This window comes from Zea mays, chromosome 5, assembly GCF_902167145.1.
Source record: "Zea mays cultivar B73 chromosome 5, Zm-B73-REFERENCE-NAM-5.0, whole genome shotgun sequence".
In the NCBI taxonomy this organism is placed as follows: Eukaryota; Viridiplantae; Streptophyta; class Magnoliopsida; order Poales; family Poaceae; genus Zea; species Zea mays.
The window spans coordinates 139757540-139829628 of record NC_050100.1 but is presented as its reverse complement, the minus strand read 5'-3'; positions in this window follow the sequence as shown (position 1 = coordinate 139829628).

Here is a 72089-nt window from a genome sequence, read left to right as displayed (position 1 = left end):
ACCATGTTTGTGAAAGAATGTGACAAAGTGTGTCACAAGTGCCATAAGAAGGGACATGATAAGAAGAATTGTCCTAAATTCAAGAATGTATCCTTATCTTGTTTTGAGCATTCCTATGTTCTTTCACATAATGCAAACGGTGTACATGCTAAGTTTGTTGGCACTTCAATTGTTGGTACAAAAAAAAGCCATTTGGGTGCCAAAATCCTTGGTCACTAACATCCGAGGACCCAAACAAATTTGGGTACCTAAAAGAGATTGATTTCCTTTTGTAGGTAAATTATAAGGCAGGAGGAAATCATTGGGTGTTGGATAGTGGTTATACACAACATATGACTGGTGATATGAGGATGTTCACCGAAATGAGTGAGGAAGGTTGCTCAACCTATGAAAGCATCACTTTTGGAGACAACCGCAAAGGAAAGGTTAAAGGTTTCAGTAAAATTGCTATTTCAAATGACCATTCCATTTCAAATGTACTTTTAGTTGAATCTCTTAACTTTAATTTGTTATCCGTAGCTCAACTATGTGATTTGGGTTTTAGTTGCAATTTTACTTTTGATGATGTTCTCATCTCTAGTGTTGATGGTAGCAATCTAATATTTAAAGGTTTTAGATTTGAAAATCTTTATCTTGTTGATTTTTCATCTAATGAGGCAAAGCTTACAACTTGTCTATTCTTTAAGACTTCACTAGGTTGGCTATGGCATAGAAGACTTGGTCATGTTGGTATGAGACAATTGAATCAATTATCTAAGCATGACTTAGTTCAAGGGTTGAAGGATGTGAAATTTGAAAAGAACAAATTGTGTAGTTCATGTCAAGTCAGGAAGCAAGTGGAAAAATACTCATCCCTACAAGAGTCAAATGTCTACTCATAGACCATTGGAATTACTTCACATGAATCTCTTTGGACCAACATCTTTTGTTAGTATTGGTGGTAATTCCTATTGCCTTGTAATTGTAGATGGTTATTCTAGATTTACTTGGGTATATTTTCTTCGAGATAAATCAAATGTGTTTGAAACATTTAAGTCATTTGGTATATTGGCCCAAAATCAATTTGATTTTGACATCAAGAAAGTTAGAAGTGATAATGGGTCAGAATTAAAAAATGCTAGAATTGATGAATATTGTGATGACAAGGGTATAAAACATGAATTTTCTTCCAAATGTACACCGAAACAAAATGGAATTGTTGAAAGGAAAAATAGGACTCTCATTGACATGGCTAGGTCTATGTTAACTGAATATAAAGTGTCAGATTCTTATTGGGCCGAAGCCATTAATACTGCTTGTCATGCATAAAATAGATTATATTGTAACAAGCTCTTGGAATAGACTCCCTATGAATTGCTTATTGGTAAAAAGCCAAACATTTCTTATTTTAGGGTGTTCGGTTGCAAATGCTATATTTTGAGAAATGGCAGTCGACTCTCTAAATTTGAGAAGAAAGGTGATGAAGGTTTTCTCCTTGGATATTCATCAAATAACAAGGCATATAGAGTTTTCAACAAAACTCATGGCATCATTGAAGAAGCATATGATGTAGAGTTTGATGAAACAAATGGATCTCAAGATGAAAATTAGAACCTTGATGACGTTGGTGGAGTTCAATTGAGAAACACTATGAAAACCATGGCTAATGGTGAAATAAAGCCAATGGAAGATGATGATTATGGTATTGTTGTCATTCCATCCTCTTCAACCAGAAATGAGGAAACCCAACAAAGACAACAAAATGATGAAATTGAGAATGATCGTGTTCAAGATATCTCGAGTCATTCGATCCCTCCTCAAGCTTCGACTAGTGACTTTCAAATTCCTTAAAGAATTCATCATTCAATTTGTAACACCCTAATGCTCCCACACAATGAGTGTTACCAAAGACCCTCCCCACAAACTCAAACAACATAAGAAAAGAAATGAAGACAGAAATCAAAGAAAAAAAATCCGGCAACACCTCCCTTGAAAGTAGCATAACGAGAGGCACATAGAGTTTATACATGATGTAAAAGACAGGTAATCCACAGTGTATAATTAGGATGCAAAGATAGTAATGAACATACATGACCAAAATAAAATGAATTCAGCCAACCAAAAGAAAGTCGACCACCAAGAAGACTAGAACTTATTAATTCCCTGGCACGCACTAGTTCATAACAATCAACCCCCTTGACTTAAAACCCCTGTTTAACATCATTACTAAAAAGTGGTACAATTATTTAAGGGTGTAGTGACCATGCTGCTACTTCCCTCCTTTCCCAAAAGCAAAGATCAAGTGCCTGCATCAAACAATGCAAGAGTGAGATGACATATCTCAGCAAGTAAAATGATCAAACAACAATTTGACAATGTAAACAAACCATGTTTTAACAACCACATAGTTCACAACTTTCTTCTTGAATATCAAATTGCAGCAAGTAAACAAGATAACAATTACTCAGTTCCAAATGAAACACAAAGTGAAGAACCACAATATCCACACCACCATAATAGGTTCTACATTTCACCCGTTAATGCACATGGCTACAGATGCAGTAATGATTTCTACCTCCATATCTCTAAGGATATGAAGCTGCATCATACCCCTTCTCGGACAGTGTATGATGCTTATTGTACCGGTACGGTCGGACCATAAGATCGCGACGAAACTTCCATGCAAAGAAGGATGGATGCACTATGCATGACACCAACATGAGGTCACTCCAAATAACATGTGTTAAACATATACTTCCATTCCTTCCAAATAATAATCAATGCATATAACATGCTCGAACAACATCATCCACATATGTAAATAATAGAACATGATTAGCTTCAAGCAACAATTCTCAAAATGGATTACGAGAAAGAATACATTTAACATGGATGAAATCAAGTATAGGACACATAAATCAACCAACGGTATAAACCATCACTATTTTACTTGCCTTCACCGGAAATTTGGACAAGACCCTAAGAATGATCCGGAAGTATACCACCTGTTTTGACACACAACTTAGTGCACAAATCCACATAACCAACGCTCATAAACAACGCCGCACCTACGCACGATTCCAAACCCGTCGCGAGCGACCTCTCTCCCCATCTCCCACCAAAACTGCAGCGGGCTGCTTGACAATTTCATATCTTTAAAATTATGACAGAAGTGGTAACAAAAAAACTCCCAAACCATCTACATAAAATTCCCTATAAGTTTTGTATTCAAACGATAATTAAATTCCTACATCTAAATGGCCCCAAACAGCCCACAAGATACACCCTGCAATATGTTTTTGGACAGCAACCTAGCCGGGTTCAAACAGCGATAACTCCTAAAATATACCTCCGAATTTAGCGCATAAGTACTCTTTGGAAAGGTATGAAAAAGCTCTACCTGGTTATCACAATGATTACCACTAATTACCCACAAAAAATCCCTAGAAACGGATAATACTACTGCTGTTCGCCCACCCACAAAATTTCTGGACAGCACCTCTACCGATTCGCATAGGTAAACAAATAACCAATTGGATTGCAGCACTAATACAAAAAGATAATCACAAAATCACCTTGAATTCTCTCCCTTTCCTCCCGCCTTCTTCCTTCCACCAAAATCCAATTGGAGACTTGCACCAACGCGACGTAGATCCAAGCGGGGAAGGGGCTGCCCTTGGAGAGGAGGAGATGGGGGGACGACTAGGGTTGTGGTGGTTGCAAGAGCTTGAGGAAGGAGGAGATGGGAGAGGGGGGCAGTGGCCAAGGGGCTAGTGGGAGGGGCGGCTACACAAGGGAAACAAAGGGGGGGCGCGGCGGCCACACAAGGGGGGGAGGGGAGATCGACTAGGGTTGTGGGGAAAGAAATAGTGGGCTCCCCACCGCCGGATCGAGATCAACGGCCCAAACCCACACCCATGCCTGTGCTCTCGTCCTCCGCGTACAAAACAAACATAAATTCTACTATTTTACTAATGTTTACCTCCTAAAATTCCAAACCCCAATAGCACGACACCCAAAAGAGAAAAACAAAGAAAGAATAAACTCCAACTTCTTTTTTTTTTGCAAATTGGGGTATCACACTGTACCCCCCCCTTAAAAAGAATCCGACCTCGAATTCCGACACTTCTATCGGAATGACAAAAGAATGATTAATGAATCATCAAAACTCACCCATAACGAAAATTTCGGGATATTTCTGCCGCATCAGCTCCTCAAGTTCCCAGGTAGCCTCGCGCTCAGACTGATTAGTCCACAAGACCTTAACATACTTAATTGATCTCCTTCTCATAACACACTCTGAGGACTCCAAGATACGCACCGGACGACACTCCAGAGTCAGATTCTGCTACACAACAATCGGTTCCATCTCGATTTGATGGTCCAGATCCCACAAAAACTTCCTCAACATAGAGACATGAAATACCGGGTGTACTCCTGCCATGGAATCCGACAATTGCAAACGATAAGCCAAGCTACCGACCCAGGCCAAGACAGTGAACGGTCCAATGTATCTCGGGCTAAGCTTTCCGGAGACACCGAACCGAACAACTCCTTTAGTAGGTGATACCCTAAGAAGGACTTGGTCACCCACTGCAAATTCCAAGTCCCGCCTCCTCACATCAGCATAACTCTTCTGACGACTCTGAGCGGCCAAAATATTCTGACAAATTTCCCGAACCTTCTCAGATGTTTGCTGAACCCAATCAGGACCAACCAAAGATCTCTCTCCCAAAGTTTCCTAGCACAGAGGGGAGATACACCGCCTGCCATATAAGGCCTCAAATGGTGCCATCTTGATGCTAGCCTGGTAGCTGTTGTTATAAGCGAACTCGGCCAACACGAGATGATCCTCCCAGCTACCCTTCTAAGACAGAACACAAGCACACAACATATCTTCCAAGGTTTGGATAGTTCGCTCCGACTGACTTTAGAAGGCAAACCGAATGCGAACCATGTACGTGCCAGGATCAGCAATTCACGTACACAGCAGTTACATAACTGGACATCATCACACAGTGCTCAAATAATGACATAAAAGAAGGTATAATAGTCGATTACATCATGATGTTTGAGACATCCACATAGTCTTTGACAATAATCAAAGTGCGAAAAAGAAATGTAGATACACACGGCCTACACAGGCAGCCGACTGGGGGTTTGCTGCTAACCCACACCTAGAACTCATCATACTCTTGAAACTCCTGGAAGTCCTCCTCCACGACTTCATCTTCACCTGTATTGTTTTGGCTGACAACCTAGGGGGGTTTGGTGTGTAAAGCAAGGGTGAGTACACATCAACATACTCAGCAAATGTCGTGTTTTGGCTGTAGTGGACTAGCTTTATGTGGAGTTAAGTCCAGCGATTGCTTTTAGTTGGTCAGGTTATTATTTACTAGTAGAAAGCCAGGTTTTAGCATTAACCCAAGTTATAACCCGATGTACCCTTTCCAAACGGAAAGAATACCACTTACCAGTACCATAGTCATAACCAAAACCATCATCCTCGTCACCACATGTAAACCATACATCTCTGATCAAGTATCTCTAATCAATGGAGCTCCCTTGGCCGCTCATAACCGCGAGCACGACTGATATATTAGTTTCATAACACTCTGCAGAGGTTGCACACTTTACCCACAAGTTGTGATTCCCTCTCTAGCCCAGGTTTGCAAGACCCTTATTCACTCCCAAGGTGAATGGCCAGGGATTCACTATGAAGCCTTTACAAAGATTCCCTGAGGCTGTAGCCGCCCGTTAGGTTTCCTAAATGCACCGCACTCCTCCCCAAGGGGCGAACCAACCTTAGTAGAGCGAGCCGCATACACCGAGCCCCATTAACGGCACGAGGCGAAGCGAACTACACCCTAGTTCCTCTAATTATTTAGCTAAGGGCATCCCATTCCACCCCTCATGGTTGCACTGTTTTCCCGGGCGGTCATCCAACGAACAGGTCCTTACGGAGAGGCACTCGAGAAATAGCCCGAGTCCCCTTAAGGGCCACAAGTACCATCATCATAATCAAAAGGGAAAACAGCGTATCATATATAATCTCATCATGTTCATTGATTAATGTGAAGCGCTAGCATAAAGCTAAACTGAAATAACCCAACCAAAATAGGTAAACAAGGACAAGATAGACAAAAGCTAGTCAATCTTTAGGTATAGAGTGCGTAAATGCGGGAGATGAATTATAAGAATGAGTAGGACATAGATGGGTCAAGGGACACTTGCCTTCACCAACCGACTGCTGCTCAGGGTCTTCACCTGCAACTCCTTCGGACTCCGCCAACTGACTGTTATCTATACGAGTTTCAAACATACATTCCACACATTTAATACAAGGGAACAGTACACCATACAATAGAATGTAATAAATAAACAGACGTTCGATGTAGGGCTCACACCTACGACTAAGCGAGAAAGAGAAAGTAACGGTCAAGGCCATGGTCGAGACGCGATCACGTTACACGATTATAAATCAAAGTACTCATTTAAACAGAATGATATTAATTTAGCCATCGCGTTAATCATAAGGTAAAGTCATGTTCCATATTTAATTATTATGAACAGATTAAGATAGATTAAAAGGATTATCGCACGGCGAGACACGCGACACAACACTTACATTGAATTAAGAAATAAACGACTCATCGTGCGACGGGGCGCGCAACGAGACTCTTGCATTAATTATAAAGAGACATTAAGTGTCGTGTGATGAAATGCACAACAGCATACATCAACTGAACTGAATTTAAAACGAAATGTCGCGCGATGAAGCGCGCGACACAGATCATTAACAAAAATGAACTTAAACTGAATCGTCGCGCGACGAAGCGTGCGGCACAACACATCGACTAAACTAAAATTGAAAAAGGGATAAAGCTGAAAGTCGAACGCCGCACAACTACAGTTGCGCGCGCGCCGGGGGCACGCGAGGCCACGCCAGGGCACGCAACAGGGCCGCTAGGGCGCACGGCCGCCGGGACGCGAGGCGTGTGCGGGGCCGAGTGCGCGGGACGCCGGGGCATGGGGCCGGGCGCGCGGGCGCGGCGCGGGACCGAGCCACCGGGGGGCACGCGGGGCCACGGGCGAGCCACCAAGGGGCGCGCGAGCTGCAGGAGGGGGGGGGGGGGCGGGGGCGGGGCAGGGGCCGTTGGAGAGGGCGCGCGACGGGGCAGGGCCGCCAGGGGGGTGCAACGGGGCAGGGGCCGCCGGGGAGGGCGCGCGACGGGGCAGGGGGCTGCCGGGGAGGGGCGCGCGATGGGAGCAGGGGGCCGCCGGGAAGAAGACAGGGGAGGGGAGGGGAAGAGAAAGAGGGAGAGGGGAGGGGAGCTCACCTCGGGGATCCAAATTCCGGCGATCACCGTCTCCAAGACCTAGGGCACCACGGGGAGAGAGAGAGAGAGGTGGAGAGGAGGTTGCTGCGCTGGAGAATTGAAATGAGGGAAAGGGACCAGGGGGGCACGGGCGCCAGGGGTGCGCGGGCCAAGCTGGGCCGAGCCGGGTTGGGCTGGGCTGGGTCGGGCTGGGCTGGGCCGCACCGCGGGTCTAAATCCCATGGCACGCACAACCACAGATCGGAATTCAATTCGCGAAGCAAAATCCGAAACGAGACTAAGCAACACACACGACTAAACACGACATCAGACAAAAGAAATATGATTCGGCATGATGCAACACCCATGTCAACTTAGGTTTTTTTACACCCGATATGGACACCAGTCGCTATACTACTTTGAAATTGGGAAGAGGGAGCGAAACGGGAAAAGAAAAGGGAGTAACGCCTGAATTTGGTGAGTAAAAGAAGAAAAAATTCTACCCCCAAATTCAGGGCGTTACACTGACCATCAGTCTGAGGGTGAAAAGCGACGCTAAGCGAGAGCTTGGTACCCAATGCAATGTGAAGACTCTCCCAGAATTTGGATACAAATTTGGAGTCTCGATCAAAAACAATGGACTTAGGCACCCCGTGAAGCCTGACTACTTCCTTCATATACTAGGGAACCAATTCTGAAGCTGAATTTGTGGTCTTCATGGGAAAAAAGTGCACACACTTAGTCAAGCGATCCACTACCACCCATATAGCATCCCTGCCCCTAAGAGAACGAGGTAAGCCCACCACAAAATCCATGGTGATATACTCCCACTTCCACTCCAGAATTTCCAATGGCTTCAATAAACCTGCAGGCCTCTTATGCTCGGCCTTCACGCGCTGACATACTTTACAGGCGACCACATACTTAGAAACGTCAACCTTCATCCTCTTCCACCAGAAGTTTTGATTCAAATCTCTGTACATTTTGGTTTCGCCAGGGTGAACGGTGTAAGGCGTTTTATGAGCTCCTCTCAAGATAACCATCTTCACCTCTAATTTCTGAGGCACACAAAGATGACCCCTGAAACGAACCAAATCATTCTCATCAATGGTGAACTCCCAGGGTTTACCATCGCCAACCCTCTTTCGAGCTTCCTGCAATAAACGATCCTGCTGCTGAGCCACATGCACTCTCTCTAGGAGGAAGGATTGACTGAGCATCCGATTCTCCTCACTAGCGGTGCCGACATAGCACAAAGCGATCCCCATACGGTCCAGATCTGCGATCAAAAGCAAGGCCACTTTTGGAACCCCAGACCTGCTACGGGCATCAGCCACCACATTTGCTTTCCCCGGGTTATAATGAATGGACAGATCATAATCTTTAACCAATTCGAGCCACCGATGCTGCCTCAAATTCAGCTCCTTCTGAGTGAAAATATACTTGAGACTTTTATGATCGGTGTAGATGTCACAAGATTCGCCATAAAGATAATGCCTCCACGATTTTAGAGCAAAGACCACCGTGGCCAATTCGAGATCATGAGTTGGATAATTCCCCTCATGCTTTCTCAACTGCCTTGAGCCATAAGCAATCACTCTGCCTTCCTGCATCAACACACAGCCAAGACCAATTTGAGAAGCATCCGTAAAAACTGTGAAACGCTTACCACAGTCAAGCAAAGCTAGGATAGAGGCGTTCACCAACTTGTTCTTCAATGTCTGATAACTGACCTTGCAATCGCTAGACCAGACAAAAAGAGCATCCTTCTCCAAGAGTCTAGTCAAAGGCTTAGCAATGTTGGAAAAATTTGGTACGAAGCACCGATAATATCCGGCAAGCCACAGGAAACTTCGGATTTTAGAGACACTAGAGGGTCTCTTCAACTCCACCACAACCGTGACATTCTTGGGATCAACCGCAATGCCCTGCTGATTAATCACATGACCCAAGAATGCCACTTCCGACAGCCAAAAGGCACACTTCTTCAATTTGCCATAAAGCTGATTCTTCCTAAGAGCACCCAGAACGAGACAGAGATGCCATTCATGCTCTTCCTCTGTCTTTGAATAAATCAGAATATCATCCAGAAATACGACCACAAAGTTGTCCAAGAACTCATGCAACATCCTATTCATTGCTTCCATAAAAGCAGCAGGGGCATTAGTTAAGCCAAAAGACATGACTATGAACTCGAAATGCCCATACCTGGTGCAAAAGGTTGTCTTTTCAATATCCTCCTCAAGAATTCTCAATTGATGATAACCAGAGTTCAAATCAATTTTAGAGAACACTTGGGCACCCCTCAACTGTTCAAAGAGAACCTCAATTCGAGGTAGCAGATATTTATTCTTAATTGTCACTTGATTCAAAGCACAATAATCCACACATAACCTCTTGCTTTTATCCTTCTTCTCAACAAACAATACTGGGGAAGCCCATGGCGACCTGCTAGGCCTAATGAAACCCTTAGCCAGCAGATCATCCAATTGCCGCTTCAATTCAACCTGCTCCTTTGGAGCCATCCAAACGGGGCCTTATGAATAGGCTGCGTACCCGGAATTAGTTTGATTTCAAAAGCTGCATCGCGCTCCAGTGGAATGCCTGGAAGCTCTGCTGGAAACACGTCGGCAAAGTCACACACCACACGGATGTCTTGCACCCGCAAAGCAGCCTCACTCTCCACCACCATGGAGAAAAAAATTCCCGACTTCCTTGACCGACGATCCGGAAGCATTGCGACAACATGGATAATGTGAACTTTTGAGAACTTCCCAAGAATACCACCTCCCTACCTGATGGCGCCTGTAATAACACTATCTTCCAAAAACAGGATATAACTGCACGATATTGAGATAACCAATGCATACCCAAGATAACATCAAATGCCCCCAAGGAAATCACAACAATTAGCTGAAAAGACCTCATCAGCAAGAATGATGGAACAACCCTAACAAACTGAATAGCTACTAATGGAGCCATTAGCAGAACTAACCATAATTGGGTGACCCAACCTCTGCACTGAAAGACCAGCCTGTGACACAAAATTCTCCGAAACAAACAAATAGAAAGTGCTAGAGTCAAAAAGAGCATGGGCCACAAACGAATCAACTGAGATCGTACCTGTCACCATGTCTCCCTGCTCTTTGCCATCCGCAGAAGGTAGCACATATGCTCCAAAAATACCCACAGAAGAGGAAGCTCTCGGAGTGAAGTTAACAGAAGAACCCCACTGAGTCGCCGGATGAGGCAGACGCGGAGCTCCAAACTGAGATGGTATAGGAGTAGCCGGTGCAGTAGACGCGGCCAGATACTGAGGAAAACCCTATATATCACGAACTGAGGAGTCCCGAGCACATAGAACTGCTGCGGAGGGAGTGGTATTGAAAATTGCTGCGCAACGCTTGACATCATGTTGAAAGTGCCCTGAGAAGAGGAAGAAGTCACTGGCTCCCATCTGAGCTTCCCATTGGGATTCCTCCTACACACCACATCCTTGTGGTCTTGGCTGCAGATAGCGCACCTGCCACTCCACTGACACTCAGCACGGTGATGCACATCACCACAACAGAAACACACCAGCCCCAGCCTGGGCTTAGGAATAGCCTGATACCTCTGAGTACTTTCTCCTGAAGTACCCTATTCAGAGGGTTTGCCACGGTAGGGGTGGTGGCGCTAGTGCTGAGACTTTCCCCTCTTGTGGGCTGGACCCCTAGTGTTGCCCCTCCTCGCGTCCTGGCCATGAGGCTGATCAACACCCGAAGACTTCTATGACTCCATGGTGTACTGGTGTTGCATCTCCACGCCCAATGCCTGCTCCACTGTAGTACGGAAATCCACCAACATAAAGGCGCCCAGAGCATGCCTGATTGAAGGTTTCAGGCCCTGACGGAACTGGCTCGCCTTCTCCATCTCATTGTAAGCCACATGAGGAACAAAGCAGACCATCTTGTTAAAGCCCACTTCATACTCTATGACAGACTTCTTCTCTTGCTTGAAAGACAGGAAATCAATCTTCATTTTCTCCAGGAAGGTGACCGGGTAGAACCTCCTCTCAAACTGCCTGATGAAAACATCCTAGGACAGGACTCCTGGTGAGGAGGAGTGAGCTGCCTGCACGCCTCTCCACCAAATTTGAGTCTCTCTTTTCAGCAGCTGTGTGCCAAAGCGAACACGATCACGATACACAATCTCGAAGACATCCTTCTTATCCTCCACATAAGTCCGCCAATACGCCGCCTCAATCGGAGTACCACTGCCATCAAAGGTGTCTAGCTTCATGCCCATCCACTGCATCAGAGAAAGACCACTGACGGGAAGGGGGACCTCAACCCTGCCACCTGGAGCAGCACCCGCGGGGACAGCGCCCCCAGGCACTCCTCCACCTCCAGCACCCTGAGCGGCACCCGTAGGGGCAACAGGAATAGCTTGCCTTAGAATGGCCAACTCCTGCTGCATGGCCTGCATCGCGGCTAACATTGCCGCCGGACTCATAGAATCCCCACTAGGAATTTGCGGGCTGCCACGAGCCCTACGAGGCGACATAACTGCAGCCACATGAGTAAGTAAATAAGGTTGGCATAGCACCTCATCAAATAATGTCAAACCAACACTGACAATATCATAATATATCAATAGTAAAGCACGAAACCCATCCTATATGTGTAGTGTGTTAATTTATCATTATTTTCACTTGCTAGGACCTACAGCCTATTCCTCTAATACCAACTGTAACACCCCAATGCTCCCACACAATGAGTGTTACCAAAGACCCTCCCCACAAACTCAAACAACATAAGAAAAGAAATGAAGACATAAATCAAAGAAAAAAAATCCCGCAGCACTTCCCTTGAAAGTAGCATAACGAGAGGCACATAGAGTTTATACATGATGTAAAAGACATGTAATCCACAGTGTATAATCAGGATGCAAAGATAGTAATGAACATTCATGACCAAAATAAAATGAATTCAGCCAACCAAAAGAATGTCGACCACCAAGAAGACTAGAACTTATTAATTCCCTAGCACGCACTATTTCATAACAATCAACCCCCTTGACTTGAAACCCCTGTTTAACATCATTACTAAGTAGTGGTACAATTATTTAAGGGTGTAGTAACCGTGCTGCTACTTCCCTCCTTTCCCAAAAGCAAAGATCAAGTGCCTGCATCAAACAATGCAAGAGTGAGATGACACATCTCAGCAAGTAAAATGATCAAATAACAATTTGACAATGTAAACAAACAGTGTTTTAACAACCACATAGTTCACAAATTCCTTCTTGAATATCAAATTGCAGCAAGTAAACAAGATAACAATTACTCAGTTCCAAATGAAACACAAAGTGAAGATCCACAATATCCACACCACCATAACATGTTCCACATTTCACCCGTGAATGCACATGGCTACAGATGCAGTAATGACTTCTGCATCCATACCTCTAAGGATATGAAGCTGCATCATACCCCTTATCGGGCAACGTATGATGCTTATTGTTCCGGTACGGTCGGACCATAAGATCGCGATGAAACTTCCATGCAAAGAAGGATGGATGCACTATGCATGACACCAAAATGAGGCCACCCCAAATAACATGTGTTAAACATATACTTCCATTCCTTCCAAATAATAATCAATGCGTATAACATGCTCGAACAACATCATCCACATATGCAAATAATAGAACATGATTAGCTTCAAGCAACAATTCTCAAAATGGATTACGAGAAAGAACACATTTAACATGGATGAAATCAAGTATAGGACACATAAATCAACCAACGGTATAAACCATCACTATTTTACTTGCCTTCACCGGAAATTTGGACAAGGCTCTAAGAATGATCCGGAAGTCCATCACCTGTTTTTGACACACAACTTAGTGCACAAATCCACATAACCAACGCTCATAAACAACGCCGCACCTACGCACGATTCCAAACCCGTCGCGAGCGACCTCTCTCCCCATCGCCCACCAAAACTGCAGCAGCGCTGCTTGACAATTTCATATCTTTAAAATTATGACAGCAATGATAACAAACAAAAACTTCCGAACCATCTACATAAAATTCCCCACAAGTTTTGTATTCAAACGATAATTAAACTCCTACATCTAATGGCCCCAAACAGCTCACAAGACACACCCTACAATATGTTTTTGGACAACAACCTAGCCGGGTTCAAACAGCGATAACTCCTAAAATATACCTCCGAATTTAGCGCATAAGTAGTCTTTGGAAAGGCATGACAAATCTCTACCTGGTTATCACAATGATTACCACTAATTACCCATGAAAAATCCTCAGAAACTTATAATACTACTGCTGTTCGCCCACCCACAAAATTTCTGGACAACACCTCTACCGATTCACATAGGTAAACAAATAACCAATTGGACTGCAGCAGTAATACAAAAAGATAATCACAAAATCACCTTGAATTTTCCCCCTTTCCTCTCTCATTCTTCCTTCCACCAAAATCCAATTGGAGTCTTGCACCGACGCGATGTAGATCCAAGCGGGGAAGGGGCTGCCCTTGGAGAGGAGGAGATGGGGGTGGCTAGGGTTGTGGTGGTTGCAAGAGTTTGAGGAATGAGGCGATGGGAGAGGGAGGCAGCAGCCAAGGGGCTAGAGGGAGGGGGCGGCTACACAAGGGAAACAAAGGGGGGGGGGGTGCCGGCCACACAAGGGGGGGGGGAGGGGCGGTCGGCTAGGGTTGTGGGGAAAGAAATAGTGGGCTCCCCACTGCCGGATTGAGAACAACGGCCCAAACCCACACCCATGCTTGTGCTCCTGTCCCCCGCGTACAAAACAAACATAAATTCTATTGTTTTACTGATGTTTACCTCCTAAAATTCCAAACCCCAATAGCACGGCACCCGAAAGAGAAAAACAAAGAAAGAATAAACTCCAACTTCTTTTTTTTGAAAATTGGGTATCACACAACTATAAAAGATCACCCGACAAATCAAATTGTGGGTTATATAAGTAAGGGTGTTCAAACTCGATCGTGTATTGCTTCATTTTGTGAACATTTCTCTTTTGTATCTTGCATTGAACCTAACCGTGTAGATGAAGCTCTACTTGATGTTAATTGGGTGAATGCAATGCATGAGGAATTAAATAACTTTACCCATAATAAAGTTTGGGAGCTTGTTGAAAGACCAAAGAATCACAATGTTATTGGAACCAAATGGGTACTTTGGAACAAGCATAATGAAGATGGTTTGCTGGTAAGAAACAAGGCAAGACTAGTGGCACAATGTTATACTCAGGTAGAAGGATTGGATTTTGGTGAGACATTTGCACCCGTTGCAAGATTGGAAGCCATTTGAGTCCTTCTCGCCTATGCTTGTGCTCATAATATCAAGCTCTACCAAATGGATGTTAAGAGTGCCTTCTTAAATGGTAAGATTAGTGAACTAGTGTACGTGGAACAACCTCCCGGTTTTGAGGACCCCAAAAGACCTAACCATGTGTACAAGCTCTCTAAAGCTCTCTATGGGCTTAAGCAAGCTCCACGCGCTTGGTATGAAAGGCTTAGGGATTTCTTGCTTTCCAAAGACTTCAAAATTGGAAAAGTTGACACTACTCTATTCATTAAAGGAATTGGTAAAGATTTATTTGTTTGTCAAATTTAAGTTGATGATATTATTTTTGGATCAACTAATGAGTTATTTTTTGAGGAGTTTCGCAAAATGATGTCAAATGAGTTTGAAATGTCTATGATTGGATAATTGAGCTTCTTTCTCGGTCTTCAAATCAAACAATTGAAAGATGGAATTTTTTTAAGTCAATCTAAATATTTGAAGGATATGTCAAAAGTTTGGCTTAGAAAATGCAAATCAATCAAGAATCCTATGGCAACAAATGGTCATCTTGATTTAGATGAGGGAGGTACAATTGTTGATCAAAAACTTTTTCGTTCAATAATTGGTAGTTTGCTTTAAATTACCGCATCTAGGCCCGACGTTATGTTTAGTGTCTGCATGTGTGCTCGTTTCAAGTATCACCTAGAGAGGTTCACATGAAGGCCGCCAAAAGAATTCTAAGATATTTGAAGCATACTCCTAATATTGGTCTATGGTATCACAAAGGTGCTCAATTTGAATTAAGTGGTTATTCGGATTCGGACTATGCTGGTTGCAAGGTCGATAGGAAGACCACATTCGGATGTTGTCAATTTCTTGGAAGGTCTCTTGTTTCATGGTCATCCAAGAAACAAAACTCGGTCGCTCTTTGTACCGCAGAGGCAGAATATATATCGACTGGTAATTGTTGTGCTTAATTATTATGGATGAAACAAACCTTATTGGATTATGGGATTTCATTCAAGAATGTTCCTCTTATGTGTGACAATGAGAGTGCCGTAAAATTGGCTACAAATCCCGTTCAACACTCAAGAACAAAGCACATTGATATTAGGCACCATTTCTTAAGAGATCATGTTGGAAAAGCAGATATCTTCATTTATTCTGTTGGTACAGATGATCAATTGGCAGATATATTTACAAAGCCATAGGATGAAGCAAGGTTTTGCAAATTGATAAGTGAAATGAATATAATTGATCTCTCCAATGTTGCTTTAAGTTGAGTACACATGTGTTCTATTAGATTTGATCTCTAGAATGTTTTTTTGATATTTATCTCCTATTTTTGATGATTTATTTTCATTTCATGATGAAAATAATGTATATGCAAATTATTAGTCACTCAAGTTTATTATATATGAATGCATATAAATTAACCCTTGGATTGGTAAAAATGTCTATATTTGAGCTAAGAACCCCAGTTGAAATTTATTTTCAAAAACTAGACAGAGTATGGAGAACTGTCTATCAAGCCGTGGACCGTACGCCCTCTGACTGCGGACCGTCTGCCGTATCAGGGTTTGGACTGTCCGGTGGGCAGAGCAGACTGTCTGTGCTCTCCAAGGCGCGGACCGTTCGAGCTCTCACGCGGACCGTCCATGAGAGGCTTTTTAGTCAGCCAAGGTAGACAACAGCCATTCATCCTCTATTGCCTCACAAACTCTCTCCACTCGGTTAAAAAATTCGTCTTTTGCGTGGCTGAAGATTCTGATTCGAGCGCGGACTGTCCGGGAGTATTTTTGATGACCATCAATAATGTCTTCTTCTCGGTATTCAAATTCTCCATGCAATTTGTTCAAATATTGTGGATTTTAGGGTTTCTATAAATTGGTCTCTGATCTATTTTTGGATATATTATTCATCAAATTGTTTGGTAGAATTGGTTATGGCTGTCATCATAAACTCAGTGCAAAAAATTTGGCTTCATTTCAATGGATATTTTGTTCTAATTTTGAGATTGAACTTTTGGGGCGTTTTGGGGTTTGAAAATCGCCCCTGGTCTATCACGAACCGTCCGCCAGTGTGGCGCGGACTATCTGGCCATGGGCGCGCGGAAAGTCTGGCCCCCTAGCGCGGACTGCCCGCCCTCTAATAGAGCTCCCTAAAGATCTTGCTCTCATTTTTTAGGTTATCATCTTATTATTGTTTGGATTCTTCATATTCTATTTTTAGTGGATTTGGTGGTCTGAAGAAGAAGCTAGTAGGATAGTTTTTGTCCAAACACCGTTGTGCAGATGATTCTAATTATAACCCTGCCACGGACTCCGAGGCCCAATCATCAGCCGGGGACATTGTCTCTTTGGATGCTAAAGATGCTCCACACTCACATCCGGACTATCCTATTAACATCACAGGGTGAACATATCCTAGGATGAGATTCTCCATGGCTGAATATTTTCTAAGAGGACTATTGATCAATTTTCTCTTCCAAATGACACAAAGATTCAATATTTTTATACTCAGCTGCAGTTTGATGTCTTCTGGGGAACTCTTATGGACATCAAATTCCATAAGAATTAAGCAATTGACTGGGAATATATGAGTTATGGAAGGATTACTTGCTAAGTTTCAGGCATGTGGCTTATATGAGTTTATGGGACAATAGACTAACTTCAATGAACTGACTGTCAAGCAGTTTCTTGCTACTGCTGAAATTAATATTGAAGATCAGTTGATTGTCTGGATGATTGGGTTTAAGCACTATGTGGCTACCTTTGCTGAATTTGCCACTGCTAACAGTCTAGATTATGACATGTTCTCTCAGGGGGTTAATCTTTACACTGAGGACCTGTTTGAAGATTATGCTCAATATTATGAACCGACCAGGCTAGGTATACCTAGGCGTTTTGGCGAGACTCCAGGCCTGCGACATCATCCTACAGTCATCAACAAAATTGCTAGAGTCACCATTCTTTCCAAGAGTGGGGACAAAAGCAGAATCTAGGATAAATTCTAGAATATCATTGATCATGTCATGAAGGAGGAGGTGATGAATATTGTTCTCTTTATGATGAGGCAAGTAAATGATCTCAAGATGGAAAAAAATCAGAACCTGGCATATGCTCCTTATATTATGGCTCTAATTAAAGCTAAAACCAGATTTGAAGGGCGGTGTGCAACATCTCACACTCCATTTAGGTCATTTAAGAATGAGATTGATTTTCTTACCAAGCCCCTCACTCCTTTTCCTGACGATGAGGGAGTTCAAGTAGATGATTTTGCTGCTCAGCCTGAGGCGCATCTAGCTCAGCAAATGCCTCCTCCTCCACCTCCTCAGCAGCAAGGACAGTACTGGCATCCTACACCTGGATATTTTGATCTTTATTTTCAACAAATGTAGCACGGGCTCCAGACACATACGAATGGTCAATTTCAGGGCATGATGTCACATGTCGATGACCGCTTTGATCCCATGCAATCTAACTTCGATGGCCAATTCTCTGATCTACATGATCGATTTTCTGTTGTTGACTCTCAGCTAGATGGAGTTTATTCACAGTTTACTGATCTTCGCTTTCATATTCAAACTACTGTGCATGATCCAATTATGAGTCAAATGAACAACATGCAACAAAGTTTTCAAGATAATATGGGTGCTTTGTCCCATCAATTCGAGTCTCTATCTACCAGTGACAACATTCACTTACTAGATGAAAGGCAGCAACATCTTCAAAATGACTTCAGTCGGTTCACCTCTATCTTTGGCAGCTTCAGCTCCAACTATTACAGTATGTATCCGCGTCCCCCACCTGGTGCGCAGTGACGTCCCCTTGTGGAAATTGATGCCAAAGGGGGAGAGAAATGAAGTTGGGGATGAAGAAATCAGGGGGAACTTGCATATTTATTCCATCTACGTTTTATATTACTAAGTTATTATGTTATTTCGAACTATGTTTGAATTTTTAAGGTTCTATCTGTTGAACTTGTAATGGTTAATCGAATTGGTATTTCTCTTGTTGCGTTTATTTTACATACTACTATTTCTATGTACCTCGACAACCATGATTATAGGAAGATCTCCGCTAAAACTCTAATATACTATGTGTGTGAATTCATCAACTGGATATTCTTCATGCACACAAATAGGGGGAGCTATTCCTATTCTTTGAGTTTTCTATGCTGACTTATCAACAATTCAGATGAACTTTAAAATCAAGATAAGTCACTCAAAGTTCATCTCAAATCTTTCTTATACCTAGTATGTAAGGAAGGTTTGGAAAGCAAAATCTACTTTTCTATAAATATGCAATGTTGTCATCAATTACCAAAAAGGGGGAGATTGTGAATCATCTAGGACCCTAAGTGGTGTTTTGGTAATTAATGACAACTGATTGTGGACTAACAATTCTTGGAGAAATAAGAATGCAGGATTGGACCACAGGTAACAGTAAAGTTTTTGAGACTTATAACCATTGATTGTGGATCAAGTGAGGGCAAAGGTAAAATATAGGTTTTGTTTTCTGTCGGTCAGCAGGTGTTTATAGAAGAAATTGACTAGATTAATAGGGTAGACAGTCGTACTATTAAGAGGGGTCAATGAACTTGATTGGTGTAAAACTTAGTGCCTCGTAGAGCATAAACGGTTGCATTTGCATGAGGGCTAACAACGCTTTGGTTTTCAAAATGCAAATTCTTTCGAAAAAGCGTAAAAATATCAACTCTGTGGTCGGCGGATCGTCCGGGCCAGGAGGCCGGACTGTCCGTGACTCTGCCAGAGAAGTCTGCTGGCGCCTTGTCTCTGTCTCCTTTCGTGGACCCTCCATGCGAGGAGGTCGGACGTCCGCATAAGCTTAATTGGGTTTAGGAAGGGAAAGTGTGTTTTTGAGTCTTTGCACTACGGACGTCCGGTGTTTTTAGTCGGACGGTAAGTGGTCCATGTGCGGACCGTCCAGCCATGAATGGTGGACAGTTTGGTTGGATTGTTTTAATTGACCAGTGCTCTGATATTCCAAGTTGACAGGTCTCGGACCATCCGACCCAGGAGGGCGAACCGTCCAGGCTTGTCTTTTTCTGACAGCACTGACAAGTTTCAAATGGTCTTTATAGCCGTTACTGGTACGGTGGACCGTTCGCGTGTGTGCTGAAGCTGTGCTAGTTGCACATAACGGCTAGGTTTGAGTTGTGGGCTATAAATAGAAGTGGAGCTCATGTGTGAGGGCTCTCGTGACCACTCCTATACATTGAGCTCATTTGTGATCCTCTAACTCAAACTCTCACACGTTGCTTGAGATCGCATTCTAGTGAGTGATTGAGAAGTTCAAATGCATTTGCATCCTTTGTGATCTTTTGAGGCACTAGGTGGTACACCAGGCAAACGTCATCGACTTGTTACTCTTGGAGGTTGCCGCCTCCTAGACGGCTCGGGTGTTGTCTCTGTCGAGCTCTCCGTGAAGATTGTGGAGGAGCCGCGGTGTTGATTGTGAGGGGTTCGCGCCCACCTCGCCGGAGCAATAAAGGCGACGCAAGTGGAATCGAGGTATTGAGTGAGTTCTTGTCCACTTGGCTCAAAGATCAAGCTGTGTCTTGATAGAGGAGCAAGTGAGATCTTGAATTCCACCTCAACGTGGATTAGGGGTGATTAGCAAATCATCGATACCACAGGATAAATTTCGGTGTCATTCTCTCACCTTTTGCTCATTACTTGCAAGTAGTTAGTAATTTGTGTATTGTCTATCTTTTGTAGTGTTTGCATATATTTCTCATAATATTTTGTTGACCTATCAAGGCTAGTAAATTTATATCTCTTGTTGATTTGATTAAATTTCTTTAGTGTATTTTATTTTAGTCAAAACCGTCTATTCAACCCCCTCTAGCCGGTGTCCTAGATCCTACAGATACCCATAGGCCACCACACTTCGACAGCACTAACTACCCATATTACAATGCTAGAATGGCTTGTTACCTAGATGTTGTTGATCTAGGTGTTTGGAGAGTCACTCATGACGAGATGAAACCCCCAAAAATCCCGAGAAACCCACCACGAGTGAAAAAAAGAAATTCATTTAAATGCTAGAGCCAGAAATTGCTTGTATGGATCTCTTAGTATGTATATTTTAATCAAGTTTTTACATTGAAAACTGCTAATGAGATTTGGCTAAAATTGCATGAGCTCCATGAAGGCACATCCAATGTCCGTGAACAAAAACATTGCCTAGTCTTAAATGAGTATAATTCTTTTGCTATGAAGGATAATGAGCTTGTTAGAGACATGTATTCTCGTTTGAATCTAATTATCAATGAGCTCAATTCTATTGGCATAAATAAGCTAAGTGATGCAGATATTGTGAGGAAGATTATCTCCCTACTACCACAACAAAGATATGTGAGCATCATCATTATTCTTCACAACATGGAGGACTTGAGTACAATGACCCCGACAATTGTGATTGGGAAAATCACGGCTTTTAGATGTCACGAAAAATGTGTCGGGGAGAGAAGCCCACTTCTTCAAGACCATATGCTTTTGCATGTGATGAAAGAAAAGAGAAAAAGAAGGCTCCCACTCCATGTTCCTCAAGTGAAGAAGAGGAAGAAGAAGAAAGTGATGATCATAAAGATAATCAACCATCAACATCATCCTCCGAGGACGAAGAAACAACCTGACGCATCGGAAAGGTAATGGGGATGATCCGCAAGATTAATCTAATGGGTGTGTCTCTGCAGGTAGAGGATCTTCTCTTTAACATTTACAGGAAAAAGCAAAGAAAGAGAGGATGCTTTGCATGCGGGGAGAAGGGCCACTTCAGGGACAGCTGTCCCCTGTGGCCGAACCTAAAAAGGGGAGCAGCAAAGGAAAGGCGCTAACAAGTGTCAAAACATGGGATGATTCTTCAAGCAAAGATGAACCTACAAGGACACGCATCCATTGTTCCTCATCACGCTCATCACGGTCATCACACAAGTGCCTTATGGTAAGAGGTAAAATGAGTATTTCATCCTCTAGTGATGATAGCAGTAGTGATGATGAAGTTGAGGTAAAGCCCTCCGTAGATGAGCTTGCGGAAGCCGTTAATTTTTTCTAGAATGTTTGCACTAAACAAAAAGGCTCAACTTAAAACTTTGAAAAATAAGTTTATTTGCTCTCAAATTGATTATAAAGGTTTGCTAGAAAAATTTGAAACATTTACAAATTTAAATTGTGAGTTGTCAACTAAAATTGAGCAATTAGAATCTAGTGCTTCATCCACTGCTATCGATGATGGCCTTATTAAAAGGAATGAAAAACTTAAGGCTAAGTTAGCTACCTCCCAAGAAGCTATTGAAAATTTGCTAGGGAAAATGGAAATTCTTAGCATACACAATAATGAGCTAACTACTAAGCTACAAAACATTGGTAGCACCAGGGGCATCTTTAGTTAATTCCTGAAGTTATTAAGAAAGATGCTTCTACTTCGTGTATAATCAGGATGCAAAGATAGTAATGAACATTCATGACCAAAATAAAATGAATTCAGCCAACCAAAAGAAAGTCGACCACCAAGAAGACTAGAACTTATTAATTCCCTGGCACGCACTATTTCATAACAATCAACCCCCTTGACTTAAAACCCCTGTTTAACATCATTACTAAAAAGTGGTACAATTATTTAAGGGTGTAGTGACCATGCTGCTACTTCCCTCCTTTCCCGAAAGCAAAGATCAAGTGCCTGCATCAAACAATGCAAGAGTGAGATGACATATCTCAGCAAGTAAAATGATGAAACAACAATTTGACAATGTAAACAAACCATGTTTTAACAACCACATAGTTCACAACTTTCTTCTTGAATATCAAATTGCAGCAAGTAAACAAGATAACAATTACTCAGTTCCAAATGAAACACAAAGTGAAGAACCACAATATCCACACCACCATAATAGGTTCTACATTTCACCCGTTAATGCACATGGCTACAGATGCAGTAATGATTTCTGCCTCCATATCTCTAAGGATATGAAGCTGCATCATACCCCTTCTCGGGCAACGTATGATGCTTATTGTACCGGTACGGTCGGACCATAAGATCGCGACGAAACTTCCATGCAAAGAAGGATGGATGCACTATGCATGACACCAACTTGAGGCCACTCCAAATAACATGTGTTAAACATATACTTCCATTCCTTCCAAATAATAATCAATGCATATAACATGCTCGAACAACATCATCCACATATGTAAATAATAGAACATGATTAGCTTCAAGCAACAATTCTCAAAATGGATTACGAGAAAGAATACATTTAACATGGATGAAATCAAGTATAGGACACATAAATCAACCAACGGTATAAACCATCACTATTTTACTTGCCTTCACCGGAAATTTGGACAAGGCCCTAAGAACGATCCGGAAGTCTACCACCTGTTTTGACACACAACTTAGTGCACAAATCCACATAACCATCGCTCATAAACAACGCCGCACCTACGCACGATTCCAAACCCGTCGCGAGCGACCTCTCTCCCCATCTACCACCAAAACTGCAGCGGGCTGCTTGACAATTTCATATCTTTAAAATTATGACAGCAGTGGTAACAAAAAAACTCCCAAACCATCTACATAAAATTCCCTATAAGTTTTGTATTCAAACGATAATTAAATTCCTACATCTAAATGGCCCCAAACAGCCCACAAGATACACCCTGCAATATGTTTTTGGACAGCAACCTAGCCGGGTTCAAACAGCGATAACTCCTAAAATATACCTCCGAATTTAGCGCATAAGTACTCTTTGGAAAGGAATGAAAAAGCTCTACCTGATTATCACAATGATTACCACTAATTACCCACAAAAAATCCCCAGAAACGGATAATACTACTGCTGTTCGCCCACCCACAAAATTTCTGGACAGCACCTCTACCGATTCGCATAGGTAAACAAATAACCAATTGGATTGCAGCACTAATACAAAAAGATAATCACAAAATCACCTTGAATTCTCTCCCTTTCCTCCCGCCTTCTTCCTTCCACCAAAATCCAATTGGAGACTTGCACCGACGCGACGTAGATCCAAGCAGGGAAGGGGCTGCCCTTGGAGAGGAGAAGATGGGGGGACGACTAGGGTTGTGGTGGTTGCAAGAGCTTGAGGAAGGAGGAGATGGGAGAGGGGGGCAGTGGCCAAGGGGCTAGTGGGAGGGGCGGCTACACAAGGGAAACAAAGGGGGGGCGCGGCGGCCACACAAGGGGGGAGGGGAGATCGACTAGGGTTGTGGGGAAAGAAATAGTGGGCTGCCCACCGCCGCATTGAGATCAACGGCCCAAACCCACACCCATGCCTGTGCTCTCGTCCTCCGCGTACAAAACAAACATAAATTCTACTATTTTACTAATGTTTACCTCCTAAAATTCCAAACCCCAATAGCACGACACCCGAAAGAGAAAAACAAAGAAAGAATAAACTCCAACTTCTTTTTTTTTGAAAATTGGGGTATCACACTGTACCCCCCTTAAAAAGAATCCGACCTCAAATTCCGACACTTCTATCGGAATGACAAAAGAATGATTAATGAATCATCAAAACTCACCCATAACGAAAATTTCGGGATATTTCTGCCGCATCAGCTCCTCAAGTTCCCAGGTAGCCTCGCGCTCAGACTGATTAGTCCACAAGACCTTAACATACTTAATTGATCTCCTTCTCATAACACACTCCGAGGACTCCAAGATACGCACCGGACGACACTCCAGAGTCAGATTCTGCTACACAGCAATCGGTTCCATCTCGATTTGATGGTCCAGATCCCACAAAAACTTCCTCAACATAGAGACATGAAATACCGGGTGTACTCCTGCCATGGAATCCGACAATTGCAAACGATAAGCCAAGCTACCGACCCAGGCCAAGACAGTGAACGGTCCAATGTATCTCGGGCTAAGCTTTCCGGAGACACCGAACCGAACAACTCCTTTAGTAGGTGATACCCTAAGAAGGACTTGGTCACCCACTGCAAATTCCAAGTCCCACCTCCTCACATCAGCATAACTCTTCTGACGACTCTGAGTGGCCAAAATATTCTGATGAATTTCCCGAACCTTCTCAGATGTCTGCTGAACCCAATCAGGACCAACCAAAGATCTCTCTCCCAAAGTCTCCCAGCACAGAGGGGAGATACACCGCCTGCCATATAAGGCCTCAAATGGTGCCATCTTGATGCTAGCCTAGTAGTTGTTGTTATAAGCGAACTCGGCCAATGCGAGATGATCCTCCCAGCTACCCTTCTAAGACAGAACACAAGCACGCAACATATCTTCCAAGGTTTGGATAGTTCGCTCCGACTGACTTTAGAAGGCAAACCAAATGCGAACCATGTACGTGCCAGGATCAGCAATTCACGTACACAGCAGTTACATAACTGGACATCATCACACAGTGCTCAAATAATGACATAAAAGAAGGTATAATAGTCGATTACATCATGATGTTTGAGACATCCACATAGTCTTTGACAATAATCAAAGTGCGAAAAAGAAACGTAGATACACACGGCCTACACAGGCAGCCGACTGGGGGTTTGCCGCTAACCCACGCCTAGAACTCATCATACTCTTGAAACTCCTGGAAGTCCTCCTCCACGACTTCATCTTCACCTGTATTGTTTTGGCTGACAACCTAGGGGGGTTTGGTGTGTAAAGCAAGGGTGAGTACACATCAACATACTCAGCAAATGTCGTGTTTTGGCTGTAGTGGACTAGCTTTATGTGGAGTTAAGTCAAGCGATTGCTTTTATTTGGTCAGGTTATTATTTACTAGTAGAAAGCCAGGTTTTAGCATTAACCCAAGTTATTAACCTGATGTACCCTTTCCAAACGGAAAGAATACCACTTACCAGTACCATAGTCATAACCAAAACCATCATCCTCGTCACCACCTGTAAACCATACATCTCTGATCAAGTATCTCTAATCAATGGAGCTCCCTTGGCCGCTCATAACCGCGAGCACGACTGATATATTAGTTTCATAACACTCTGCAGAGGTTGCGCACTTTACCCACAAGTCGTGATTCCCTCTCTAGCCCAGGCTTGCAAGACCCTTATTCACTCCCAAGGTGAATGGCCAGGGATTCACTATGAAGCCTTTACAAAGATTCCCTGAGGCTGTAGCCACCGTTAGGTTTCCTAAATGCACCGCACTCCTCCCCAAGGGCGAGCCAACCTTGGTAGAGCGAGCCGCATACACCGAGCCCCATTAATGGCACGAGGCGAAGCGAACTACACCGTAGTTCCTCTAATTATTCAGCTAAGGGCATCCCATTCCACCCCTCATGGTTGCACTGTTTTCCCGGGCGGTCATCCAACGAACAGGTCCTTACGGAGAGGCACTCGAGAAATAGCTTGAGTCCCCTTAAGGGCCACAAGTACCATCATCATAATCAAAAGGGAAAACAGTGTATCATATATAATCTCATCATGTTCATTGATTAATGTGAAGCGCTAGCATAAAGCTAAACTGAAATAACCCAACCAAAATAGGTAAACAAGGACAAGATAGACAAAAGCTAGTCAATCCTTAGGTATAGAGTGCGTAAATGCGGGAGATGAATTATAAGAATGAGTAGGACATAGATGGGTCAAGGGACACTTGCCTTCACCAACCGACTGCTGCTCAGGGTCTTCATCTGCAACTCCTTCGGACTCCGCCAACTGACTGTTATCTATACGAGTTTCAAACATACATTCCACACATTTAATACAAGGGAACAGTACACCATACAATAGAATGTAATAAATAAACAGACGTTCGACGTAGGGCTCACACCTACGACTAAGCGAGAAAGAGAAAGTAACGGTCAAGGCCATGGTCGAGACGCGATCACGTTACACGATTATAAATCAAAGTACTCATTTAAACAGAATGATATTAATTTAGCCATCACGTTAATCATAAGGTAAAGTCATGTTCCATATTTAATTATTATGAACAGATTAAGATAGATTAAAAGGATTATCGCACGGCGAGACGCGCGACACAACACTTACATTGAATTCAGAAATAAACGACTCGTCGTGCGACGGGGCGCGCAACGAGACTCTTGCATTAATTATAAAGAGACATTAAGTGTCGCGTGATGAAATGCACAACGGCATACATCAACTGAACTGAATTTAAAACGAAATGTCACGCGACGAAGCGCGCGACACAGATCATTAACAAAAATGAACTTAAACTGAATCGTCGCGCGACGAAGCGCGCGACACAACACATCGACTAAACTAAAATTGAAAAAGGGATAAAGATGAAAGTCGAACGCCGCGCAACTACAGTTGCGCGCGCGCCGGGGGCACGCGAGGCCACGCCAGGGCACGCAACAGGGCCGCCAAGGCGCACGGCCACCAGGACACGAGGCGCGGGGGGTGTGCAGCCGAGTGCGCGGGACGCCGGGGCATGGGGCCGGGCGCGCGGGCGCTGTGCGGGACCGAGCCACCGGGGGGCACACGGGCCACGGGCGAGCCACCATGGAGCGCGCGAGCCGCAGGGGGGGGGGGGGGGGGCGGGGGCGGGGCAGGGGCCGTTGGAGAGGGCGCGCGACGGGGCAGGGCCGCCAGGGGGGTGCGACAGGGCAGGGGCCACCGGGGAGGGCGAGCGACGGGGCAGGGGGCTGCCGGGGAGGGGCGCGCGATGGGAGCAGGGGGCCGCCGGGAAGAAGACAGGGGAGGGGAGGGGAAGAGAGAGAGGGAGAGGGGAGGGGAGCTCACCTCGAGGATCCAAATTCCGGCGATCACCGTCTCCAAGACCTAGGGCACCACGGGGGAGAGAGAGAGAGAGGTGGAGAGGAGGTTGCTGCGCGGGAGAATTGAAATGAGGGAAAGGGACCAGGGGGCCACGTGCATGGGAAGGGCACGGGCGCCAGGGGTGCGCGGGCCAAGCTGGGCCGAGCCGGGTTGGGCTGGGCTGGGTCGGGCTGGGCTGGGCCGCACCGCGGGTCTAAATCCCATGGCTCGCACAACCACAGATCGGAATTCAATTCGCGAAGCAAAATCCGAAACGAGACTAAGCAACACACGCGACTAAACACGACATCAGACAAAAGAAATATGATTCGGCATGATGCAACACCCATGTCAACATAGGTTTTTTACACCCGATATGGACACCAGTCGCTATACTACTTTGAAATTGGGAAGAGGGAGCGAAACGGGAAAAGAAAAGGGAGTAACGCCTGAATTTGGTGAGTAAAAGAAGAAAAAATTCTACCCCCAAATTCAGGGCGTTACACTGACCATCAGTTTGAGGGTGAAAAGCGACGCTAAGCGAGAGCTTGGTACCCAATGCAATGTGAAGACTCTCCCAGAATTTGGATACAAATTTGGAGTCTCGATCAGAAACAATGGACTTAGGCACCCCGTGAAGCCTGACTACTTCCTTCATATACTAGGGAACCAATTCTGAAGCTGAATTTGTGGTCTTCATGGGAAAAAAGTGAACAGACTTAGTCAAGCGATCCACTACCACCCATATAGCATCCCTGCCCCTAAGAGAACGAGGTAAGCCCACCACAAAATCCATGGTGATATGCTCCCACTTCCACTCCAGAATTTCCAATGGCTTCAATAAACCTGCAGGCCTCTTATGCTCGGCCTTCACGCGCTGACATACTTTACAGGCGACCACATACTTAGAAACGTCAACCTTCATCCTCTTCCACCAGATGTTTTGATTCAAATCTCTGTACATTTTGGTTTCGCCAGGGTGAACGGTGTAAGGCGTTTTATGAGCTCCTCTCAAGATATCCATCTTCACCTCTAATTTCTGAGGCACACAAAGACGACCCCTGAAACGAACCAAATCATTCTCATCAATGGTGAACTCCCGGGGTTTACCATCGCCAACCCTCTTTCGAGCTTCCTGCAATAAACGATCCTGCTGCTGAGCCACATGCACTCTCTCTAGGAGGAAGGATAGACTGAGCATCCGATTCTTCTCACTAGCGGTGCCGACATAGCACAAAGCGATCCCCATACGGTCCGGATCTGCGATCAAAAGCAAGGCCACTTTTGGAACCCCAGACCTGCTACGGGCATCAGCCACCACATTTGCTTTCCCCGGGTTATAATGAATGGACAGATCATAATCTTTAACTAATTCGAGCCACCGATGCTGCCTCAAATTCAGCTCCTTCTGAGTGAAAATATACTTGAGACTTTTATGATCGGTGTAGATGTCACAAGATTCGCCATAAAGATAATGCCTCCACGATTTTAGAGCAAAGACCAACGTGGCCAATTCAAGATCATGAGTTGGATAATTCCCCTCATGCTTCCTCAACTGCCTTGAGCCATAAGCAATCACTCTGCCTTCCTGCATCAACACACAGCCAAGACCAATTTGAGAAGCATCCGTAAAAACTGTGAAACGCTTACCACAGTCAAGCAAAGCTAGGATAGGGGCGTTCACCAACTTGTTCTTCAATGTCTGATAACTGACCTTGCAATCGCTAGACCAGACGAAAAGAGCATCCTTCTCCAAGAGTCTAGTCAAAGGCTTAGCAATGTTGGAAAAATTTGGTACGAAGCACCGATAATATCCGGCAAGCCACAGGAAACTTCGGATTTTAGAGACACTAGAGGGTCTCTTCCACTCCACCACAACCGTGACATTCTTGGGATCAACCGCAATGCCCTGCTGATTAATCACATGACCCAAGAATGCCACTTCCGACAGCCAAAAGGCACACTTCTTCAATTTGCCATAAAGCTGATTCTTCCTAAGAGCACCCAGAACGAGACAGAGATGCCATTCATGCTCTTCCTCTGTCTTTGAATAAATCAGAATATCATCCAAAAACACGACCACAAAGTTGTCCAAGAACTCATGCAACATCCTATTCATTGCTTCCATAAAAGCAGCAGGGGCATTAGTTAAGCCAAAAGACATGACTATGAACTCGAAATGCCCATACCTGGTGCAAAAGGTTGTCTTTTCAATATCGTCCTCACGAATTCTCAATTGATGATAACCATAGTTCAAATCAATTTTAGAGAACACCTGGGCACCCCTCAACTGTTCAAAGAGAACCTCAATTCGAGGTAGCAGATATTTATTCTTAATTGTCTGTTGGGGACTTGTTCTCAAATGCTAAGAATTAAGAACAAGGCAACATAGAAAATGTTAAGTGTAAAAGTCCTTCGTCCTTCATAACATTATATCCCTTTGGGACATAAAGCATCTTGGACGAAGGTTACGAAGGACGTACCTTCGTAAGCATGACAACGAGGAACGAAGCATTCATATAAATCATGAGATATGAAAATACTTAAATGTTATCATAGAATCATCTCCATTTTTATTATTATAAACGAATGTAAATGATTTTAAATTACAAATGTACCTTCGGTCTTGAAGAACACAAGTGTGATGCGAAGGCAAAAATGACAGGTTCGTGTGTCCAGTACGGGGGTACTGTTCATCTATTTATAGACACAGGACGCAGCCTGTGACGAATTACAATTATGCCCTTTACAAAAGTTTACAACATTATCTTAGACCTCTATGGATAAAAAGGTCATTCTATCTTTATGTCGGTTTGTAACGCCGAAGCTCTATAAAAAGGAACCTTCGGCCATTTCCTGGGGACGATTTCAACCGAAGCTGCTTCTTCGCGCAAGACCTTCGGCGCAACGAAGCATGGCCCCAACATTGTCACTTGATTCAAAGCCCAATAATCCACACATAACCTCTTGCTTTTATCCTTCTTCTCAACAAACAATACTGGGGAAGCCCATGGCGACCTGCTAGGCCTAATGAAACCCTTAGCCAGCATATCATCCAATTGCCGCTTCAATTCAACCTGCTCCTTTGGAGCCATCCAATACGGGGCCTTATGAATAGGCTACGTACTCGGAATTAGTTTGATTTCAAAAGCTACATCGCGCTCCAGTGGAATGCCTGGAAGCTCTGCTGGAAACACGTCGGCAAAGTCACACACCACACGGATGTCTTGCACCCGCAAAGCAGCCTCACTCTCCACCACCATGGAGAAAAAAAATTCCCGACTTCCTTGACCGACGATCCGGAAGCATTGCGACAACATGGATAATGTGAACTTTGGAGAACTTCCCAAGAATACCACCTCCCTACCTGATGGCGCCTGCAATAACACTATCTTCCAAAAACAGGATATAACTGCACGATATTGAGATAACCAATGCATACCCAAGATAACATCAAATGCCCCCAAGGAAATCACAACAAGATTAGCTGAAAAGACCTCATCAGCAAGAATGATGGAACAACCCTGACAAACTGAATAGCTACTAATGGAGCCATTAGCAGAACTAACCATAATTGGGTGACCCAACCTCTGCACTGAAAGACCAGCCTGCGACACAAAATTCTCCGAAACAAACGAATAGAAAGTGCTAGAGTCAAAAAGAGCATGGGCCACAAACAAATCAACTGAGATCGTACCTGTCACCATGTCTCCCTGCTCTCTGCCATCCGCAGAAGGTAGCACATATGCTCCAAAAATACCCATAGAAGAGGAAGCTCTCGGAGTGAAGTTAACAGAAGAACCCCACTGAGTCGCCGGATGAGGCAGACGCGGAGCTCCAAACTGAGATGGTATAGGAGTAGCCGGTGCAGTAGGCACGGACAGATACTGAGGAAAACCCTATATAGCACGAACTGAGGAGTCCCGAGCACATAGAACTGTTGCGGGGGGAGTGGTACTGAAAATTGCTGCTCAACGCTTGACATCATGTTGAAAGTGCCCTGAGAAGAGGAAGAAGTCACTGGCTCCCATCTGAGCTTCCCATTGGGATTCCTCCTACACACCACATCCTTGTGGTCTTGGTTGCAGATAGCGCACCTGCCACTCCACTGACACTCAGCACGGCGATGCGCATCACCACAACAGAAACACACCAGCCCCAGCTTGGGCTTAGGAACAGCCTGATACCTCTAAGTACTTTCTCCTGAAGTACCCTATTCAGAGGGTTTGCCACGGTAGGGGTGGTGGCGCTAGTGCTGAGACTTTCCCCTCTTGTGGGCTGGACCCCTAGTGTTGCCCCTCCTCGCGTCCTGGCCATGAGGCTGATCAACACCCGAAGACTTCTATGACTCCATGGTGTACTGGTGTTGCATCTCCACGCCCAATGTCTGCTCCACTGTAGTACGGAAATCCACCAACATAAAGGCGCCCAGAGCATGCCTGATTGAAGGTTTCAGGCCCTGACAGAACTGGCTCGCCTTCTCCATCTCATTGTAAGCCACATGAGGAACAAAGCGGACCATCTCGTTAAAGCCCACTTCATACTCTTGCTTGAAAGATAGGAAATCAATCTTCGTTTTCTCCAGGAAGGTGACCGGGTAGAACCTCCTCTCAAACTGCCTGATGAAAACATCCCAGGACAGGACTCCTGGTGAGGAGGAGTGAGCTGCCTGCACGCCTCTCCACCAAATTTGAGCCTCTCTTTTCAGCAGCTGTGTGCCAAAGCGAACACGATCACGATACACAATCTTGAAGACATCCTTCTTATCCTCCACATAAGTCCGCCAATACGCCACCTCAATCGGAGTACCACTGCCATCAAAGGTGTCCAGCTTCATGCCCATCCACTGCATCAGATAAAGACCACTGACGGGAAGGGGGACCTCAACCCTGCCACCTGGAGCAGCACCCGCGGGGACAGCGCCCCCAGGCACTCCTCCACCTCCAGCACCCTGAGCGGCACCCATAGGGGCAACAGGAATAGCTTGCCTCAGAATGGCCAACTCCTGCTGCATGGCCTGCATCGCGGCTAACATTGCCGCCGGACTCATAGAATCCCCACTAGGAATTTGCGGGCTGCCACGAGCCCTACGAGGCGACATAACTGCAGCCACATGAGTAAGTAAATAAGGTTGGCATAGCACCTCATCAAATAATGTCAAACCAGCACTGACAATGTCATAATATATCAATAGTAAAGCACGAAACCCATCCTATATGTGTAGTGTGTCAATTTATCATTATTTTCACTTGCTAGGACTTACAGCCTATTCCTCTAATACCAACTGTAACACCCCAATGCTCCCACACAATGAGTGTTACCAAAGACCCTCCCCACAAACTCAAACAACATAAGAAAAGAAATGAAGACATAAATCAAAGAAAAAAAATCCCGCAGCACCTCCCTTGAAAGTAGCATAACGAGAGGCACATAGAGTTTTTACATGATGTAAAAGACATGTAATCCACAGTGTATAATCAGGATGCAAAGATAGTAATGAACATTCATGACCAAAATAAAATGAATTCAGCCAACCAAAAGAATGTCGACCACCAAGAAGACTAGAACTTATTAATTCCCTAGCACGCACTATTTCATAACAATCAACCCCCTTGACTTGAAACCCCTGTTTAACTTCATTACTAAGCAGTGGTACAATTATTTAAGGGTGTAGTAACCGTGCTGCTACTTCCCTCCTTTCCCAAAAGCAAAGATCAAGTGCCTGCATCAAACAATGCAAGAGTGAGATGACACATCTCAGCAAGTAAAATGATCAAATAACAATTTGACAATGTAAACAAACAGTGTTTTAACAACCACATAGTTCACAAATTCCTTCTTGAATATCAAATTGCAGCAAGTAAACAAGATAACAATTACTCAGTTCCAAATGAAACACAAAGTGAAGATCCACAATATCCACACCACCATAACATGTTCCACATTTCACCCGTGAATGCACATGGCTACAGATGCAGTAATGACTTCTGCATCCATACCTCTAAGGATATGAAGCTGTATCATACCCCTTATCGGGCAACGTATGATGCTTATTGTTCCGGTACGGTCGGACCATAAGATCGCGATGAAACTTCCATGCAAAGAAGGATGGATGCACTATGCATGACACCAACATGAGGCCACCCCAAATAACATGTGTTAAACATATACTTTCATTCCTTCCAAATAATAATCAATGCGTATAACATGCTCGAACAACATCATCCACATATGCAAATAATAGAACATGATTAGCTTCAAGCAACAATTCTCAAAATGGATTACGAGAAAGAACACATTTAACATGGATGAAATCAAGTATAGGACACATAAATCAACCAACGGTATAAACCATCACTATTTTACTTGCCTTCACCGGAAATTTGGACAAGGCTCTAAGAATGATCCGGAAGTCCACCACCTGTTTTTGACACACAACTTAGTGCACAAATCCACATAACCAACGCTTATAAACAACGCCGCACCTACGCACGATTCCAAACCCATCGCGAGCGACCTCTCTCCCCATCGCCCACCAAAACTGCAGCGACGCTGCTTGACAATTTCATATCTTTAAAATTATGACAGCAGTGATAACAAACAAAAACTTCCGAACCATCTACATAAAATTCCCCACAAGTTTTGTATTCAAACGATAATTAAACTCCTACATCTAAATGGCCCCAAACAGCTCACAAGACACACCCTACAATCTGTTTTTGGACAGCAACCTAGCCGGGTTCAAACAGTGATAACTCCTAAAATATACCTCCGAATTTAGCGCATAAGTACTCTTTGGAAAGGTATGACAAATCTCTACCTGGTTATCACAATGATTACCACTAATTACCCATGAAAAATCCTCAGAAACTTATAATACTACTGCTGTTCGCCCACCCACAAAATTTCTGGACAACACATCTACCGATTCGCATAGGTAAACAAATAACCAATTGAACTGCAGCAGTAATACAAAAAGATAATCACAAAATCACCTTGAATTTTCCCCCTTTCCTCTCTCATTCTTCCTTCCACCAAAATCCAATTGGAGTCTTGCACCGACGCGACGTAGATCCAAGCGGGGAAGGGGCTGCCCTTGGAGAGGAGGAGATGGGGGTGGCTAGGGTTGTGGTGGTTGCAAGAGTTTGAGGAATGAGGCGATGGGAGAGGGAGGCAGCAGCCAAGGGGCTAGAGGGAGGGGGCGGCTACACAAGGGAAACAAAGGGGGGGGGGCGCCGGCCACAGAAGGGGGGGGGGGGGGAGGGGCGGTCGGCTAGGGTTGTGGGGAAAGAAATAGTGGGCTCCCCACTGCCGGATCGAGATCAACGGCCCAAACCCACACCCATGCTTGTGCTCCTGTCCCCCGCGTACAAAACAAACATAAATTCTACTGTTTTACTGATGTTTACCTCCTAAAATTCCAAACCCCAATAGCACGACACCCGAAAGAGAAAAACAAAGAAAGAATAAACTCCAACTTCTTTTTTTTGAAAATTGGGTATCACACAACTATAAAAGATCACCCGGCAAATCAAATTGTGGGTTATATAAGTAAGGGTGTTCAAACTCGATCGTGTATTGCTTCATTTTGTGAACATTTCTCTTTTGTATCTTGCATTGAACCTAACCGTGTAGATGAAGCTCTACTTGATGTTAATTGGGTGAATGCAATGCATGAGGAATTAAATAACTTTACCCATAATAAAGTTTGGGAGCTTGTTGAAAGACCAAAGAATCACAATGTTATTGGAACCAAATGGGTACTTTGGAACAAGCATAATGAAGATGGTTTGCTGGTAAGAAACAAGGCAAGACTAGTGGCACAATGTTATACTCAGGTAGAAGGATTGGATTTTGGTGAGACATTTGCACCCGTTGCAAGATTTGAAGCCATTTGAGTCCTTCTCGCCTATGCTTGTGCTCATAATATCAAGCTCTACCAAATGGATGTTAAGAGTGCCTTCTTAAATGGTAAGATTAGTGAACTAGTGTACGTGGAACAACCTCCCGGTTTTGAGGACCCCAAAAGACCTAACCATGTGTACAAGCTCTCTAAAGCTCTCTATGGGCTTAAGCAAGCTCCACGCGCTTGGTATGAAAGGCTTAGGGATTTCTTGCTTTCCAAAGACTTCAAAATTGGAAAAGTTGACACTACTCTATTCATTAAAGGAATTGGTAAAGATTTATTTGTTTGTCAAATTTAAGTTGATGATATTATTTTTGGATCAACTAATGAGTTATTTTTTGAGGAGTTTCGCAAAATGATGTCAAATGAGTTTGAAATGTCTATGATTGGATAATTGAGCTTCTTTCTCGGTCTTCAAATCAAACAATTGAAAGATGGAATTTTTTTAAGTCAATCTAAATATTTGAAGGATATGTCAAAAGTTTGGCTTAGAAAATGCAAATCAATCAAGACTCCTATGGCAACAAATGGTCATCTTGATTTAGATGAGGGAGGTACAATTGTTGATCAAAAACTTTTTCGTTAAATAATTGGTAGTTTGCTTTAAATTACCGCATCTAGGCCCGATGTTATGTTTAGTGTCTGCATGTGTGCTCGTTTCAAGTATCACCTAGAGAGTTTCACATGAAGGCCGCCAAAAGAATTCTAAGATATTTGAAGCATACTCCTAATATTGGTCTATGGTATCACAAAGGTGCTCAATTTGAATTAAGTGGTTATTCTTATTCGGACTATGCTGGTTGCAAGGTCGATAGGAAGACCACATTCGGATGTTGTCAATTTCTTGGAAGGTCTCTTGTTTCATGGTCATCCAAGAAACAAAACTCGGTCGCTCTTTGTACCGCAGAGGCAGAATATATATCGGCTGGTAATTGTTGTGCTTAATTATTATGGATGAAACAAACCTTATTGGATTATGGGATTTCATTCAAGAATGTTCCTCTTATGTGTGACAATGAAGTGCCGTAAAATTGGCTACAAATCCCGTTCAACACTCAAGAACAAAGCACATTGATATTAGGCACCATTTCTTAAGAGATCATGTTGGAAAAGCAGATATCTTCATTTATTCTATTGGTACAGATGATCAATTGGCAGATATATTTACAAAGCCATAGGATGAAGCAAGGTTTTGCAAATTGATAAGTGAAATGAATATAATTGATCTCTCCAATGTTGCTTTAAGTTGAGTACACATGTGTTCTATTAGATTTGATCTCTAGAATGTTTTTTTGATATTTATCTCCTATTTTTGATGATTTATTTTCATTTCATGATGAAAATAATGTATATGCAAATTATTAGTCACTCAAGTTTATTATATATGAATGCATATAAATTAACCCTTGGATTGGTAAAAATGTCTATATTTGAGCTAAGAACCCCGGTTGAAATTTATTTTCAAAAACTAGACAGAGTATGGAGAACTGTCTATCAAGCCGTGGACCGTACGCCCTCTGACTGCGGACCGTCTGCCGTATCAGGGTTTGGACTGTCCGGTGGGCAGAGCAGACTGTCTGTGCTCTCCAAGGCGCGGACCGTTCGAGCTCTCACGCGGACCGTCCATGAGAGGCTTTTTAGTCAGCCAAGGTAGACAACAGCCATTCATCCTCTATTGCCTCACGAACTCTCTCCACTCGGTTAAAAAATTCGTCTTTTGCGTGGCTGAAGATTCGGATTCGAGCGCGGACTGTCCGGGAGTATTTTTGATGACCATCAATAATGTCTTCTTCTCGGTATTCAAATTCTCCATGCAATTTGTTCAAATATTGTGGACTTTAGGGTTTCTATAAATTGGTCTCTGATCTATTTTTGGATATATTATTCATCAAATTGTTTGGTAGAATTGGTTATGGCTGTCATCATAAACTCAGTGCAAAAAATTTGGCCTCATTTCAATGGATATTTTGTTCTAATTTTGAGATTGAACTTTTGGGGCGTTTTGGGGTTTGAAAATCGCCCCTGGTCTGTCACGAACCGTCTGCCAGTGTGGCGCGGACTATCCGGCCATGGGCACGCGGAAAGTCTGGCCCCCTAGCGCGGACTGTCCGCCCTCTAATAGAGCTCCCTAAAGATCTTGCTCTCATTTTTTAGGTTATCATCTTATTATTGTTTGGATTCTTCATATTCTATTTTTAGTGGATTTGGTGGTCTGAAGAAGAAGCTAGTAGGATAGTTTTTGTCCAAACGCCGTTGTGCAGATGATTCTAATTATAACCCTGCCACGGACTCCGAGGCCCAATCATCAGCCGGGGACATTGTCTCTTTGGATGCTGAAGATGCTCCACACTCACATCCGGACTATCCTATTAACATCACAGGGTGAACATATCCTAGGATGAGATTCTTCATGGCTGAATATTTCCTAAGAGGGCTATTGATCAATTTTCTCTTCCAAATGACACAAAGATTCAATATTTTTATACTCAGCTGCAGTTTGATGTCTTCTAGGGAACTCTTATGGACATCAATTTCCATAAGAATTAAGTAATTGACTGGGAATATATGCAGGGTCAAACAGTTATGGAAGGATTACTTGCTAAGTTTCAGGCATGTGGCTTATATGAGTTTATGGGACATTAGACTGACTTCAATGAATTGACTGTCAAGCAGTTTCTTGCTACTGCTGAAATTAATATTGAAGATCAGTTGATTGTCTGGATGATTGGGTTTAAGCATTGTGTGGCTACCTTTGCTGAATTTGCCACTGCTAACAGTCTAGATTATGACATGTTCTCTCAGGGGGTTAATCTTTACATTGACCACCTGTTTGAAGATTATGCTCAATATTATGAACCGGCCAGGCTAGGTATACCTAGGCGTTTTGGCGAGACTCCAGGCCTGCGACATCATCCTACAGTCATCAACAAAATTGCTAGAGTCACCATTCTTTCCAAGAGTGGGGACAAAAGCAGAATCTAGGATAAATTCTAGAATATCATTGATCATGTCATGAAGGAGGAGGTGATGAATATTGTTCTCTTTATGATGAGGCAAGTAAATGATCTCAAGATGGACAAAAATCAGAACCTGGCATATGCTCCTTATATTATGGCTCTAATTAAAGCTAAAACCAGATTTGAAGGGCGGTGTGCAACATCTCACACTCCATTTAGGTCATTTAAGAATGAGATTGATTTTCTTACCAAGTCCCTCACTCCTTTTCCTGATGACGAGGGAGTTCAAGTAGATGATTTTGCTGCTCAGCCTGAGGCGCATCTAGCTCAGCAAATGCCTCCTCCTCCACCTCCTCAGCAGCAAGGACAGTACTGGCATCCTACACCTGGATATTTTGATCTTTATTTTCAACAAATGTAGCACGGGCTCCAGACACATACGAATGGTCAATTTCAGGGCATGATGTCACATGTCGATGACCGCTTTGATCCCATGCAATCTAACTTCGATGGCCAATTCTCTGATCTGCATGATCGATTTTCTGTTGTTGACTCTCAGCTAGATGGAGTTCATTCACAGTTTACTGATCTTCGCTTTCATATTCAAACTACTGTGCATGATCCAATTATGAGTCGAATGAACAACATGCAACAAAGTTTTCAAGATAATATGGGTGCTTTGTCCAGTCAATTCGAGTCTCTGTCTACCAGTGACAACATTCACTTACTAGATGAAAGGCAGCAACATCTTCAAAATGACTTCAGTCGGTTCACCTCTATCTTTGGCAGCTTCAGCTCCAACTATTACAGTATGTATCCGCGTCCCCCACCTGGTGCGCAGTGACGTCCCCTTGTGGAAATTGATGCCAAAGGGGGAGAGAAATGAAGTTGGGGATGAAGAAATCACGGGGAACTTGCATATTTATTCCATCTACGTTTTATATTACTAAGTTATTATGTTATTTCGAACTATGTTTGAATTTTGAAGGTTCTATCTGTTGAACTTGTAATGGTTAATCGAATTGGTATTTCTCTTGTTGCGTTTATTTTACATACTACTATTTCTATGTACCTTGATAACCATGATTATAGGAAGATCTCCGCTAAAACTCTGATATACTATGTGTGTGAATTCATCAACTGGATATTCTTCATGCACACAAATAGGGGGAGCTATTCCTATTCTTTGAGTTTTCTATGCTGACTTATCAACAATTCAGATGAACATTAAAATCAAGATAAGTCACTCAAAGTTCATCTCAAATCTTTCTTATACCTAGTATGTAAGGAAGGTTTGAAAAGCAAAATCTACTTTTCTATAAATATGCAATGTTGTCATCAATTACCAAAAAGGGGGAGATTGTGAATCATCTAGGCCCCTAAGTGGTGTTTTGGTAATTAATGACAACTGATTGTGGACTAACAATTCTTGGAGAAATAAGAATGCAGGATTGGACCACAGGTAACAGTAAAGTTTTTGAGACTTATAACCATTGATTGTGGATCAAGTGAGGGCAAAGGTAAAATATAGGTTTTGTTTTCTGCCGGTCAGCAGGTGTTTATAGAAGAAATTGACTGGATTAATAGGGTAGACAGTCGTACTATTAAGAGGGGTCAATGAACTTGATCGGTGTAAAACTTAGTGCCTCGTAGAGCATAAATGGTTGCATTTGCATGAGGGCTAACAACGCTTTTTTTAAAATGCAAATTCTTTCGAAAAAGCGTAAAAATATCAACTCTGTGGTCGGCGGATCGTCCGGGCCAGGAGGCCGGACTGTCCGTGACTCTGCCAGAGAAGTCTGCTGGCGCCTTGTCTCTGTCTCCTTTCGTGGACCGTCCGTGCCAGGAGGTCGGACGTCCGCATAAGCTTAATTGGGTTTAGGCAGGGAAAGTGTGTTTTTGAGTCTTTGCTCTACGGACGTCCGGTGTTTTTAGTCGGACGGTAAGTGGTCCATGTGCGGACCGTCCAACCATGAATGGTGGATAGTTTGGTTGGATTGTTTTAATTGACCAGTGCTCTGATATTCCAAGTTGACAGGTCTCGGATCGTCCGGCCCAGGAGGGCGAACCGTCCAGGCTTGTCTTTTTCTGACAGCACTGACAAGTTTCAAATGGTCTTTATAGCCGTTACTGGTACGGTGGACCGTTCGCGTGTGTGCTGAAGCTGTGCTAGTTGCACATAACGGCTAGGTTTGAGTTGTGGGCTATAAATAGAAGTGGAGCTCGTGTGTGAGGGCTCTCGTGACCACTCCTATACATTGAGCTCATTTGTGATCCTCTAACTCAAACTCTCACACGTTGCTTGAGATCGCATTCTAGTGAGTGATTGAGAAGTTCAAATGCATTTGCATCCTTTGTGATCTTTTGAGGCACTAGGTGGTACACCAGGCAAACGTCATCGACTTGTTACTCTTGGAGGTTGCCGCCTCCTAGACGGCTCGGGTGTTGTCTCTGTCGAGCTCTCCGTGAAGATTGTGAAGGAGCCGCGGTGTTGATTGTGAGGGGTTCGCGCCCACCTCGCCGGAGCAACAAAGGCGACGCAAGTGGAATCGAGGTATTGAGTGAGTTCTTGTCCACTTGGCTCAAAGATCAAGCTATGTCTTGATAGAGGAGCAAGTGAGATCTTGAATTCCACCTCAACGTGGATTAGGGGTGATTAGCAAATCATCGATACCACAGGATAAATTTCGGTGTCATTCTCTCACCTTTTGCTCATTACTTGCAAGTAGTTAGTAATTTGTGTATTGTCTATCTTTTGTAGTGTTTGCATATATTTCTCATAATATTTTGTTGACCTATCAAGGCTAGTAAATTTATATCTCTTGTTGATTTGATTAAATTTCTTTAGTGTATTTTATTTTAGTCAATACCGTCTATTCACCCCCCTCTAGCCGGTGTCCTAGATCCTACAGATACCCATAGGCCACCACACTTCGACAGCACTAACTACCCATATTACAATGCTAGAATGGCTTGTTACCTAGATGTTGTTGATCTAGGTGTTTGGAGAGTCACTCATGACGAGATGAAACCCCCAAAAATCCCGAGAAACCCACCACGAGTGAAAAAAAGAAATTCATTTAAATGCTAGAGCCAGAAATTGCTTGTATGGATCTCTTAGTATGTATATTTTTAATCAAGTTTTTACATTGAAAACTGCTAATGAGATTTGGCTAAAATTGCATGAGCTCCATGAAGGCACATCCAATGTCCGTGAACAAAAACATTGCCTAGTCTTAAATGAGTATAATTCTTTTGCTATGAAGGATAATGAGCTTGTTAGAGACATGTATTCTCGTTTGAATCTAATTATCAATGAGCTCAATTCTATTGGCATAAATAAGCTAAGTGATGCAGATATTGTGAGGAAGATTATCTCCCTACTACCACAACAAAGATATGGGAGCATCATCATTATTCTTCACAACATGGAGGACTTGAGTACAATGACCCCGACAATTGTGATTGGGAAAATCGCGGCTTTTAGATGTCACGAAAAATGTGTCGGGGAGAGAAGCCCACTTCTTCAAGACCATATGCTTTTGCATGTGATGAAAGAAAAGAGAAAAAGAAGGCTCCCACTCCATGTTCCTCAAGTGAAGAAGAGGAAGAAGAAGAAAGTGATGATCATAAAGATAATCAACCATCAACATCATCCTCCGAGGACGAAGAAACAACCTGACGCATCGGAAAGGTAATGGGGATGATCCGCAAGATTAATCTAATGGGTGTGTCTCTGCAGGTAGAGGATCTTCTCTTTAACATTTACAGGAAAAAGCAAAGAAAGAGAGGATGCTTTGCATGCGGGGAGAAGGGCCACTTCAGGGACAGCTGTCCCCTGTGGCCGAACCTAAAAAGGGGAGCAGCAAAGGCAAGGCGCTAACAAGTGTCAAAACATGGGATGACTCTTCAAGCAAAGATGAACCTACAAGGACACGCATCCATTGTTCCTCATCACGCTCATCACGGTCATCACACAAGTGCCTTATGGTAAGAGGTAAAATGAGTATTTCATCCTCTAGTGATGATAGCAGTAGTGATGATGAAGTTGAGGTAAAGCCCTCCGTAGATGAGCTTGCGGAAGCCGTTAAATTTTTCTAGAATGTTTGCACTAAACAAAAAGGCTCAACTTAAAACTTTGAAAAATAAGTTTATTTGCTCTCAAACTGATTATAAAGGTTTGCTAGAAAAATTTGAAACATTTACAAATTTAAATTGTGAGTTGTCAACTAAAATTGAGCAATTAGAATCTAGTGCTTCATCCACTGCTATCGATGATGGCCTTATTAAAAGGAATGAAAAACTTAAGGCTAAGTTAGCTACCTCCAAAGAAGCTATTGAAAATTTGCTAGGGAAAATGGAAATTCTTAGCATACACAATAATGAGCTAACTACTAAGCTAGAAAACATTGGTAGCACTAGGGGCATCTTTAGTTAATTCCTGAAGTTATTAAGAAAGATGCTTCTACTTCGTGCTTTGATTTAATTGATAATTCTAACCCCTACAATCAAGTTCTTGTTAAGAATGTTGTTATAGAAACATGTTCGGACCATATTGCAATGGATAATGAGCAATTAAAGCAAGAGGTGGCTCCCATGGCAAGGCTTTGTATGACAAGAAAGGCAAAGCCAAACAAATCTAACCTCCACAAGATAACACCACTGCGGGAGTGAACAAGCCTGTGGAGGGCGAAACTGTGATTTGTAGACTATGTCACAAAGAAGGCCACAAGTCTTTCCAATGCAAGGCGAAGATCAGAGATAAGCAAAAGGTCAAGAAAAAGCCAACAAGCAAAATCACCAACACCTACATCAACAAGGTGAACAAAAAGGGTGATACACCATACTTGATCAAAAAGAAAAAGAATATAAAGGTGATAGCAATCAAGGCCAACAAGCAAGCCAACAAAGGAAAGGGGGCCAAACGCATCTGGGTGCTAAAGGAAATTATTTCAACCATGAAAAGCACTAAGAAGGTTTGGATCTCGAGAGGAAAGTGAGAAGTCCGAAGGAATTCGATGAATTTGGAGACTTGGCAAAATTGGGATGTATATCATGGGATACATCATAATGGATCAAGTCTATTGCCAAGTGGGTTAGTGAATACTTTAGACCCAAATTTCTCCACCCATGACTAAGGTAACTAGATTTATTGTATTTTTTGTTTTTAGATATGCGTATCTGTTCTCATGTATCTAGTTTTACCTGTCATACCTAGTATTTCAATTGGTATTTACTTTTGATTAAAAATGCATGCATACTAGGTAAATGATATGGTAGGATTGCTCATTTTCAATTCATATTTTTGAGAAAACCTACATGGTTTAAAATGATAAAGCACAACATATAGCTTATTCAATATTCCTAAGAAAATGACACATCAATTGATATTTTGAAATACTACAAGTAGTATAACACTTCAATTATGCTTCAATTGGTATCATTTAATTTATATGCGCCAAACCTCGGATTAGGGATAATTTGCCCCTCTTGATATCAAATCAAAGTGCATGTCTCCTACAAGTATACAAAACTTGTATGCACACTTTCAGGGGGGTTACTCTATAATCTAAGTCTTTGAGACTAATACCTGTTTTCAAGCCTATTTCATGTAGTAGTCTCATTGAAAGGAAAATGGAGTCCCCAGAGAAAGACAACAAGCTTCCACTGCAAATCTACAAGAACTCCTATGGCTCTCAAGACTGCCATTGGTCTAAAATTGGTCCACAATTGACTTTCAATTGGTATATTTGAGACTACATTTTGTATCATTTACATGTCTTCTCCAATATTTGATTCGACTATATTCCATATCTTATACTTCCCATGTTGCTATACATGCATAAGTTGTTAACTCATGCATAAGGGGAGTTAGTCTAATCAAATCTTGTCTTGCACCTCTATTTCTCACATGCTTTTTCCTAAGTAGAAGATCTCTATCAGGGGGAGTATTTCTTCGTCTCTAAAGGGGGAGAAAATTCTTTCCAAATGGAGAACACTCATTTAGGGGGAGTAATAATGTTGTGTGCTTCAATTGGTATTAATTGATAAATCTTTTATGAGGGCAAGTCTTATTTGCTTTCTATGTGCTTTTAATGTCTTCCTTTTCGGTGGTTGATGCCAAAGGGGAGAAGTTTAGGGACCAAAGCAATGAAAATTGTATCAAACACCACCAAATTAAAAAAATTCATCCTTCAAGTGGTTCTAGCTCTTTGGTCTAAAATAGGAAGTAAGTGAATTATGGAGTTAGGGGAGGCTTAAGTCCATACTCTCACATTGTGGGGACACACATGCATCCTAGCAAGTAGATTGCATATTTTTATTCAAATGTTTGTTATATTTGCTTACTTTGGTTGTGTTGTCATCAATCACCAAAAAGGGAGAGATTGTAAGGAAAATGGACCCCGAGCCATTTGGCTCAATAGGTTTTGGTGTTTGATGATCAACATAACTTGTGGACTAATGTGTTTCCTAGTTTTATGTTTGTAGTTCATAGGATGCTAAAGTTACTTGGACTAAGGCATTGAGGAAAGCAACACCTCAAAATAAGACATTATGAAGATCACAAGAGAAGATCAACAAGTATCAAGCAAAGTCCAAGAAACGAAGACAAGTGTTACCACTGGTGGACTGTCCGGTTGAGAGCATTGAACTGTCCGGTGGCACACCGAACTGTCCGGTGCACCAGAGAACAGTAGCCCAACGACTAGTTCCAGATGGCATAGGTGGAGAGAAGCCACCAGACTGTCCAGTGTGACATCCGGACTGTCCGGTGTAAAAGCCTGTAGCGCCAACGGTCACCTACAGTGTCAGTTCAATGGCTAGGCGCACTAGACAGGGGCACCAGACTGTTTGGTGACCGCACCAGAATGTCTGGTGACCCCAACAGCTTTTCTCTAATGGCTAGTTTTGTGTTTGGTCTATAAATACCTCCCCAACTGGGCATTTCAAGGTGTGGGAGCCCAAGCAACATACCAAGACATATAGTAGACATTTCCAAGTGCTTAATAGAATCACTCGATGATTAGTGTAGGTGCTTTGCAAAGTGATTAGGTTAGTTAGACCGCATTAGCACTTGCTCTAGGTGAATCCTTGTTAGTTGAGTGATTTTAGAAAAAACCAAACAACCCCTCGGCTATTGCGCGAGCCGTTGTAATTGTACCAAGTGTGGTGAGAGTCTTGCGAGACCGTGACAATTGTGTTTGTGTCACGTCCGCCACCGTGTACCGGAGGAAACGAGAACCACGATGTTTTGGCCAGAAGCTCGATAGTGGAGACAGCGCGGAGCGTTCGAGATGAGCTAGAAGTGGACCACCACTTGCGTGAGGAGAAGGCTCGCGGCTCTCTACGGAGTTACTCGACCATGGTGCTTGGCCCTCGCGTGGGCTTCCCTTTGCGTAGGGGCACCAACGAGGATTAGTCAGGACCTTGCGTGGTTCCGGATACCTCGGTAAAAATACCGGCGTCATCCACGAGAGTTTGCACCTCTACCTTGCTCTTTAGCTTCTGCATTTATATTAAGCATTTAAGTTTCAATCTTGTCTTTATACTTATACTGTTTAGGATTGAAACTTAGACCTTGCGATAGAGATAGCAACACTTAGACAAAACCAAGTTTGCACATTCTAGTTTGATTATTTTCATAGGTTTTGCTCTAGGGATTTATTTATGGCCTAGTTTAGAGAAAGTTTTAGAAGCCCTAATTCACCCCATCTTAGGCGTCACCTGTTTCCTTCAAAAGCCCCTGGTCATCTCAAAATATATGTAAGCTTCTTCCCTTCTTTGTCGGAAATCATTGTCGGCTGTGATGTACTCATCCATCTTCTGTAGAAGCTTCTCTAGGGTTTGTGGGGGCTTCCCGACAAAATATTGTGTTGTTGGTCCTAGACAAAGTCCCTTGATCATGGCTTTGATAACAATTTCATTTGGCACCATTGGCATATGTCTGCAAATACTCCTCGTGGTCCTGTGCGCACTGGAATAGGGCTTGAGCAGTCACTGGCTTCGTCTAAAAACCCTGAAAGCTAGTGACTAGGATATCCTTCAGCTTCTGCCATGATGTGATTGTTCCCTGCCGAAGAGAAGAATAGAATGTTTTAGCAACACTCATGGCTGCCATGACGAAGGATTTCGCCATGATAGCGGTGTTGCCATCATATGATGATATGGTTGCTTCGTAACTCATGAGAAACTGCTTCGGGACTGAATGTCCGTCATACATGGGAAGCTGTGGTGGTTTGTACGAAGGTGAACATGGGGTAGCCTGCAATTTTATAGCTAGGGGGAAGCATCATCAAAAGCAATGTTATCATGATGAAAATCATCATACCATACGTCATCATAGCTTGGGCTTTCCTGACGAAGCTCTCTCTGCTGTTGCCTACGCCCTTCCTCATTGTATTGTGTGATGTGACGCATCTCTTCGGCTGCTTCATCAATCTTCTTCTGGAGTTCAGTCAGTCGAAGCATTTTCTCCCTTCTTCTTTCCACTTGTTGATGGATAGCCTCTAGATCTCCGATTTCTTGATCCAACTCTTCTTCCTATTGTGTTGGGCTAATGTCCTTCCTTTTCTAGCTTTGGGCCTCCCTTAGAAGGAACCCCTCTTGATTGGTGTCTAGTGGCGCAAGGGCAGCCCCTGGCGCTACTGCTTTTTTCGACGGCATGGCAGAGGTAGTTGTTCGAGTTCTTTTTGTCGAAGGTGGTCATTCGAGTTCACCAGAGGTGGGCACCAATGTTGGTCACTTGTTCTCAATTGTTGTGAATCAAGAGCAAGGCAACACATTTGTTATATGTAGAAGACCTTCGTCCTTCGAAGCATCATTCCCTCTTGGGTTTAATGAATCTTAGTCGAAGGTCATGAATAACAAGTCCTCATCATTCATAAATAAGTAAATATACTTGCGAGATATGGTGTCATACCACATATTTATTTCATAATAAATGTACAGGCACTGTAAAAGTTTATATTACATTGATACCTTCAGCTTGTGTGAAGGTGAAGACGCGGTGGGAATTACAATCTAGTGTGAACAGTACATGGGTACTGTTCATCTATTTATAGGCAATCGTACAGCTTCGTGCATTATTACATTCATGCTCTCAACAATTACATACAAGGTTTACAAATGCCACAAGGACAGTATCGTCATTTGTATTCAATAACTGGAACAACAACTTCTCCCTATGTCGTCTTCCTGCTTCATCGTGATGAAGCTTGCTTCATCATACTTCTCCTGAGCTATGTCAAAGCTTTTCTAGTGACGAAGCTCTTGTAATATTAGTGGTATGCTAAAAGCAAATGGTTAGTTGTGTTTTTGAGGATATTTGGAGGACGAAGGCCCCCAACATCTACTACATTCATCCCATCAGGAGGCAGCATGTTCAGATCAAACTGTGCATTAGCAATGGGCTGACATATCCCAAAGAACTTGGTTGGAAGTTGTTGCCCATTATTTGGGTAAGGTGGCACTAGATCTTCATCTTGAGGGAGAGCTAGCATGAGTTGTTGCACAATTTCGCATTGGATTATCCAAGATACTCCATGAAAACCCTCAACCATAGAGAATACAATAACTTGGGGGACTTCTTGTAGTGAAGTAACCCTAGCTCTTACTAGCAACCTGGTCACATTTGATGGTTAAGCTCCCACATGAGCACTCTACTAAAGGATCCAACAACATTTTGAATATGCTCATGGGTCTAGAAATCAAGGGGAAATCCAAGAAGCATTAGCCAGCAAATATCATGATTAAACTTTAGAGCATGTTGATTCCATGCTTCCTTATGCCTAATGACTATGAAAGTGAACCCTGAAGCCTGCTGAGGCCCCAGAGCCACCAAGTTATCCCTATCAAAGACAAATCTGAATCTCGCCAAAGCTTGCCCCAAGTGTGTTCTTTGTATCTCTCGAATTTGAATATTCCTGAACCCCACCAAATAATCTCGGATAATATCATCAAAAATCTGAAAGCTAACCCCATGCTCTGGGAGAGGATTGACCAGCACTATTCCCCAGTCTTCATGAGTGGTGGGTTGTGGGCCAGTAAAAGTATGTACCATGATTTCACGATGATCAAGTTATTGCACCATTAAACCTTATGGAAGAAATGGCGAAGGATCAACTCTATGGTAGGCCATCTACTCTTGAGGCACCTGCTTAATGCGCTATCGCGAAGCTAACAGAGTGGATTCTCAGCTTTGCGCGAGCTCGGATGAGCAGATGACGAAGGTTGTCACTGGCAATCGGTGGAGGAGGGTTTGGTGTATAGTGAAAGGATTGTGGAAATTGGAGAGACACTTTTCGCGGATATCGCCTAAGCAAACTCACCAAAATTATTATATTGAGACGATGAAGAGGGCTCACTTGTCATAGAAGCTAGAGGAGGCCTAAAGTAGGTCAGCAACAAAGATAGCCATTTTACATCCTTAAATTTATCTAGGAAAGTTTCAAAATTCTATGTGCTATTTTGTCAATCAATCCCAAAAATTCGTTGATTGCATTCCTTCTTGTAATGACCAATGCCTTTACATAATACGCATTTCACATACTTGATGAAGTTGCGATTAGAATAGCCTGGTATAAGATAATTATCACCGTTGGCATTGTGGGAACGGCCCATTAATGCCTTGGGCCGCCAATAAAGCTTTGAAGAAGCCCAATTTCTTGAAGTCTGGGCATGATGAGAATGAATGCCCATAGTGGAACCGTTTATATAGGCCAATGAATTCACATACGACAAATTTTGAAATTTGGAGGGTACCTCCTTGTCTCTCAACTATGTGTTCTTCGGTGGTAGAAAACCAGTATAGATTAGTTGACTTGATTTATCATTGGGGAGCAGTTTTTGACAAGAAATCTAATTGAACACTGATGTTCTTGGTTGATTAATCTCAAACGAAAACCGCGAACCTTTTGAGCCACCCAGAGGCACTGCATTTGCCCCTAAAAGAGTTGGCCTTCGAACAGCATCAACATAGGAGAGTGAACCATTACGATGCCTAGAAACCAAGTTCCAAGACTTTGATTCCTCCTCATTGAACAGATATAATTCCCTGACCAATTTGGACCACCAGAGTTCCAAAGATGAAAGTAAGATATAAAGGAACGACATTAAGAGATCTTAATCGGTAAACAACAAAACACACTTCTTTACACGATAGCGAGAAACGAAAGACAAAACCAGACAACAGAAGAATCCTAAAAGCCTCCACTGAGCCACCAATAAAAGATTGTAGGAGAAATCCAACCGACTCAATGCTGAGGTATTCTCCCCAGTTGTGAAGCATACTTCTATTCGGACTTTATTGGCTTTGGTTGCTCTGTTTGATTTGGAACTAGAGAAAATGGATGTGAAGACAACGTTTCTTCATGGGGAGCTTGAGGAGAAAATATTTATGTCACAACCAGAAGCCTTTGTGGTTGAAGGCAAAGAAAACCACGTTTGTTTTCTAAAGAAGTCATTGTATGGATTCAAGCAGTCTCCAAGGCAATGGTACCATCGGTTTGATTCCTATGTCTCTAGCCATGGATTTGAGAGGAGTCCATATGATGCTTATGTGTTTTAGCAAACTCTTACAGATGGAACAATGATGTATATGTTGCTTTATGTTGATGACATCCTTATTGCGGGAAAGAGTCATTCTGCTATTGATGAAACAAAGGCCATGCTTAAGAGTGAGTTTGAGATGAAGGATTTGGGTGCAACTAAGAGATTGTTGGGTATGGATATTCGTCGTGATGGATCTCGAGGCAAACTTTGGCTTTCATAGAGTTAGTACATTGAAAAGGTTTTGCACAAATTTCAAATGTCACAAGCAAAACCTGTTTATACTCCATTAGTTGCACATTTCAAACTATCTACTTCATTCGGGCCATTGGATGTAGAGGAGGTGTACATGTCCAAAGTTCCTTATGCTTGTGTTGTTCGCGATTTGATGTATGCTATGGTTTGCACACATCCTGATATTGCACATGCGGTTAGTGTTGTGAGCCATTTTATGTCAAAGCTAGGCAAAGAACATTGGAAGGTTGTGCAGTGGATTCTCCGTTATCCTAGAGGCACAAGCACATATGGTTTGATGTTTGATCAAAGGGCAGACAATCCCGGACAGGTTGTTGGTTATTCTGATTCTGACTTTGCTGGGGATCTTGATTACATGCATTAGCTAGAAGGCAACATTACAGCATACAATTGCCATATCTACCACATGAGCTGAATTTATGTCTTCGACTGAGGCAGTGAATGAAGCTATTCGGTTGCATAGTTTTCTTGGTGATTTGGGCATTGAGCAAGTTGATCGTGTTGTATTTTGTGATAATCAAAGCACAATTTGATTTATCGGATTCTTGTGAAAAACAAAACTTTGTATGTTATGAAAATTGGCACAAAAGACAACCCAGTTGATATGTTGACCAAGGTGAGCCCAAGGGATAAATTCCAGCACTGCTTGAGCTTGATGGGCATTCGTGCTTGCCCAAGCTAGATCCCATGTGGAGCATTGGAGGCGGTGAGATTATTACATGTTGATTTGTTGACTTGAAGATGAAGAGTTTGAAGATTGAACTTTTGTTGGCTCTATGGTTCAATGTCGCCGAGGTGGAGAATTGTGAGCAGTAGCTCCATTTGACCCACCCAGGGGTCGACTGCACTCAGCCACCTAGGGGTCAGCTTGACACAACCACTCTAGGGTCAGCCAGGGGATCTTCTGCAAAAGGACCAAAAATACCCCCTCATAAGCAACCCGAGGTTGCTGCTGTTCACGAGGCTTGTCCAGTGCGCTAGCTCGTATGCAACCAGAGAAAGAGAGCTAGGGTTAGAGAGAGAAGAGGGGAGATTGAGAGGCACGGAATCCACAAACTTGAGAGTGGGATTTGGGGATCTGGAGCCTCCCCACACTTGTTGGCTCCTACCTCTTGTATTCTTCATCTTCATAGTGGAGTTCTTGCTCGTCGCCATCCCGTGGTTTTCTCTTCGCAAAGAGTTTCCTACGTAAATCTCAGTTGTCTTCACTGCTTAGGTATTTTACTTGTCATATATGTTGATTGCTCAACATCTTACTTGCTATTGGAGTCATCCCTCAAGTTTGTATGAGGTCGCCGTAAAGAGAGGGCACGCGGGCACGTTGCGTGCGTGACATTGCTGAACCCATCATCCACAGAGCCCCTAGTCTGGTCGTCCACTCTCAAGTTCATCAGCGAGTTGGAACCCAGCACCAAATCAATGCTCCAAGGATTCTTGAAATGGAGAGCATGGCTGATGTGGATTCAACACAAAAAAATGAGAAGATTAAAGAAATTGACTCCAAAACTAAACCAAAAGATCAACAACAATAAGATAAGAAAAACATGGGAACAATTGATGAAGAATTGGATGACGATGAGGACTATCAGGTTCCTGAAGCTGATATAGAGGTGCAAATGCTACACCAAACTGAATAAAAACATCTTGGATTCTTAACTTCCAACAGAATCTGCATGTTTTCATCACTTGATACTAAACCAAGCTCAAAACCAACAGACAGGAAAGCCCTAACAAATATGACAATGAAACTAAACACACAGGTTTGTTTCCCTTTTTATTCTATATTCCTACATTCTCATATCTGCTGTCATCAACTTCTAGGGAAGTTACTATTTTTTCCTGTATCAGCTGTACTTTTGTCAATATGATAGATGAGGCTCTAGAAAAAAATGATTTATCTTGCTTTTCCAGGATACTTCATCATGATCCGGATGAGAAAAGCCACAATTGCTGGATAGTATCTGATAGCGAGCTTTTCAAAGTTTGTAGCAGGAATTTCCCAAATGACAAATTAAAGGTCTAAATCTTCTTGTTTAAATTGTGTTTCTTGTGAAGCATGTCAGATAATATAAAGAAGGGTTTTTTTACATATGTATCCTTAGTTTTGGCATAGACCACATTGCTACCCTTAGTTTTTGGACGACCTCAGTCATACCCACGCCGCTCTCCTTGCCTCATCCATGCCCTCCCATGCCGTTTCCAAGACTATTGTCGTCGATTGACGTGTAGGTTCCACCAGATTCCTTACACGTGGGCCTGAATTTCTCCATCCCTGATTCCCCATTCCTCTCTAGGACCGAGCCCGACTGCCCGAGGCCCCGAAAGAGGAGCGCTACGACCACATCCCATTCTCCTCCCTCCAGGGCCGTTCCTGATATTTTAGGGGCCCTGGGCAAAAACTTATAAGTAGGCCCTTTAACATATATATATATATATATTGAAAGGTTCAAAAATACTATTAACTAAAATAATAAAAACTTATTTGGCACATTGAATCATCTTATAAAGTTTTTTCGAACATCCTTGGATATAAATACATCGAGTATGTTATTAATATTGATGGATACTTTTTCAATCTTGATGACATGATATAACAGTATACATGGACGTAATCGTAGCTTGGCTCTCATATAACCGTAATTATTTGGTAGGAATTAGGACACTTGGGAAATAGGAAATGACGTATACCGTATACTAGTAAAGTGTTCGTACGTTGCTATGATTTCTATTTATGATTCGGTATAGAATATAAACGTAAAGACATGTGCGTTCTATTGGCTAAGTGAGTGTAAATGTGAGTTTAATGCCAACAACCATGGTTTGAATCCTAATTTGTACAAAATTTTAACATTTTTCATTTAAATATGGAATGCACAATGACAGTGGATATCATAGAACAAGGAAAAGTGGTGCTTTAATTTAGTAGAGATGTGAACGTAATCGTAGCTTGGCTTACGTATTTGGACCTATCAACTAACAAAGCAAACATTGTTTGTTTAGGCTGATTAAATCACCAAGTACTATACTTAAATATATAATTGAGTGGGGGCTAACATTTTGGGGCCCCGAACGGTCGCCCGGCTCGACCATCCCAGGTCTGGCCCTGCCTCCCTCCCCGAATCCCAGGACCGGCAGACTCCTCGTCGACTGCGCCTGTAACACCCCTGGTGTTACTGTAAACTAAAACTCGGCATGACATCATATGCATTAGCATTTGTGTGTTGTAATACACATAGAATGCATTCACTAGGACCAAGTAAACTCTAAGTGTGGTGATGGATAGGGAGTAGAAAACCTAGTTTAAAAAACTCCAGTTTTGATCCCAAATGTGAAATTTGTCATCTGGCAATATTTTGCCAAAAGTCAAAATATTAAAGTCATAGGGTTTTCGAAACCAAGCAACTTCCATGTGTAGAGATTTCCAAGTATAATAGGAAAAAGGTGGAGAAAAACTCAAAACTAAGTTTTAACCTAGGGTTTGAAATTCTGAAATTCTTATCAGTTAACTCTCTTTAGGCCTTTGTAACTTTTGATCTGTAGACCGTTTGAAAATGGTTGCTGTAGCGAAGTTATAGAGCTGCATCAGGAGCACAAACTTGATTCAATTCCCTAGCCCTAAATCCATATGAAACTGGTGGAAAACGTAGCCCAAAAGTCCTTTCCTCGAATCTGAATTTTCAGACTTAGTGATAATTCAGGGTTCTGAGGTTTGTGCTTAAGCCAACTTTGAAGCCCTTTTATTGTTCAATCCATTGGGCTTTGGCTAAGGACCATTATATCAAAGTTGTAGAGGATCTATCAATGTGCAACTTTGTTTAAGGGAGATGGACTCAGTACTACATAAAAAGTGAAGTTAATGGTGCCTGAATATGGGCTGTCTGGCCCTTGACAATGAATAGTGAACAGATTTGAGTTTCAGTATTTGGGCTCAACTTTGGAGCTGTGTGGTACTTGTTCTAGACAGCTTTGGACTGAGTCCCTTATAACAACGTTATAGTTCATCTATTAAAGAGAAAGTCCCGTTAAGTGAGTTTGGGTTGGTTCCACATGAAAAGTGAAAACAAGACTTCTCAAATGGAATGAACTGCTAAATCTAGATTTAGACTTAGTGCAAGAGATTTTTGAACACTAATAAACTTATCATGTTCCTCATAGAGAATATCTTCTTGTTTTTCTTGTAGCTTGTCTTTTTCATTAAGAGCATCAATCAATTCATTTATTTTGTCTACCTTAGATCTATATAATCCTTTAAAAAGATAACTATAATCTATTTCATCATCATCATCAAGATATTCCTCATCACTAGAAGAAGTGTACTTGGGTGTATCTCGTATACATACCTTCTTCTCCTTAGCCATGAGGCATGTGTGTCGTTCGCTGGGAAGAGAGAAGACTTGTCGAAGGCCGAGGCAGCTAGTCCTTCATCATCGGAGTCGGATGAAGAACAGTCAGAGTCCCACTCTTTTCCAATGTGCGCCTCGCCCTGTGCTTTCCTGTAGTTCTTCCTTTCCTTCTTCCCGTACTTTTCTTGTGCCTGGTCATTGTTATTATCGGGACATTGTGCTATGAAATGACCAGATTTACCGCATTTGAAGCAGGAGCGCTTTCCCATCGACTTGTTCTTGTTAGGGTACTCCTTGCGTCCCTTCAAGGTAGTCCTAAAACGCTTGATGATGAGTGCCATTTCGTCTTCATTGACCCTGGCAGCCTCCACTTGTGCTACCTTGCTAGGTAGCGCCTCTTTTTTGCTAGTTGCCTTGAGAGCAACGAGTTGCGGCCGTAGAGAGGAAGCGATCCGTTTAACGCATCGTCCACGTACCTTGCTTCCTTCACCATCATGCGCCCGCTCACGAATTTTCCAAGGATTTCCTCGGGCGTCATCTTGGCATACATGGGGTTCTCACGAATAAGGTTTACAAGATGAGGATCAAAAACAGTAAATGACATGAGCATGAGTCAGACGACGTCATGATCCGTCCATCTTGTGCTCTCGTAGCTTCGGATTTTGTCGACAATGGTCTTGAGCCTGTTATACGTTTGAGTTGGCTCCTCTCACCTTATCATGGCGAACCTCCCCAGCTCACCTTCCACCAGTTCCATGTTGGTAATCATGGTGGCGTCATTACCCTCGTGAGAGATCTTAAGGGTATCCCATATTTGCTTGGCATTGTCCAAGCCTCTTACTTTGTTATATTCATCCTTGCATAGGGATGCTAGCAAAACTGTAGTGGCTTGGGCATTTTTATGTATTTTCTCATTTATAAATACAGGATTGTCAGTGCTATCGAAATGCAATCTATTTTCTACAATTTCCCAAATACTAGGATGGAGGGGGAATAAGTGACTACACATTTTATGACTCCAAAATGAATAATCCTCTCCATCAAAGTGTGGGGGTTTTCCAAGATGAATAGATAGTAAATGGGTATTCGAGTTATAAGGGACGCGAGAATAATCAAAAGAATAGTTTTGATTAACCGTTTACTTTTTCGACGAAGTGTCTTCGTCGTCATCATCCCTTGGTGAAGAAGAGGAGGCATCACTGTCGTAGTAGATGATCTTCTTAATGCGCCTCTTCTTCTTTCCATAGCTCTTCTTGTGACTCGAGCCTCAGTCAGCGGGCTTGTCGTCTTTTGGCTCGTAGAGGGTCTCCTTCTCCTTGTCGTTGATCACCATCCCCTTTCCTTTAGGATCCATCTCTTCGGGTGGTTAGTCCCTTAATGAAGAGTATGACTCCGATACCAATTGAGAGCACCTATAGGGGATGAATAGGTGATCCTGTAAAAACAACACTAAATAGCACAAACTTGGTTGATGATATGTTAGCAAGATTCAAACCAAGATGTTATAGAGAGGACTCTTCACTTGATTGTTCCTTTAAAATGAGTAATGATCTTAGGAACAATAGTACAAGTGATTAAGTGAGAACTCAAGAAGAGAAATCAATCACAATAAAATATGACACAAGAGGCACGGTGATTTTATCCTGTGGTTCGGCCAATGCCTACTCCACGTTGTGGTGACCTCCTTCGGTTAAGGATTGCACTCAATCCCTCTCGAGTGATCCAATGATCAACCTTGAGTACCACAATTTTCTTACTTGGTAGATGTTTCCCTTTTGTGAGGAATCTCCACAAGTTGGAGCCTCTCACCCTTACAATGTTTGTTCACAAGAAAAGCCACAAGAGTAAGGGAGGGAAAGAAACACACGCACGAGCTAGAATCGCAGCAATGACACACACACAAGTCAAGAAGAGAGCATGCAAGAACAGTGCAACAAGTTCACAACACAACTAGTGCTCAAATCTCAGTCACGATGATCCGAATGCGTGTTTGCGGAGTCTAGGTGTCTTAGGATGTTCAATGGAGGTTTGGTGTATTGCTCCATGCGCCTAGGGGTCCCTTTTATAGCCCAAAGGCAGCTAGGAGCCGTTGGATCTTCATTTGGTAGGCAATTCTTGCCTTCTTCCAGTTGGCGCACCGGACAGTCCAATGCCCCACCGGACATGAACAACGCCCGATTTCTTTCCTCTTCTGGTGCAGCCAACCGTTGAGCCTTTGGTCCCCTTGGCGCACCGGACACTGTCCGGTGTACACCGGATAGTCCGGTGCGGCCTGGTGATCATTGGCTTGGCCCACGTGTCGCTCGCTGATCGCACTGCCGAACGTTGGCGCGGGCGCTGATGGCTCATCGGACAGTCCGGTGCACCACCCGACAGTCCGGTGATTTTTATCCACGGCGCCCTCGCCAATTCTCGAGAGCAGCGAGTTCGTTGTTGAACCAGCCTATGCACCTGCAACACTATAAAAACCATCAACTAAAAATAATGCATTTAGTTTATTAATGGTAATTATGGTAATGAATTTTCTTTCAAGTGTTTGATTTTTATTTGCATTTAGAATAATTTTTGTTTGCTCATAATTTATTTTTGGATGTTTAGTAGAAATTCTTTTATATTGAAAATCCAATTAAATAATATAGAAATATTGGTCCAAAGATAAATATTTTAGTCATAAATAATTTTGGCATAATTATTATGATTTTTAGAATTTTTAAAAATATATTTATTTATATTTTAAATAGAAAAGGAAAGGAAAGGAAAAAAAATAAAAGAGACAAACCCTATCCCTAGTCGTCGGCCCACTAACAACCCAGACGGTCACGCCCCATTTCCCCTCCCCTCCCTCTCACCACCAGGTGGGGCCCACCCAGGCCCCCTCTCTCTTCTCCCTCCCTCCTCTCCTCCGTGCTACCGCCGCGACGCGCCCGTGCACCCCGCGCGCCCGGTCGACCCCACGCCCCGCACCCGTCCACCTCCCGAGCCAGAAACCACCGCGACCCTCTCTCTCCCTCCTCCCCCATGTTCTCTCCTTAATGGCGCCATTGATGGCCGGCCGCCCTCCCTCTCCCCCCGACGCCCTCTCGTCTCCCTCTCTCGCTCTATAAAAGGTCGAGCTTCTCCCTCTCTCTCCCTCCTCGAGCTTTCTCTCTCGCTCGCTCTTCTCGCTCGCCCGCGCTCGCCGTCAACCGGAGCTGTGCCTCGCACCACTAGTCAGAATAAATGTGTTCATAAGTATAGCACTTAATTACTTAGAATTAGTAAAATACTTGTTTATGTCATAATAACCATGATTATGTTATTAAAAGTTCAATTAGTAATTTACATTAATTCTTAGAATATTAATGTTAAAAGAATTATAAATAAACAATTTTTAGCTATACGCATAATTTCTATTTAGAAATAAAAGGGATAAAACTCAAAAGTCTATTATTAGTAATAAAGAGCAATTATTTTCCATAAAGATTGTTAATACATGTTTATCTATATTTTACTAGATAAAACTAGTGTCATAGTCACTACTCATATTTTCACCAATATTGACTCACAGTAATATTCATAATGAATTAATAAGTATTTACGCATTTATGAGTATAATTGTGTGATGTATGAATGTGTATGTAATGGTGAATGATTACTCCTGTAATGGTGTATGTTTATTTATTTGGCATATGTATTCTTTTTGTATGTACGATACGCAAATCGATGCTAGAAGATGACTATGAGGTAGACGAACCAAACTCGTTCGAGGATGATCCACAAGACACTTTCGAGCAAGGCAAGTGGATTCTCCCTCTGCATATTCTATTTGTATCTAAGTAATGCATATAATAATGTTTATCTTTTGGATATATTGAATAATTTGATGGGATTTGCCTAAATAAATATTTCCTAGAATTACCAACCCTATTCCTTGAATTACCCTGGGATGAATGCTTTGCTTAGCAATTTTTGCTATTTCTCAACTTGATGAATATGATGTCACTCTTTTAATGATACTATGTTTCGGAAATGAAGTTTTATTATGTTGTTAACCTGATGGTTAAACAAGAACATTTTATGTTAAATGGAACATGGAGTGACCACCCAGGATAACAGTGCAACCATGAGTGCTATCATGGCTCTGGCTTTGATAATTGGCTCTATAGACTTAGTGCTTAGCAACCCTACCTGAAAGATGGGCAAGAGGGGACGGCAGTGGTTTGGTGGCAGCTCATGTTAACATGGGGTGGTAGTCTTGGCTAAGTTACTTCACCTAGAGGGCCATTAATACTGACGTGGAAACCTTAGCGGGTGGCTTTGTACTAAGGATATTTTGGGAAAGTCTCATAATGGATCCCTAGCCATTCACCACAGTAGTGTTTACGGGTCCGATCAACCCAGGCTAGATGGGATACATGGCTTGTGGGTAAAGTTGTACCACCTCTACAGAGTGTAAAACTGATATGTCAGCCGTGCTCACGGTTAAGAGCAACCTGGACCCTCATATGATAATTGAACTTAAAGATGGCCAATAAATCGAGATCTGATGATCCACCAATGGTTTGCTTAAATGGTTTCACTTAAGTGATTTTGATATACTCTTATACCTTTGATTAATTGATACTTGGGATACACACTTATTAGTAAGACAAGTGTTGCTAATAAAATATTGACCAACTAAAATGCTTACCGCTTAACCATAGCCTACCTTGTAACTTGCATTAATTTTCCCCCACTTGCTGAGCCCCGACCATAAGTGAGCTCACCCTAGCTAATATTTTTATCAGAGGGTGATGCTGAAGACTTCGTTGATGACGATGATGAGTTTTAAGTCTAAAGATGTGCCATTTACCTTCCTATAGAAGAGTGCCCATATTTAATTCTGCCCTACTTTGATTTTGATACTTGTTAAAGACACAATGATTCAGATGATGTAATAAAATACTCTACTCAGTTTACGCCTTTATTGCATTGTCTCTTGATATATTACACTTGTGCTGTCAACATATGTGTGGGAAATGGATCCTGGCCCACATATGCTATGCATTCGGTTTTGCCCCCAGAACCGGGTGTGACAGAAGTGGTATCAAAGCAATGCTAACTCTAGGTCGTTAGATTAGTTAGAAATGGAAATCCTAGACTATTCAAAACATGCTAATTTTGTTCTTACAAAATTATTTTATTAACCTTACCTCTTTAAACATCAACTAAGTTGACATTTTCTCTTATAGATGGTCCATACCATTCAAACCACTCGGATCAACACCAACTTCATACCTCTGCCACGGCAAGTTCCTGTCTACCCAGTGGTAGTCGAGGAAATACATGTGGATCTCCCTCGCATTCGGGTGGAGAACGGAGTCATTCTGGAGGACAGCTTGGAGGAGTTTCTGCCTACGCCCACCCCGTTGGCAGAATCACTAGCCTTCGTAGCTGGATCGTCAGCTTCAGCACCGCCAGCACCAGCAGTCCAAGCCCTTGCTCTCGGAGGCGACGACCCAGACGACTCTGGTGATGATGATGAAGACGACGAGGAAGAAGAAGAAGATGGGGAAAACCTCAACGATGAAGCCAATGAAGAACAGCAGGACCACTATGTGGGGTTATGGCCTGTCACTGAACATTACACCTCAATGTTCGAGACATGGAACTTCCCTAACCTGTTGTAGGATGTTTTGCACACGTTGGGAACCTACCTCCGACCCCTGTACGAGACAAGGCGAGTGTACGAGCCTCCTCGGGCTTGCTACTACATCACTCGCATTCATGTCAGGGTAATTGATGCAGGTGATAGAGGGTTCAGGAATCTGTCAGCACATGAGTCTCTGACGCCGCTATTCACCTACAATGCTTCGGTCAGCGATGCTGCTAGGCGAACTTTGTGGTCTCTCAGCCACACCTACCGGCAGCAGCTGCACAATACGAAGTATAGGCATCTTCCTCTGCGTATTCAGGGAGAGAACCAGACCATCATTGTTCCAGGTGGAGCAAATGAAGATCGCCTCAACACCCTAGCTGGTGTGGTGGGATGTCTTAACACCGACCTGGATAGTGCTACCCTAGACCTTTCTAGGGTACACATGGAGCTAGAGGATGCCCATGCAAGGATCCAAGCCCTGGATGCTCAGCTTGCTGGAAGGAATCCCCTGGAAATTCAAGTCACCGCTATGGCATTATCCCCTCCCCGCAAGAGGATCTGATATGGAGAACCAGGATCCATCACCAGGCTGCTTTAGATTTTAAATTTATATTGTAATAAGTTAGTTCCCGCAATAGAAAAAAACATCTTTTATATTATTACAATATTAATAATAAAAACCATGCGATGGTGTTGTTTGAAATGTTTGATTTGGATTTTTGCTTGAGTGTGATGGTCTTATGGAATGATGGCCATAAGAGCATATAAAAAATATATAACAATAGACTTAACATTAATAATAAGCTATTCCCCTTAGAATCTTCTCTACTCCTCACTTACCACGGGAGTGCACTTTCTAACCAAACAGATGGTGAACACTCGATCAGGTCCCAATAATCACCAGAACCAGCGTGGTCAGCAGTTGCCACCATGTGACACACTAGTGTCACCCAGGGTTTTTCTCAAGTGCTAACCCAAGAACCATCATCTTATATGAACCAAAATTGAGCATGAACATCAAGTTGATTTAAGAATAAAGAACCCACTAAGCTTATACATAAAAGCATCATGATCAAAACAAATGGGTTTTTCAAAAAGGCCAAATGTGCAACCCCAACAAAAACCCTAATTGAGCCCTATGAACAAAATTCAAGAAAATGGGGAAAAGAGTATGAAAAATTTAGAATCATGGCTTGGGCCAATTATAAACATTGAAGTATATTTAATAAACAACAATAAAGATTGAGGAAGCTTGGCCAAAATAATTTAAATAAAACCCCAAGCAAGCTTCTCATGTGGGGACTCAATAGGGAATTCTGAATTTCAGAATTCTGAATTTCAGACCTTGAGCCAAAGATCAAGCGTGTTCACCTTGATCCCTAACTCAAATCCTAATGGCCCCATTAACAAAAATGTGCATAACTAACCCCTCTGTCGCATGCCAGAAGATGGAATTGGGACGCGAGCCCTAGACATGACAAAACCCTGGATTTGCCTCGGGTTTGAGCAGGGAGACAGACCAGATTTCCGGGCTCCAAATCTCTGCAACCAGTAGGCAAAATCCTATGACCCCCACACAAGATCGGTAGCTTGTAGGGAGGAGAAGAGGTTTTGTGCACTGACCAAGCCGAGATCAGGCTCGGATGAGTGACCACACACGCCAGAACATGGGCAGAACGATCGGGCACATGTGTTCAACCCTGGTCGGCACGACGGCGCTCGCCCAACCCGCGCGCGCTCGCGCCAGCGTTCAGTCAAGTCCACCACGTGCCCTTCCTTCGGCCGTGCTCGCTCGCGCCTATAAAGCCTCCCCGGGCGCGCCTCACTTCACCCCGCGCTCACCACCGCCGGCCAGACACCCCTCCTTAGCTCCGGCGAGCTCTTTCCGCACGCCATTACCGTCAGAGCCTTGGCCACCGTGGCCAGCCCACTCCAGTCACCCCCAAGTCACGCCAGTGTTTCGTTTAGCTCCGCCATAGGCCCGTGAAGCTTTCCAAGCCCTCGGACCTAGCAGAACTTCACCGGAAGGCAAAGATCACCCTCGCCGGACTTCGGTCGCCCGCCCCCGAGCGTGGACCGAGCTCTCCAGTGAGCCATTCTTCAATTCCTCGCGCACACCCCTTCCTTGATCCCTGGTGAAGCTCTCTGACCCGTTTGATTGGTCAATTTTGCCCTGGATAGGCTGGACTCCTCGCCGCCGATGAGCTCCCCCGCCTGCGCACGCGGACCGGCCAACTCCGACCATCCCCGACGGCGACCCGCACATCGTCGTGACCGTCAGGACCTCCCCTACACCCTCGGCCACCTCACCAGAGCAATCTCGCCACCGATAAGCCCCTCCGCCCTTTCTTCCGCCGCGGGAACTGTTTAATTTGGGAAAAGGACCTCGGGTTAGGATTAGAAGAACCTAGGGGGTTTCCTGAGATGTCAGTGACTCATTTGAATAGTATCCCAGGGACTAGTCTGTAAGGAAAACTTAAAACACCCACCAGGGACCCCGATGCAAAGTAGTTTTCCATTTAATCAATTCTGTTTAATCTTTTTAATAAACAGAGAACTTAGAAAATTCATAACTTGATAAATTCTTAAGCAAAAGTTGTCAAACTAATTTTGCTAGATTCTGAATAATATGAGCTATCATTTAAAAATAATGAATCTTATGCTTTCTGTTCTAATTTTTAGAGTTTAAAATTAAAAACATAAACTGACCAAACCTTGTTTAATTAAGGAAAATTAGTTTTGCTTCTGTGCTGAACCTAAGAAAAATTGTAGATGTTCAAATCCCATTTAAGCACTGTTTAAAAATAGTAAGAACCCCAGTATTGAAAAATTTAGTGTAAATATCCATTAAAAGCCATTTCTGCCCAAAACTTAAGAAAATCAGAAAGGCATTAGAAATTAATGAACAGTGAGTGAAATTATTTTTCCTAGTTTGCTTAAGTAACAAAGAACCTAGGAAAAATAAAGGGACATCTAGTCCAGATCAGCTTTAAAGTGAAATGTGTTATTTAGCATTATTCCAACTAGAAATCAATTATTAGAATTTCAAAACCAGACCCAAAATTGATAATAAAAATCCAATGGACTTGTAACCACCAGAACCCCACTACAAAAATAATAAACACCCCAGCCCATCATTATAAGTAGGGTAAATAAATATAATATGATAATGAGTCTTTTTCCAAATAAATCATGAATAACCCATAATAATACAATAATGGGCAAATAAAATTTTGCTAGGTCAATAATGAGATAGGCCACCAGAGAAAAATGCAAACCCATTAAAAAGATGCAAAATAATACCTATTGCTAATATTTTATAAGAAAGGCCATTTAATCCAATTAATGCATACCACCCCTTCCCTTAAGCAAAAAGATGCCAAACTTCAGAATGATTGCTTTTGCGCAAAATAGAAGCTAGGAAAAAATAGAAATCTGTTGTTTGATATTTTTCAAATATAGTGGTAGTAGAAAGCACCCCTTTGGCTAGAAACTTTAGAAAATCCTAGTAAAATAATTAATAAGAACTAATGTCTATAATTTTGTGCCAAGTCATGTTATAACATCTAAATGCCAGCAAAAATAATTCTTAGAGAATTACCTACTATTAAATGATAGTTGTAGTTCAAATCACTTCTTCTGCCCTAAAATTTGGTAATTTTGTCCAGAGAAAACTATTCACTTTATGGACCCGAAATTTTGAAATAGAGAACTATACACCCGTAGTAAGCCACTATAATTTTTACAGAATTTTTGGAATTTTATTAAGGCAACTTATAGTTCAAACCTACTCCAAAAACTTAAGGAGAATAAAGAAAACGAAGGGAGAAATAAACCTCACTCCAATAAGTCCAACTTAAATTCTTGGCAAATCTCACTAAGACTTTAAAAAGAATTCAGTGGAACCCCAAAAATAAACCTACCACTTAACGTAGCTAAGTTTGATCCAACTTACCAAGTATACCACCCAAAAGTCTCGTATAAGCAAGACTTAGCCCTATCTAACTCGAGTAGATCATACACCATCAACAGTTCAAATTACTAAAGCACATATCATATCATGCATATATCTTACGCATTGCATTCATTAGATTGTAATCTCGCAGACGGAGAGTACGTGCTCATCCCCGAGCAAGGAACTATCCAAGAGGAGGACCAGGAGCAAGCTCCCGAGGATGCTATCGAGGATCTCCCTGCAGCCCCAGCTATTGAAGGCAAGCCCCGGTTTATATGCATAACCATATTATTATATGCTACTTTACTGCACTTAATGCTTGTAGGATTGTAATGTGCACTTAAGTGCAGGAGTTGCTTGAAACCTCTAGTTGCATGAACTTAGGATTCCTTTTTTGAGATGAATACTAGTATGCTAGGTCGAGTAGCTGCTTGCTAATCAGGATCTCGGTAGAAGACGAGTGATTTTTCTAGCACTTGTGCGAGGTCAAGAATTGGTTGTATTCATCTTGATAACGGGATCTATGTTAGTCTATGGACTTGGATCCAGGGAGGATGCCTTGACCATAAGATGGGAAAAAGGAATTAAGGATTAATGTGTGGGTACCTGAGTCAAGCGTTTGAACATACTAAGCACATGCCGGGAAAAATGGTAACTGGTAAACTTAGTACCTGAGTGAAGTCGGGCGCGGACTTTATCCCTCATGCGACCTAAGACTGGGTCTCCCATGCTAGCTATGGTGGGTACAAGTGCGGTCACTGCACGGCGGCAGCCGGGGTCAGTGGAGCATTGTATGCCAAGGCGGTGAGGCCTGGACGCGAACGGGGAATCAATGGGGACAGTTGTCATGTGCGGGGTCGGAGTACACTGACATGCCGTGTGTTTAGGTTTACCTTGCAAGGATAAAACTCGATTCGAATCGTCTACTTCTCGCAGCTAATGAGACTGCTTGACCCTTTGTACTGCATCGAGTAAGAAGTGAAATGAGGTTACATGAGACAATTTGTTGATTGAACTAAATGCTTGTTACCATGTATGCTTAGAAGGAGCAAACCTAGCTAAAATAATGATACTAGAATCTAAAAAGCTAAAAATTAATTTTAGAAACAGCTAGTGCTTTTGGCAAACCAAACCCTTCAGCCAAACAGTTGCATAGTCTAGAGGTAGAGGAGTAGACTCCTCACACCGGGTAAGTCTAGCTAAGTATTAGTATACACAGCCTTGCTTGTGGCATAATTTTTGCAGGTGCGATTCAGGAGATGGTTGATGGTGTGACTTGGCCTACCACCCTGCCACCGGGTTGGACGGTCGAGTGGGATGCTGCTCCGGCAGGAGAGGAGCTCGAGGAGTAGTGGGCCAGGCCTTGCCCATTTCCTCATTACCGACGACATCGATTATCCGCTGCATTTTATTTGAGAACTCTTATTTGCTACTCAAAAACTCCGATCTATGTAATAATTCAGCACTTAATTTGAGGTTTCCTGTTTTATTGTATTTCTCCAGTGACACACCTTCGAGTGAGATTGTGGAATTTGATCCTGGTTAAGTGGCTCTATCAGACTAGATCTGAGGGACTGACGGGTTATTCCGATTTAAGTGTGTTACGGCCCCTGAGGCGTGACTTAGGCACTTAAGCTGGAATAATTCGGGTGGTTCTGCCACAGCTGGTATCGGAGCAAATTCCACCACAGAGAAGGACAATAAACCATGGATACCATTTTCAAAAATTAAAACTTGCCTAGAAACTGCTACAGATCGTTAGGACTAGACCGCTAGACCTAGGACGAAAGGCCTTAGGCATAGAGGGAGAAATAGGTGGCTAATTAATTAGGCCCCATGGGCCAGTACTTAGACTTTTTAAGGATGCCCTAAGAGCACCATATTGTTTGGAGAGGAGATGTTACTTCCAGCATGCATGCATTATAAACACAAAAAGGAATTAAAACTTGAGCTAACCCACTTCCTTTAAAACCATCCGGGCTCTCTTTTTCTTTTTCCTTCCACCATAATCTTTACCTTTGGTTCCCTTCCACAGATGAATTCACCCACCCCCGCCAGTGGAGGAGACACTCGTTTCAGTTCTGACTTCCTTTCTCGCGATGGCTTTCCTTCCATCTTGTGGGAAGTGCTTAACTCCGCCGGTTACCCTACGCCTCCTTTGTACACGGTGCAGTTGTATGAGGAGCATCGGGTACCTCGTTGTCGGGTTTGGCTGACTTTGGAAGCTCATCCCCTTCATCCAGGTTGGCGTTCTCTTGATTCTGAGACAATTGGACTCAGGACGGACGACACCATTGAAGTGGCAGCCATGAAGACTCTAACGACCTTCTATGGCTACCATCCCCTGGAGATGGTGATGCACCCCTTGGGACTCTTCCCTGCTGAGAAGAAGGATGATCCCATGTGGTGTAACCGCGTGAGCCATGTGAAGGATGTGTGGGCAATGTATCCTGACTTGGTTGGGAGGGTCACCGTTCAGTGCATGAGTGCGCTGTACCGCCTTCAGGCCCTTCAGAGCGACGCTATGGCACACCTTGCTAACATCGCTCAAACCGCCAAGCTCACTCTCGACAGTCGGGAAGATTTTGTGGTCGATTTGTCCACCGAGTTGGTAGAGAAGGATCTGCAGGTGGAAAGGCTGAGCCAGCGCATTACCACCTTGGAGCAGCAAGTGGAGATCCGAGACAACACTATTGATGTCTTGGAGAACCAGCTCCACGATGTGTAGAGGGAACTCGAAGAAGCAAATGACCACCTGGACATGCACCACTTGGAGATGGAGGCCAATGAAGCCGGAAGCGAGGGAGAAGAGGCTCCCGAGGAGTTAGGACCAGACCCTGGTGCCCATGGGACTACTTCCGCGATGCCTCCTTCACCCGTATCCAGTGTCGCTTCCACCGCTCAGGGTTAACCAGTCACTTCGACACTTTTAGGCGGATAGAAACCTATGCGGGCTTAGTAAATGTCAGATTTTGGACTAGGCTTATGGGTACCTTTTCCCCTAATGTAACCCTGTGAACTTTTGGAATCTGTGGGATGTTTGTCACCATGTTATCTTCATTTTGAACCTAATATTATGATTATGGCATTTTTTTCTTCCATATGAGATAATACCTTGTCGTCCGGAATGGTGAATTGGGATAACAATGGCGCCAATCTCTGTTTTCACATGGCAGCTAGGCAGCGTCGCGGGCATAACGAGCAGGTTCCCCCACCACCTCCTCTAGCTCCCATAGTGCAGGAGCTGATAGCCCAGTAGAACGAGATTCTGCGATAGCTCTTGCAGCGCCAGCCCCACCCTCAGCAGCATGGTGGAGGCCAGCATCAGCGACCTCCGGCAGCGGCAACCTACCAGGAGTTTCTGAGTATGCAGCCACCCTTGTTCACCAAGGCAGAGGATCCATTAGACGCCGACGTGTGGCTCCGCGTCGTTGAGTCCAAGTTTCCCCTCCTCACGGGAGACTGCCCTGATGAAGCCAAGGCTCGCTTCGCCGCACAGCAGCTTCACGGCCCTGCTCGGACTTGGTGGGACCACTTCCGTGCTATGCTCCCCGCTGATCATGAAGTGTCTTGGGAGGAATTCAAGACTACTTTCAGAGGGCACCACATCCCAACTGGCATTCTTGATCGCAAGCTGAATGAGTTTCTGCCACTCAATCAAGGAACCCGCACGGTACTGCAGTATGCGCAAGCCTTCAACGACCTATGCCAGTATGCAGGGTACCATGCTGATTCTGATGAAAAGAAGAGAGACCGCTTCCACAGGGGTCTTAACACCAAGCTGCGGGAACGACTCAACACTGTCCGGGCTGATAGCTTCAATGAGTTGGTCAACCTGGCCATCTCCCAGGAGGATTGCATTGTAGCTCACCGGGCAGAGAAGAAGAGAAAGGCACCAATGGCAGCACCATTCACTCAGGCCCAGAGGTTCCGGATTGTTTCTCACAATCAGAGCAGGGGTTTCCAGCAGTAGGCAGGCAGATGGGTGATCAGGCCACCTCAGCAGCAGCACCCGGCACCCAACCGCTTTCCAGCTCCCGCTCCAAGGAACAATCAGCCTCCGCAGCAGCAGCAGTTCCGCCAGGGAAATGGGAACAAGTGTTTCACTTGTGGAAATGTGGGCCACTATGCCAAGAATTGTCCCAGGAACCAGCAGAGGCAGATGCCAGCACCAAATCAAGACAAGGGAAGAAAGCAGAAGGTACAAGTCAGGCAAGGGAAGCTCAACTTCACTACTCTGGAGGAAGTACCTGAGGGAGCTCCTATCATGACCGGTATCTTTTCAGTTTATAATCAACCTGCTTTAATTCTGTTTGATTCTGGTGCATCTCATAGTTTCATTAGCCAAAAGTTCAGTGCTAAATGTGAACTGCCATTCTCTCACTCAAAAGGGTCATTTATGATAGTCACACCTGGGGTAAAATTTCAACTAATCAATTAAACCAAAGTGTGCCTATTCAACTGGGAAGCCACATTGTCAAACCCACCCTCCTTGTTTTGGGTTTGGAAAATGTGGACATTATTCTGGGAGCTAATTGGATGACCTTGCACCACGTTGTGCTTGATGTAGCCAGTCGTACCGTAGAAATTAATTCTCCATTCTGCGGGAACTTCACCTTAATTCTGCCAAGTCAGGGTTCTACTCAGTCATGTGCTTTCTCTATGACGGAGTTACCTCTGAAGAAGATCCCAGTGGTCTGCGAGTATGCAGATGTCTTCCCTGATGAATTGCCAGGAATGCCACCAGACCGAGATATTGAATTTGCCATTGAGTTGCAACCAGGAACGACACCAATTTCCAAGAGGCCCTACCGAATGCCACCCGCTGAGCTGGCAGAATTGAAGAAGCAATTGCAGGAGTTGCTGGATAAGGGATTTATTCACCAAGTACTTCGCCTTGGGGATGTCCAGCACTGTTTGTGAAGAAGAAGGATGAAAGCTTGAGGTTGTGTATAGATTACCGCCCTCTTAATGCGGTAACTATCAAGAACATGTATCCTTTGCCTCGTATTGATGTTCTTTTTGACTAGTTAGTCGGGGCCAAGGTATTTTCCAAAATAGACCTTCGCTCCGGCTACCATCAGATCAAGATACGAGCAAGCGATATTCTGAAGACGACATTCTCAACCAGATATGGGCTATATGAATTCTTGGTGATGTCATTCGGGCTGAAAAATGCACCAGCATATTTCATGTATCTGATGAATTCTATTTTCATGCCTGAATTGGACAAATTCGTAGTGATGTTCATCGATGATATTTTGGTGTACTCTAAGAACGAAGAAGAACATGCCGGGCATTTGCATGTAGTGCTTCAACGTCTGCGAGAGCACCACCTTTATGCCAAGTTGTCCAAGTGTGATTTTTGGCTAAAGGAAATCAAATTCTTGGGTCACACTATCTCTCAGGAAGGAATAGCTATTGATCCTGATAAAGTGCAAGAGGTGATGAACTGGAAGCCACCAACGACTGTCCGTCAGATTCGGAGTTTTCTGGGATTAGCTGGTTATTACCGAAGATTTATTCCGGATTTCTCTCGAATTGCGAAGCCTATAACTGAGTTGCTGAAGAAAAAAGCCAAGTTTGTTTGGAGTCAGAAGTGCGAAGATGCCTTCCATGCATTAAGGCAGCATCTGACCACATCACCAGTGTTAGCGCAACCCGACAACAGCAAGCCTTTTGATGTATATTGTGATGCCTCCGGCACTGGACTAGGTTGTGTCTTGATGCAAGACAACCGAGTCATTGCTTATGCCTCAAGAGCACTCAGGCCTCATGAGCAGAATTATCCCACTCATGACCTCGAGTTGGCAGCAGTGGTTCATGCATTAAAAATGTGGAGGCACTATTTAATGGGAACCCACTGCAACATCTTCACTGATCATAAGAGCCTTAAGTACATCTTTACTCAGGCTGATCTCAACATGAGGCAGAGAAGATGGCTAGAGCTGATCAAGGATTATGACCTGGAGGTACATTATCACCCAGGAAAAGCCAATGTGGTAGCAGATGCCTTGAGTCGAAAGTTGCAATGCAATTGTATTCTGATGGATTCTCGCATCACCACCTTGTGTGATGAGTTGAGCAAGATGCAAATAGAAGTGATTCCTTCTGGTGCTCTGTCTCACATTTCTGTCGAGCCAGCTTTGCAAGACCAGATCATCATGGCCCAGCTCAGTGACAAGGGAGTGCAGATTATCAAGAAGAATCTCCATCAGAAGGTTGAGAAATATAATTTTTTCCGCCAAGATGAAAAGGGTGTGTTATGGTTCAAAAGCAGATTGGTGATTCCTAAAAACCAGGACCTCAAGAGGAAAATCTTGGATGAGGCTCATCTCTCCAAATTCTCTATGCATCCGGGAAGCACCAAAATGTACCATGATCTGAAGCCTTTGTATTGGTGGACCAGAATGAAGAGGGAGATAGCCCAGTATGTATCGGAATGTGACACCTGTCAGAGGGTAAAGGCAAGCCACTTGGAATCAGCTGGAGCTTTGCAACCCCTATCTATATCTTCGTGGAAATGGGATGACATCATCATGGATTTCATTGTGGGTCTGCCGAACACCTCTCGTCATCATGATTCGATTTGGGTTATTGTGGACCGACTCACAAAAGTGGCACATTTTCTTCCTGTGCACACCACTGATAAGGCTCAAAAGTATGCAGAGTTGTACATTGACCGGATCGTGTGTTTGCACGGATTACCTCGGACCATTGTTTCTGACCGAGGAGCCCAATTTGTTGCCAGATTTTGGGAACAATTGCAAGAGTCTTTGGGAACCAAGCTAATCAGAAGTTCAACTTACCACCCACATACTGATGGTCAGACGGAAAGGGTAAACCAAATTCTGGAGGATATGCTGAGAGCTTGTGCAATCGATTGTGGCAAGAACTGGGATAAGCACCTCTCCTTGGCAGAGTTTGCTTATAACAACAGTTATCAATCCAGCCTAAGAATGGCACCTTTCGAAGCTCTCTATGGAAGAAGGTGTAGGACACCACTCAATTGGTCTCAACCTGGAGAAAGAGAAGTTTTTGGACCTGACTTAGTGACTGAAGCCGAAAGGAAGGTCAAACTAATCAGGAAGAATCTAGAAGCTGCTCAGGCCAGGCAGAAGAGTTACCATGATAGAAGAAGGAAACCTCTCCAGTTCAAGGTGGGAGATTTCGTATACCTCAAGGTATCACCCACCAAGGGAGTGCAGAGGTTTGGAATCAAAGGCAAGCTAGCCCCTCGTTACATTGGACCTTATGAGATCATCGAAGCATGTGGACCCGTGGCATATAAGCTGAAGCTACCTTCAAAAATGTCTGCCATTCACAGTGTGTTCCATGTATCTCAGCTGAAGAAGTGTGTTCGATTGCCGACCGAGATCATAGCAGAGCCAGAATTGAAGATAGAACCAGATCTATCGTACCAAGAGTACCCTTCCAAGATTCTGGATTGCAAAGAAAGATCAACTCGGGCTAAATCGATCAAGATGTACAAGGTCCAGTGGAGTAATCACTCAGAGGAAGAAGCTACTTGGGAGACCGAGGAATTCTTGAGATCCAACTTCCCCGATTGCCTACCTAAGGAAGCTGGTACGTAATCACACCCAACCCCTCCTCCTGCCCTTCGAATCTAAAATTCAGAGATATAATCTTAAATCAGAATGAAGTAATCATGAAACAAAATTTAAAAAGGACTTCCTTCTGAAGTTTCAAAGAGAATGACATTCGAAGAGCAGTTTGCTCTAATAATAACAATAATCACCCACTTCCTATAAGTCTCACCCTTCGCTTCACCCCGGGAGGACTCTGGCCCAAATCTCGGGACGAGATTCCTTTAAGGGGGGAAGGCTGTGACACCCCAGTGTCACCCAGGGTTTTTCTCAAGTGCTAACCCAAGAACCATAATCTTATATGAACCAAAATTGAGCATGAACATCCAGTTGATTTAAGAATAAAGAACCCACTAAGCTTATACATAAAAGCATCATGATCAAAACAAATGGGTTTTTCATAAAGGCCAAATGTGCAACCCCAACAAAAACCCTAATTGAGCCCTATGAACAAAATTCAAGAAAATGGGGAAAAGAGTATGAAAAATTTAGAATCATGGCTTGGGCCAATTATAAACATTGAAGTATATTTAAT